Source organism: Euphorbia lathyris, chromosome 2 (assembly GCF_963576675.1).
Source record: "Euphorbia lathyris chromosome 2, ddEupLath1.1, whole genome shotgun sequence".
NCBI lineage: Eukaryota > Viridiplantae > Streptophyta > Magnoliopsida > Malpighiales > Euphorbiaceae > Euphorbia > Euphorbia lathyris.
In genome coordinates, this window is record NC_088911.1 from 108,652,819 (window position 1) to 108,724,907 (window position 72,089).

Genomic DNA, 72,089 nt, shown 5'->3' on the forward strand with positions numbered 1-72,089 from the left:
ACAAGAACGGAAATAAAGGACCCTTGCAAACATGTCAACATGGCCAATTGGTTATAACTTCAACAACTTCCAAAAACTATCATTAAGCAATTATAAACGGTTGTCAGTTAATTTATTTACAATTTTTAAATTTAAATTATTTTAAATCAAAATATTAATAGCACTATATATAAATGATATAAAATTTTAAAAATATTAAAATGTTAAATTTATGTACAAAGCATTTATCACCCGCGCAACGCGCGGGCACAATACTAGTTCAAGTAAAAACTCTACTTTAAAAGAATCTTTGGAGCTTATATCTTTAATTTGGAGCTTATATCTTTAAATTTCTTTGAAATAAAAATTCCATTTTATTTCGAAATATTTTAGGGATATCCCAAACATTTATAACAGTTTTGGAATATTTGGATTTTTTAAAGTTTTCTTGCTTTATTTAAATCTAATACAATAAAACTAGAAATTTATCGATATAAGTCCTAAATCCGCTCCCGAGGATTCTTAGAGTATCAAAATATGATATTATCTCCATGGAATGTATCCTAATGATCTTTATGTAATGTTCATAAATCTTTTAAGATTTTTCCAGTATAAGCAGTATTCTCGTAAGTAATTATTCTAATTGTTACGGGATTATCAAATAGAAGTAACAAACGTACAAGGTTTCAGTGTATTCTTCGAAATATGGGGGTAATTAATTGCAAATACTTTGCATAAACAATGGAATTTTTTATTGATTCAAGTCCTATTTCTATTGTTGGGAATTCCCATTCATGCAATAATCTCAAGGACCTTTAAGAATTGATCATAATTTTTCAAGTTTTCAACAAATTGAATGATATTAAAACAATATTTATCCCAGCTACTATAGGATTTTCGAAATGAAATAACAAACGTAAGGTTTCAGCTTATTCTTTGGAATATGAGATAATTATTGTAAATATCATATTTGATTAAGAATGTTTTTTTAAAACCCTTTCCTCAACATTTTCATGATTATGAATATCATTTTATCCTTTTATTAAAATAAAAGATTTTGTATAAATTCATCACTAATCAAACTTTGAACGCATTCTTGTCAAATTTTGGTTCTTAAATCAAAGCCAAAACTAATTAATCCACATGTTTGCAACTTGTTTGAACGAATCTAATAAGTAAAAAAGTCCCGACTTCTCAAAATAATAACCACTTGTTGATCTTTCACTTTGGCATAAATAGTATTTATTTAGGGTTGAATGTGAAGTGGAAGTCTGCATGAAATGAACTGATTAAGAAATATTTAAGGAGATTCTGATAAAGTAGATATAAGAGTCCACAAACTTTGTCTCTAAAGGGTGGGGTAATCTCATTGCGATGACTGATATGTCTATTATTTCTCGGCGAGTAGAAAACAATCTGGATGGCGACTCTCACTATCCTTCAGGGAAAGGTGTCCACACGTCTATAAACCAAAGAGCCCAACTAGAAAGAAAAGGAGATTGTGTGAAGGATATGTTCCCTTTAAAGCTATGTAAGTTCAAGTCATGAAATAATAAACACAATCATGACACAATCATCTATTATAAGGCCAACCTTCACCAATATCAGTCTTGCACCTAGAATGATAGATTCAATGATGACCAGCTCAGCCTTTCACCTTCACCATCTTATTCTGCACCACCCATAAACTGTCTTGAAAATGTCATGCTAGCTTCAAATGTCCTAAGCACTACCAGATCCATGCTTTTCCAAGTTGATTCTCGTCTTAGAAATGCTAGAGAAATTTCTCCCTCACTGTGGCCTCTCTAAATTGGACCTTCAAGCCATGCAACCACTAAGTCCCAACAGCTTATGTAACACCATGTTTCAATACCATGTAGATATTATCCGCTCTGGCCCAAATCCAACACCTTGGGTCTCACGAATTTAAAACGTGTTTGCATGTATTGGATTCTCATCTTACTAATAAGCCTCAATCATTCCCTCTCCATTTCCGATGAAGATTCAGTTCATTCCTGCCCCTCATCGCCATCCCTTAGGGTCGCTCCTTGCTCAGGCCTTCTATCCCGGCGCCACCCACTCCGGATCAGGTCGTTATAGGCCCACCAGCTTCCGCCTGGTTCGTCCCCGAACCACATATCGTACATGGAGAGTCGGCTCTGATACCTAACACCATGTTCCAATACCATGTAGATATTGTCCGTTCTGGCCCAAATCCAACATCTTGGGCCTCACGACTTTAAAACGTGTCTGCATGTATTGGATTCTCATCTTACTAATAAGCCCCAATCACTCCCTCTCCATTTCCGATGTGGGATTCAGTTCATTCCTGCCCTCATCGTCATCCCTTAGGGCCGCTCCTTGCTCGGGCCTTCTACCCCGATGCTACCCACTCCGGACCGGGTCGTTACAGCTTATGAGACAACTTATTGAGCTAACACATGTTGTGAAGCAAGGATTCGCTGCTCTCACCAATGCCATGACTGAGTAACATCTTAAACAAATTGAAGTTGTAAACACATTAATAATGCATGTTGAGCAACTTGGAATGCATCATGAGGTTATCTCCTTGGAGTTAAGGGACCTTCAGAGAATCTCTATGGATATAGGAACAAAAATTCAACAATTTGAAGCCACGGCCAATCCACACACTTCACAACATATAAATCTACATGTTTACAACTTCAAGTCCTCATCCAATGCACGTAGGACTCTTCAAGGATATCATTGGGAAGTTCAAGCCATAAAATATTTTGAACATTTTTTAAGTTTTAAAGTGTTAAATGTTTAAATAGTTTTTTTGTTGCTCGTTGGTTCAGCAAAGAGCATTGGAGTTTATCTTGGTTTGGTTAACTTTGAATAAAATGCCACTTAATCTCTATATGCTTTGATTTGTTATGGAATCTCTAATTTTTAGCAAAAGCAATAATAAATTGACTATCACTATTTATTAGTAAAGGAGTATGTGAGGTGTTACCACTAAAGGAGTATGTGAGGTGGTAACATTCAAGTCATTCATGAATCTATTCAACCACGATGCCTTTTGAACCACAAACGAGTATGGCACAAACTTCGCTTCTATGGTGGACAAGACAATGTTGTACACGTTTGTTTTTTGCTACTTCACTACAACATCATTCCCTAGCAAAAAATGTAGCATGACAGAGATTTCCTCTTATCCAAGTCTCCCACCCAATAACATATGTGTAACTAGGACCGGGCACAGTTCGGTCTAGTTCGGGGATCCAAGAATCTCCAGGATTGGATTGAACTTCGGGGATTCCTAAAAATGAATCTCCAGGATTGGACTGAAAATTCCGATCCGGTCCAATTCGAAGATTCGGGGATTCGGTTCCGGTCTAATCCAGTACAGTTATTTGACGAGTCAAATAATAAAATACATATACTTTTACCGAAAATAAATTAAAAATATAATTTACAAGATAATAAATATATAAAATTCTTAATCAAAATAAATAACATGTGTTTACAATACCAAATATTAATTTCAACCTCAATAAAGTAATTGGTGAACCGAATTGGTAAAGAACAAATGGGTAACTTAGTTTCAAGATTAACAATTTTAACATCTTAACACACACAAATCTTAAGAAATGCACAATTTAAGCTAAACAACAACAAATTAAAGTACAATAGGAGAAAAAACTTGACCAGATTCTAACACGCCGTTTGGTAAGATGTAATGACCTTCGTAATGGAATGACTATTACATTGAAGGCTAATTACCATGTTTGGTTGCATATTACAATTTCATTATAATGGAATGAGAAAACCTTGAGTTAAATTTTTTTTGAAGAAATCTTGTAATCCCCATTACATAGAAAAATGACTTGAATTCTCATTACATTGTCATCTAACCTCTCATTTCTCAAATCTCACCTCTCATTCTTGTCAAAAACGCAACAAGTAAAAAAACATTAAATTGAAAACGAGAAAAATGAAAAAAAAAATGAAAAACCGAAAAAATGCGAAAAATGAAAAAAAAAATGAAAAACCGGAAAAATGAGAAAATAGAAAAACGGTGAAAAATGTTGAAAATGGAAATTAAAAGAAACGAGAAAAATGTAAAAAAATATGAAAAAGCGAAAAACTATATACTAATTTATTGATTTCGGTTAATCTAATTTTGTATTTGATTTCGATTCGATTTTTCACATTTATCGTTGATTTTAATTATGTAAATAAAATTTTATGATTGCATTTAATTAGTAAAATATAAGTATTGTAATGGTTATTACATTACATCATAATTATCAACCAAACATGGTAATAGAATCACTATTCCATTCCATTACATTACAACTTTAATTACATTACGACCTTGATTACATTACATTGCATTTTGGCATACCAAACGGATCCTAAGAGTACGTCTGGTACGACGTAATGGACTTCGTAATGGAATGCCCATTACATCAAAAGCTCATTACTATGTTTGGATGCAATTTTTAATTTTATTGAAATGTAATGGGAAAACCATGGGTTACATTTTGTTCAATAAAGCTTGTAATCCTCATTACATAAAAAAATGAGTTGAATTCTCATTACATCCAAAGCATGTAATCCTAATTGTTACTCTCAAAGCTTCTCTAACCTCTCATTTATCAAATCTCACACCTCAATCTAACCTCTTATTATTCTCAAAAACGCAAAAAATAGAAAAACATGAAAATTAAAAAACGAGAAAAAAGTAATTTTTTTATATATATATACACTAATTAAATTGATTTCAGCTAATCTAATTTTGTATTTGTATTTGATTTTGATTTTTTTTTTTTTTTTGCATTTTTCACTTCATCTCATTTTTCACATTATCATGTTTTTCGTTAATTTTAATTGTGCAAATAAAATTTTATGATTATATTTATTTAGACAAACATAAATATAGTAATGGTAATTACATTTCTTCATTTTCTTTTTATTTAACAATCAAACATGGTAATGGAATCACCATTCCATTCCATTCCATTACATTACAAGTTTGATTACATTACATTGCATTACGGCATACCAAACGGACCCTAACGAGTTAAAATTCAATAACAGAAATCAAAATTTGAATAAAGTCATACACTACCAAATTAATTGATCTATTTTGATTGTCATAAAAAAAAGGCAGCCCGATCGCACTACGCGTCCCCGCTGAGCGAGGGTCCGGGGAGGAGTCCCACCACAAGGGTGTACTGGGGGCAAGCCTTCCCCTGCCAATTTATTTGGCAAGAAGCCGCTCCTAAGACTCGAACCCGTGACCTCTTGGTCACACGACAATAACGTTTTACCGTTGCGTCAAGGCTTGCCCTCTCTATTTTGATTGTCATATGTACACAAATTTTTGTACACAAATTTTAGGATTTAACCAACAACCAAAAGAAATAGTGGGAGAAACAATACCTGAAACTGAAATTGTAAACAATTAGATTTCACTTTAGAGAGGGAATTGAGAAGACGATGTCAGAACCAGGATTTTAATGAACTAGAATTCTCATGAACTAGAATCTTAGAATAGGAAAAAAGAATGAGAAACAGAGAGAATAGAGAGAAGAATATAAAAGAAAAAAAAAAGATTTCATTAACCAATTGTTTAATCAATTAGTACAATTAACCAAATTAATTGATCTATTTTGATTGTCATAAAAAAAAGGCAGCCCGATCGCACTACGCGTCCCCGCTGAGCGAGGGTCCGGGGAGGAGTCCCACCACAAGGGTGTACTGGGGGCAAGTCTTCCCCTGCCAATTTATTTGGCAAGAAGCCGCTCCTAAGACTCGAACCCGTGACCTCTTGGTCACACGACAACAACGTTTTACCGTTGCGTCAAGGCTTGCCCTCTCTATTTTGATTGTCATATGTACACAAATTTTTGTACACAAATTTTAGGATTTAACCAACAACCAAAAGAAATAGTAGGAGAAACAATACCTGAAACTGAAATTGTAAACAATTAGATTTCACTTTAGAGAGGGAATTGAGAAGACGATGTCAGAACCAGGATTTTAATGAACTAGAATTCTCATGAACTAGAATCTTAGAATAGGAAAAAAGAATGAGAAACAGAGAGAATAGAGAGAAGAATATAAAAGAAAAAAAAAGATTTCATTAACCAATTGTATAATCAATTAGTACAAGCTGATTCTCTTAAATAGGAAACGGGACAAGAAAAATACAGTTGGTCTAACAAATCATCTCTATAATAATTCCAACCTATCTTAAATAAAAATAGGAAATATAATCTACCTTAAATCACCCTAATAATTCTAACCTACCTTAAATAAGAATAGGAAATACAACCTACCTTAAATAAAAATAGGAAATACGACGCTTCACTAAATAGGAAAAAATAAAACTTCATATATAAAATAGGCCTAATACATAAATAACCTCCTGAACTTGTCCAAATGTTGCAACTGCCCTCTTTAACTTTCAATTGTAACAACTTACCCCTTAAATTTGTCCAATTGTAAAACATAACCCCAAATTGGGAATTTTTTTACCTCGTACTTGAAGCAACCGTAAAAACATTTCCTCGGATTCGTATCATGCCAAAGATCTGATTATCACACTCCACGAGCATTGCGGCTTTTGTATTTTATGTGTTTCTTCAATTGCAGTCCATGTCAGCAATTTGGGGTTATATTTTACAAGTGGACAAGTTTGAGGGGTTATGTTTTATAATTGGACAAGTTTAAGGGGTAAGTTGTTACAATTGAGAGTTCGGGGGGGGGGGGGGGGGAATTGCAACATTTGGACAAGTTCGGGGGGTTATTTATGTATTAGGCCTATAAAATATAGGCTTAGTACATTATTTGCCCCCTGAACTTGTCCAAAAAGCTTGATTGGCCCCTGAACTTTCAAAGTGTTCTGATAGCCCCCTGAGCTTGCATAAAATGTTTAGTTAGCCCCCTGAACTTGCGTAAAATATAATCAATTGGTCACTCGATCGTAAAAAAGTAAGTTAAATGCGGAAGATGTATTCCACGCATCTTAAAATGTTATTACATAATTAAAAAATAGATTAAAAATGAAGTTATTGTTTGCTCAACTATACAACTTGTCTTCTCTAATATTAGAATAGTATACTCCGATTTTGGTCGTTTTACTTTTTGTAAGACTCGTGAAATACATCTTCCGCATTTAACTTACTTTTTTACGGTTGAATGATCAATTGATTATACTTTACGCAAGTTTAGGGGCTAGCTGAACATTTTATGCAAGTTCAGGGGGCTATCGGAACACTTTGAAAGTTCAGGGGGGCAATCAACCTTTTTGGACAAGTTTAGGAGGCAAATGATGTATTAAGCCTAAAATATAAATTTAATATGATAAATCTTAAGTTCTTTCAATCCAGTTCGGTCCAATCCAATCCAATTTGGTTATCGGTCCAGTTCTAGATAATTTTGGTTCAGTTCTTTACAAAAAGTCAACAATCCAGTTCGGTCTAGTTCTTTGAAAAAAGTCAACAGTTCAGTCCAGTTATGAATCTTTTTACTCAGATATTCGGTCTAATCCAGTTTCTCCAAGATCTGTGCCCAGCCATATGTGTAACCTGTTAGTTGGAGATCTTTTCCTTGATAACTCATAACACATAAAAGAATCTGCAATTGGTTTAAGATATCATAATATCTTTTTCATAGTTGTCCAAGATTGTACTGATATCCACTCACCATTCTAACAACATAACATGTATCAAGTCTTGTACACAACTGTTGTCCTATAATGTGAACACTAGCAAGTGCACTAGGTATAAGTAATAAAGTGATAAGTAACATATCGTCTCCACGAGGATAGAACAAGCGAATATAAATACTTATAAGGATGAGCACAGTTAAGGTTAAAGAGTAACTGATCGCTTAAGTTGAGTTGGTATTTGATTTGATAAAATAAAACAATAAAGCAAGTTGAAAGGAAGTTTGATTTCAGATTTGGAAAGAATAGGCATACAACATGTATAGAAATGATAGTCAACAGGCACTTCGCTCCTTGTTCATTAAGTAGAATCATCTTTGGCTTAAGGTATCTTGCACGAAAATCGGTTGAGTCAAGTATCCCTTATTCCCAACGTTTTTTAAAAACAATTAAAATAAGTCTCCTTGAGATTAATATATCTCTTAGCATTAAGAACAGGAAAGCATTTAATTTGAACAATTAAAACCCTTAACATTTAATCAATTACGTCTCCGTTTCATAATTAAATGTGTTCAATGAAAGTTCAGTTTTGCAAAGAGAGTCTCCTCGTAATTGCTCCACTAAGAAATAGGTTAGCTAATCCTATTTAACGTTAATTACTCATTGAACAGCCAAGCTAAATGTACTTAACGAATTTAAAGGGAGTAAACCTGCCCTTTTACCTGTTCCTGCACAGTTGCATACATGTTAATTAATTTACTCACTAATGATTGAATGAGGTAAGATAAAATTATAATGAATAAAACAACAAACCATTCAAATAGCATAAAACAAAGTTACAAAACAAGGTTTAGATCTAAAAATCTGAATGCCTCAAAACACAAAATAGGGGCACTTTAAATAGCCCGAAATTGTCTGAAAAATGATTGTTCAAGGTAAAATAAAATAAAGAAGATATGGTCTAGCAGACTGTTCTGACAATCAGGAACAGTCTGCAGTATAGCAGGCAGCCCATGCCTTATCAGCGTTCTTGCTCTCGCTCTTGTTCTACTCTTAGGAAAGGTCTTCAATGATTTTTGGGCAGATGATTGATTTACAAAATTTCGGGTACTTGTTGCACCCAACAGAGTTTTTGCTCTCGCCCTTGTTCTACTCTTTCAGCGCTCATTTCCTGCTTGTTCACCGTGTGGATTCTGCTACCGAACAGGCAGCTGCTTTGTTACAAGCAATCTATACAAAAAGTGTATATTATTAGAACGATGTGTTGTATTATTGTTCTTTTTATGCCCAAAGTTGCCAAAAATAATATACACATTTTGTACTCATTAACAACATGACTGACGTACATCATACTACCAACGATACTAACATATGCAATATTTTTTAGGGTTAATTACAAAAAAACTACCATGTTGTTTGGACTTTTTGGGATGTGGTACCTGTGGTATTTTTTTTTACAAAAACAACCATGTGGTTGTCACCGTTACACAAATAAAGGAGACAGTCGAAATTCTGTTAAAAAGCTGACGTGGCACAGGGGCAATTTAGGAAATTCGATTTGTTAATTTTTTTTTTAATTTTTTCTTTCTCTCTCCTTCTTCATCGTTTGATTCAACTCCTCCTCCCCCATTTTCTTCTTCTTCTTCTTCTTCTTCTTCTTCTTCTTCTTCTTCTTCTTCTTCTTCTTCCTCCTCCTCTTTTCTCTTCTTCTTCCTATTTTTTCTTTTTTTCTTTTTTTCTTCTAATCTATCAAATTTCTTACTCACAGCCTTCATTCTCTTTATATTCCCCGGCAAATCCAAAAAACTAAGCCAAGGAATCGAATCTCCGATATCCAAAACTCCGTTAAGCAAAAAAAAGCTCATCCAACATCTCCTTAAACTCCTCCAGCGTCACAATCTCATCCTCCCCTTCACTTTTCACCGTGTATTTCTTCCCCAAAACCATCCGGCTAATCACGTTCAGACTAAGATCGGAGAGATGATCTTTCAGATTAGTCGGATTTCCTGCTGATAAAAACATGATTTTCATCACCGATTTTAGCTCTTTGATTCGTATGTATTCAAACGATTCGAGTCGTTTCACGCTGAAAAAAAAATTAGAAAAAAGAAAAAAATTCAGAATTAAAAAAAAATTAGAAGAAAAAAAGAAAAAGAAAAAATAGGAAGAAGAAGAGAATAGAGGAAGAAGAAAAAGAAGAAGAAAAGGGGGGAGGAGGAGGAGGAGGAGTTGAATCAAACGATGAAGAAGGAGAGAGAAAGAAAAAATTAAAAATAAAATTAAAAAATCGAATTTCCTAAATTGTCCCTGTGCCACGTCAGCTTTTTAACAGAATTTCGGTCGTCTCCTTTATTTGTCTAACGGTAACAACCACAGGGTTGTGTTTGTAAAAAAAAAAAACCACATGTACAACATCGCAAAAAGTCCAAACCATGGGGTAGTTTTTTGTAATTAACCCTATTTTTTTATGAAAAGCTATAAACAATTTTTATTTTCATAGGAGTTCCGAAAAGCTAAAACAAATACTCACTTAGGCCCCGTTTATTTGCCTGAAAACATTGTGCAGAATTTTTTTTCCTGATTTTTCTTAGGGAAATAAGCCAATTGAAAATTTTAGGTTAGGGAAATAAGTCAATTGAAAATTTTATGTTAGTCAACAAAAATATATCAAGAAAGAAGAAAAATATTTAATACTTTTGAAAAAGAAAAACATTTTTCTACGTCTTTTGGAACTCTATTTCATTTCTTCTTACCCTTTTGAAAACAGTAGTCACCTACTATTTTTTCTTGTTTTCTAGTCTTATAGCAAAAAATTGAAAAAAAATTATTTATTTTTCTAATAAATTTTGTCTTTTTCAATATTTTCTAGCAAATAAACGAGTTCTTAGTTTTTTTTTTAAAAAAAGGAGTGCTTACAACCATTTAAAAAATGCATAACTAAAAGAGTGTGAACCCTATGACGGCGGAGCAACTCCTCTCCGCTACCTCTCTGATTTCCTCGCCACCGCCGCCGACGGGCCGTCCACCAGACCAGCCAAACCAGAATTTTCCACGCACCCCTTCAAGCGAACATATCAAGACATACTCAGACATGGTTACAGGTAATCAAGAACAAGTGAAAAGAAAACCAGTAATTGACCTAGCAGCAGAAGGCTTGATTAACGTCGACTTTGTGAACAATAACAGATTGGAGCCCCGAATTAAACTAACGCAGAGACTTAAAGATCAACTAGCACAGCCCTAGAAGGATACTTTAATCGTTAAGATATTAGGCAGAAATATTGGGTACATAGCACTCAAGAACCGAGCCCTTGAACTATGGAAACCGGTAGCAGGGGTTGATATTACAGATTTGGGACATGGCTTCCACATGGTGAAATTCAAAAATACAATTGATAGAGAAAAGGTAATGAATGAGGGGCCATGGACTGTACAGGGTCACTACCTTACCATCAGAACGTAGACTCTCGAATTCAGACCCTCGAAAGCACAGGTCAATTCTACGATGGTCTGGATAAGAATCCCTGAACTTCCTATGCAATTTTTTAAAGAGAGCCTACTGATGGCAATTGGGAACATGTTTGGCAAAGCTGTGAAAGTTGACAGGAATACTGCAGAGGGTACCAGGGGAAGATACACACGTGTATGTGTTGAAGTCGACCTCTCCTCACCGCTTGTAGCACAGATTTGGCTGGATGATGAACTGTATAAGATAGAGTACGAGGGGTTACACATTGCATGTACCAACTATGCTTTGTATGGACACACTAGAGAAGCTTGCAACAGTCCTAGTATACTTACTGGAGAAAAAATACAAGATGTGGTTATGGAGAATGCAAACAAAAACCCACAGGAACCTACTAGCAGAGAAGTTGAGGAATCTAGAGAAAAAGGTGAAACGTCTCAAGAAAGGCCAGTATACGCCCCGTGGATGATGGTGCAGAGGAGGAAGTATGTGCCTCGAGGAATCCAAGCCCCAAAGTCGGGGAATGCATATGAATCCGGACTTTTCACGCCAACGGAACAAAGGACCTCTGGAACCAGAAAATGAAATGAACAGGTAGGCATTTTTTATCATGCAGAAGGAGAAACAAGGTTGATCAGAGGAGACAGCAGCAGAGGCGGCTTCAAGTTTGTTTCAAGACGAGGAAGAGGTGGCCGAGTTAATGGAGGGGACGTGGGACACACCCAACAAGTCCTCCATGACATCTCGAACAACAATCGCTTTACTAGCCTTGTGCAAGAGGAAAATAATGATAATATCAACCAGATGGGTGCAAATACTTTTGGGGACTTAGAGAATGTCCCTCCTGGATTTACAGCTAATAGAAGTAAAAGGATTCGAGCAAGGGAAGGCCCTCCCTCGAGTGGAATATAGAGCACGCCTCTCTCTATGAATAAGAATCTGCATATTCAGGAACCAAGCACCCCAGGAGCCAAGGGGGGGCTACTATCTGATCGTGCTTTGGTTATAAGTGCATTTCCTGTTACTCTCTTTATCATACTACTTATGAAGATTGTTTCATGGAACTGTTTCGGTGCCGGTGGCACTACCTTTCAACGTGCTTTACGTCATCTGGTTCGTTACTATAAACCTATGATTTTAGTTTTACTTGAGACTCGGATTCCATGATCCAGGGCTGGGGATATTGGGAGAATGCTGCATTATCCGAATGTGGAGCTAGTTGAAGCGGAGGGATTCAGTGGAGGCATATGGATGTTTTGGGATGCTGCAATGGTCACCATGGATGTGTTATTAAGAAACAAGCAATTCCTACACTGTTAAGTAACCATGAAAGGCGGCCCAGAGCATGGTTCGTCCTGGTTCTTCACCCCGGTGTATGTCCGGCCATAAATATAGAGCACGATTGGTGGCCCCTGGCTAATTGTTGGAGATTTTAACTGCATCAAAGCAGCAAATGAGAAGAAAGGTGGATTTGCTCAAATTTTGGATCGCTGCGCACCTTTTGCAAACTGGATCAATGCTCTCAACCTTATTGACCTTGGGTATATTGGTCCGGCATATACTTGGTACCGGGGTTCCTCCCCAAGAACAAGAGTGGCATGCCGTTTGGATCGGGGCCTTTGTGATACGAGTTGGAGGTACTGTTTCCCGAAGGCAGTCGTGCGACACTTACCTAGGAATCAATCTAACCACACGCCCCTGCTAATTGATCTAAAAGGTGAGCCAATTGAAAAAGCTCAAGTCCCGTTTCGCTTCCAAGCAGCCTGGATGCACTTTCTAGAGTTCAAAGAGTTAATTGCGCAATGGTGGAATGGCAACAGCCCAGTGATGGAGGATCTAGAGAGTCCAGTAGATGCTTTACGGGAGTGGAATGACAAGGTGTTTGGGAATATTTTCTTTCGAAAACAGCGTGTTTATGCCAGAATTGCAGGAGTCCAAAACCATATTGCGAGTAATTGCACTATGGGGCTGCTGAAATTGGAAAAGAAAATCTTACGGGAACTCAACCAAATACTGCTACAAGAAGAAATATTGTGGTATCAGAAGTCTCGGGTTCAATGGCTCATGTATGGGGACAAGAACACTTCTTTCTTCCATACCTCTACAATCATTCGGAGGCGAAGAAATAAAGTGGAGGGTCTACAAGATGCAAATGGTTGCTGGATTTGGGATGGCGTAATGTTGAAAGAAATGGCGGTGAACTTTTTCCAAGACCTCTTCCTGGAGGATTGCACAAGCCGTCCCGCTTTGGTAACAAGCCATTCGTTCCCACGCATATCGGAGGAAGGACTAGACGACCTAAATAGGCCGTTTACACAGGAGGATGTGAGAAAATCCATATTTGCAATGGCGCCCCTGAAAGCACCTGGACCTGATGGGTTTCATGCAGCTTTCTACCACCGACATTGGAATGTAGTGGGAGACTCTATTTCTGATTGCGCTATGCGGGCCCTAAATGATGAAATACTTGAACCACGAGTTAATGATACGTTGATCACATTTATCCCTAAAAATGAAAATCCAACATCTTTTGCTCACTTCCGCCCGATCAGTTTGTGCAACGTGGTTTATAAGACAGTTACCAAATGCATTGTGGATAGATTAAAACCGTTTTTGAGAAGCATGGTGGGTCCGATGCAAAGCAGCTTCATACCAGGCCGACAAATTACGGACAATATTATACTCCTCCAAGAAGTTGTATCCTTCCTGCAGAAGTGCAAAAGAAAGCACCGTGGTATGGTGATCAAACTGGACTTGGAAAAAGCTTACGACCGGATAAGTTGGGATTTCCTGCATAACACACTGCTCAGACTGGGACTGCCAACTTCTTTAATCAGCATAATTATGGTATGCGTCTCTACCCCTCGCATGAGTATCCTTTGGAATGGCGAAAAGAGTCAGGAATTCTCCCCATCCCGAGGCTTGAGACAGGGTGACCCCCTATCGCCTTATCTCTTTGTTCTCTGCTTAGAGAGACTCAGTCACTTAATTCTGGATGCGGTTGAGAACAAATCATAGAAACCCATCTGGATGTCTAGATCAGGCCCAGAATTGTCTCACATTTTCTTTGCAGATGACATAGTATTTTTGGCAGAAGCTTCCAAACGCCAAGCTGAAGTAATAAGAAACATTCTCACCAAGTTCTGCCAATGCTCGGGGCAAAAAGTCAGCTTATCAAAATCTCGTGTGTTCTTTTCGAGCAGTGTCAGCCTTAGGAAGGAAAGGGAAATATGCTCAGAGCTGGGGATTGAGGCAACTAAGGACCTGGGACGGTATCTAGGTGTGCCTATTGCACATGGGCGGATCAACAAGAACTCTTATCAATTTGTTGTAGACAGAGTTAAATCGCGCTTATCCGGGTGGAAAGCACGGTGCCTCTCCTTTGCAGGAAGTCTAGTTCAATCAGTACTGTCAGCTGTTCCTATGTATACCATGCAAACGGTTATGCTACCCATGAGTATCTGCAATACCTTAGACGTTGTGAATCGAAGATTCTTGTGGGGTGCAAAAGACGGAGAGCGACGGTTAAGCTTGGTTAATTGGGATAAGGTGTGTCAAGACCGCGCTAAGGGAGGACTAGGCATTAGGAAGACTCACGATTTCAACATAGCCTTAGCAGCTAAGCTTGGATGGCGGATGCTGACCGAACCAGACACGCTATGGGTGCAAACACTAAGACAGAAATACATCAGGGGAGAGCTCAGGGTGGATAATCTCCAAACCAAGCCAGGGCAAAGCCATATATGGAAATGTGTGGTACAAGGAGCTACAGTATTAAAGAAGGGAATAAATAGAACAGTACGGTCAGGGAGAAATACCCGCTTCTGGCTTGACAGATGGGTGGATGACTATCGCCTGATGGATATTGCTGTTGCGCCAATTCCAGAACAGGAGATCCACAAGACAGTTGCTAACTACTGGGGAGCTGCACCAGGATGGACTTGGCCACTGATTAATAACCTGTTACCTCACACAGCTCTGTTCAAAATTGCTTCACACGTCCTGTTAGTGGAACCGGAGGAGGAAGACGGCTGGACTTGGGATGCTAAGGCGTTAGGGAATTTCTCTGTCAAATCAGCGTATAGGTTGCGCATGGAAAGTACCAGACCGAGTGGCATGACGGAACAAATTATAGACTGGAAGTTGATATGGAATCTTAAAGTAACGGAGAGAATAAAGTTCTTCCTCTGGACGGCCAGACACGATGTGATTATGACAAACCATACCCGCAAGAGACGCCACTTGACCATAACAGATAGATGCCCCGCGTGTAGCTCTTTAGAAATCGTTATCCATGCACTTCGGGACTGTAAAGAGGCGAGGATGGTATGGGATACTTTCGTCCCTGCGGATAGACGACATGATTTTTATAATACCCAGCCACAGAACTGGTTTGACAAAAATCTGAGCGTGGATGTAAAATGGCGAAATCTGGACTGGCCTACAATGTTTGGTGTAGCCTGTTGGTGGATATGGCGGTGGCGAAATGCAATTGTCTTCGCAACGGATCACTACTGCAGGAATAAAGCGGAATTCATCATCACCCAAACCGAAGAAATAGTTGCTGCCTCGATAATATGCAGCGCGAAGTTGCCAAACATTTATCAAAATACCGTTATTGCTTGGAAGCCTCTAGAGTCTGAGTGGGTGAAAGTCAATACGGATGGCGCTTGCAAGGGCAACCCGGGACCTGCTTGCGTCGGGGACTGATTAGAGATAATGCAGGCACCTGGAAGGGGGGCTTCGCATGCAATTTGGGTATCTGCACTGCGGATTTGGCAGAGCTCTGGGGAATTTTCTACGGACTGACCTTGGCTTGGAAGTTGGGATTCCGAAGAATTGTACTAGAGGCTGATTCGCTTAATGTAGTATGGTTGGTCTCCGATATTAGTCGTTGCTTCCACAGATACTATTGGTTGATTGAGGGCTGTCGGTCTTTGCTGAGACAGCAATGGGATGTCAAAGTGGTACATACCTTCCGAGAAGGTAATAAAGCCGCGGATTGGTTGGCGAATTTCGCAGGATCTCTCTCTTTGGGTCATCACGAGTGTGTTGTGCCGCCTGCAGGCCTCCAGGATATCCTTGTCGCTGATACGAACGGTGTACCCACCGCTCGTCGGATACGAATCTAACTGTTTAGCTTTTTGTCTTTTCTTTCTGTTCGGGTTTTAAACCCTCCCTGTAACCAAAAAAAAAAAAACAAATGCATAACTAAAATTAAATTACAACCATTTTTTTATTGAATTATTGAGACTCATACAATATGATGCCTCGAGTTAAAAATAGATCCAAATTAGAAAAGCATATATTAAAGAACAGCTATTTTTAATTTGGTCAAAATGGGATCATAGTTACAAAATTTGAATCTTAATAATACCTTTACCTATAAAAATTAGACATGAATTGCCAGCTACAAAATTTCCATAATACTAATAAACATAATGTAGAAGGAGAGTAGAAGAAGGTGAGAAATAAATAAGGCTATATATAGATATGAATGATTGGTTAAAATTATAATGATAGTGAAAATAATTGAGTTAGCCATGGCAGGAAGAAGGTATTAAATTAGGTGACTTCTGTACGAAAGAAAGACATTAAAAATAGATGGATGGATGAGTGAGTGTGATTGAACAAGAGGGCTGAGTTGGGGCAATCATTGTCGTTTAGTTTTCACTATTACCAAATCGTATCTCATCACTTTTCTTTGTCAGATTCCTCGTCTTTCGGGTCTTAACTCTCTATTGAATAATGCCATTACCATCAAACCAAACTCACTCTAACTCTAATAACATACTCTTTGAGTTCTATCAGCTTAAGAGAGAGAACTCACAATAGTGAGAGAAAGTCTCGTGTATGAGAATCCTGACAACGACAACGAGAATCGAACTCAAACTTAATACATAATTGGTTTAATACGTCTAGTGCTATGTATTTATCTAGAAAAGTCAGTTGTTCTCCTATACTTTGAAAACGTTTTATTTCTTTCTTAATTTGTTTAAAGGAATTTATTAACTCGTTAAGAGCGATTTATTGGTATCTTAAACTTGATTACAGTGAATTACTGGTCTCCTGAATTTATGTAAGTGTATGCACATTAATAAAGGGCGGCCCGGTGCACTACGCGTCCCTGCTAAGCAAGGGTTCGGGGAAGGATGCCACCACAAGAGTGTACAACTGGGGACAAGTCTTCCCTTGTCAATTTTTTTTGGCAAGAGGCCCCTTCTAAGAACTTGAACCCGTAACCTTCAGTCACACAACAACAACGTCTTACCATATGCACATTAATATGTCCAAAATATTTTTTTGCTCTCTCAGAAGTTTTAATATGTCAATTTAAATGATTTCAAAAGTAAGTAGGACGTTTTTAAAGTATAGAGAAGCAATCAACTTTTACCGGTAAAGAGGCTAAAAATGTATTAGGCCTATATTATTACATAATAGGCTTAATATGTATATAATTATGCATTTAAATTTGTTTTTTTATATTGTTTTATTTAAACTTATCACAAATCTAAATTTGTCAATTTTATATATTCGACATCTTTATTTGTTGACATGATACGAAATTTATTTAGGTGATAGTTTCATTACGTGGTGTCATTCAATTTTGAAATATATCGAATCAGCAAATAAGGATATTAGAAATTTCAAAATTAACTAAAAAATAACTCATGTAATCTCTTGGTTTAAGAGTTGTAAACTTAAAATTTTAAGTTGATAAATAACACCAACCATGCATATAGGTACTATATGAAATGTAAAATTAATTCCGATCTACTTTTAACAAAGTTGGAAACATGTCATGTGATATAGCAAAGAAGAAAGACTGAATTCAAAATATGTAAATACAACACATTATTGCCTGCATTGCATATATATATACAATGTAATTATTGGTTCAAAAGTGTACCTTACACATCAATGGAAACAAGATATATATAGCAATGAATGAGAGCAACATCAGAAAATAACATACACAGCAAAAGAAAAAAAAAAGAAATGAGACTATTTTTGCTTGCTATTGACATGGATGATGATGATGGGTAAACATATACCATGATCAGTGACGGATATAAGGGGGAGACTAGGTGGTTTGAGCATCTACTCGTCGTATTGGAAAACACCCGAAAAATATCAATTGAGTATTCATAAATCACGAAGAACGCCCTCTGAATCTTGGATTCGTCACTGACCATGAATATGATGGCATGATGATAATCAAGAATAGTATCAATTACTCCTCTCTTTGCTTTACTTGTTGGATTCAGGATTTGGACCACTTGGTACTTCATGTGCAGCTGCTTTAAACTGTTTCCCAGATTCAAACCCAGCACCAGAAGAAGAAGATAAAGATGAAGAAGAAGAAGAAGAAGAAGAAGAAGAAGAAGGGGGTGTATGTTTTAGCTGACGTGGACTGAGTTCAGCCATGGATTTATTGGGGGAAGCAAGAAGAGGAAGAATCAAGAGAAGGCCAAGAAAAAGAAAGATAGCTAATTGTAATCTTGTTGAGGTTTTAGAAACTGGTGATGCCATGAAACCAAATCAGAGAAAGAACCCCCTCCTCCCCCACCACTAACCCTAACCTTAACCTATGGAGATCAACATCCATCAACAACTTAACTCCAAGATTTTGGATTTAATGATAATGGAAAATAATGGGAAATATAAATAAAGCTGTAACTTGATATATATGGTAATTTAGGTCAACCCCACTTTAATTTGTTTTATGCTTTTGGGACTTATATAATTAAATGACCAAACATTTATTTCAAATAAATTTTCTCTATGTAGGATGGCAACCTATAGTGTCCTATTCTAGCTTTATGTGTTTAAATTTTGAATTATCTGTCTCGATCTATTACCTAATTGATAACTCGTTACCAGCTGAATTTGATCACGTGTTTCGACTGTGATAGTGTTCCGACGTTGTATTTGAGCCTATAAAACAATAAGTAAGTCAGAAAGATCGGAGTCGGCAAACCTGCTATGATGCCTAATTAAATCAGTTTATGATCAATGATCAAATAGAGAGGAATGGACTAGTTAGAGATAATAGTTAAACGTTATCCGATCTTGTGTTTATACCAGTGTATTTATAGGGTATGGTTAGGTTTAAGGTTTGTCACCTCTTTAAGAGCCCTTACGAGCTTAGGATTTCGTATCCCTCGAGGATTCCGGATCCTGAGAGGAATCCTTTATCTTGTAGGATTCTAGAAGGTCTTTTGGTGTGTTTGAGGCTTCGAGCCTTTGGTGATTGGTGATGGGTTGTCACTTGTTTGGGCTTGGACCGCATCAATGGATTCTGCCCTGTCGGGGCTGTTTGGGCCTTGTTGGTCTGGACCGTAACAAGAATAGTAATGACGTCGCACATGTAATTTCGTTTAATCTGATATCAATATACATCGATATTAAATTATGTATATATATATAGCTATGTGTACATGTACCCCTCCAAATTACTAATTTGAATTATAAATTAAATAATAGGTAAGTAAATTATAAATTTAATAAAACATATATAAATTTAATATTCCATAAATTTGATAAATTAATTATCCACAAATCTAATAAATAAATTCAATATTTATTCAATTAGAGTTCGAATCATCGAGATGAGTATGAATTTGTGATTTAAATACTTGGTGGGGGGCTTTGTTTCTCTAGGAGAACTATCCGGCTCGAATCTAAATTAATCTGAATTGTCGATTTAGAATATAAAATCAGTTAAAAAAAAATCAAACTCCATGCATTTAACTTCTAAATAATATAATAATCAATATTAATTATCGAGGGTTAGGTTATGCTTACTTTGTTTTTGACAAAGTAGGCCTTACTTTGTTTTTTCCACCATTGGATGGTAGTGAACTTTAACAAAGTAATCCCATCCAATGGTGAAAAAAACAAAGTATAATATAATTAAAATAAATTGAACGACATAAAATGCACATCTAAACTTAAATCCATTAAGTAAACCAATATATTGTCAACAATTTTTCATTTTTCTTCTTCATTTTCACTTGCAAAAAGATTTTGAGAAGGATATTAAAATAAAAACAAAAACAATGGTTAACTTTTAAAATTAATTTGAAAATAATCTTATAATACATAACGGGTGGTGGATACTCAGGGATATACTCGTACCTGTCACAATTTTTAAACTGCATCTGTGTTCCAAATCCTTTTATATAAGTTTAAGATAATCCCATTAGGATTACTATCATAGCACGTATACACGCATATATATATATATATATATATATATATATATATATATATATATATATATATATATATATGATCCAATGTGATAAGGGGTGGGTTAGGATGTCACAAAAAAAACTACGTAGTTTTAATAATAATTGAAAAAAGTAAGATGACAAATTTGTAAATAAAATGAAAGACAGGATTGAGAAAATTATTTTATTTCTTTTCTTTAAAATACATTTTCCCGACATTTCTAACCTTGTTTTTTTAAAATTTTTATACTATTAGACTCGTCTAAATTAGACTGTCATTTTAAGATCCCTGAAGTTCAAGTAAAAAAAATTCCAGTGAACGGAATCCGGGTGGGCGTTTTCTAGCGAAAAATAAAGTGCCCAGAAAATTCTCAAAAAATTTCAGAAAATGTGAGAAACTTTAATTCTTGGGACGAAGCGAGATTTCTTACGGTTTAGTCCCAATAAAATTTGGTCCTTAATTTTATCCATTTTACATGCTTCAACAATTTGTTGGGTCAAAACCGTAAGGAATCTCATTTTGAGCCAAGAATTAAAGTTTCTTAAAATGATGTTTTACATATTTTGAAATTTTTTGATAATTTTCTGGGTACATTTTTTGTCCTACTTACATTGTTCCGACAGTGTACGAAATTGTTCCAAATCAGTGTACCATTTGTTCCAGCATAATACTTATATTGTTCCAACAGAATAAATCAGCGTACCAATTTTTCCAACAAAATAGTTCTATTATTCCATCATAATACTTATATTATTCCAACATAATAAATCAGTTTACCAATTGTTCCAACTCAATTTTATTATCTATGTCATTTTAGTTTCTTAGTATTTAATATAGTATCTTCAAATTTATATTAGTTATATTATTTAGAAAATAATTCTAATTCTTATATTCTTCCAACAGAATAATTATATTGTTCCAACAGAATACTCATATTGTTCCAACAGAATTGTTATATTGTTCCAACAAAATATTGCAACACATAGTGCTGAAAGGTAATACCAAAAAGTGTCCAGAAAATTATCAAAAAATTTTAAAATATGTAAAACATCATTTTAAGAAACTTTAATTCTTGGCTCAAAATGATATTTCTTACGGTTTTGATCCAATAAATTGTTGAAGCATGTAAAATTGATTGAATTAAGGAAATTATTTTATTGGGACTAAACCGTAAGAAATCCTGCTTCGATCGAAGAATTAAAGTTTCTCAAAACAATATTTTACATGTTTTGAAATTTTTTGAGAATTTTATGGATACTTTTTGTTTTCTCGCTGGAAAACGCCCACCTAATCACCGGATTCCGTTTATTTGGGACCAAACCGTAAGGAATCTCACTTTGAGTCAAAAATTAAAGTTACTCAGAATGATGTTTTACATTTTCTGGAATTTTTTAAAAATTTTCTAGATACTTTTTTTCTCACAGAAAAACAAATCGCCGGATTCTATTCACCGGAATTTTTTTTACCTGAGCTTCTGGGATCTTAAAATGACCGTCTAATTAATACGAGTCCAACGGTATAAAATTTTTTGAAAAACAAGGTTGGAAAAGTCGAGAAAATGCATTTTAAAGAAAAGAAATAAAACAATTTTCTCTTTCCTTTTATTTATAAATTTGTCACCTTCCTCTGGTTGATTACAAAATTGGTCCTTGTCACACAATAAGGCTTGTTACACCATAAGCAATGTGTCACACCTGATATCTCCTATATATATATATATATATATAAAGAGAGAGAGAGCAACATGCCATACATAATTATTTAGATCAATAATCTTTCAACTTATAAAAAGACGTTTTTTTAAAGAAGTAATATGTATCATCTTATTAGTCAATAAAAAGAGTAGTAAATAGCCCCTCCATAAGTGAAAAGAGAGAAAATCACCCTTTGATATGGTTTACATAAAGACTCCAAATCATACCTTTGATATCGTGATCATCCAAGGGGCGATAAGTTGAGCATACCCGCTCACAATATTATCTTTCTATTGAGTACCAACAAATGTATGAAGAGGTAAATGAGACGCTTGAAGAGCGAAACAAAAAGATAAAGTCCAAGATTGACTTGCAGGAAGAGATATTCAGTTCGAGGTGGGGGATGAAGGCATGGTATACTTGAGTAAAGAGCGTCTAACAAGCGCGCCGAGTAGCAAGCTCCAACCAAAGAAGTATGGTTTGTACAAGGTCACTAAGAGGATCAACACCAATACCTACCATATCGTGCGTCCGAATTGGTTAGGTAAGAAGTATGATTTAAGCCTATATAAGTCGGATGCACCTCTTGAGTATACTATGGGAGAATTGGGGTCCAACTCTTCTAGAGAATGAGAGAATGATGAGAGCATCAACATGAGTGATCGGGGGGAAGTCTGAAACAGGACTCACACAATGTGTGGAGACAGTAACATGTCGTTTGAGCAATTGATGAAGTCCGGAAGCTGAGGAGAAGAGGTCACACGACATGTGACCTTACCCACACGTCGTGTGGACATGCTGAAATGTTTATGTTTGTATTTTGCTAGTTCACATAGCGTGTCACTTAGACCATGTAGTTTGGGAAAACTCAATAGTGTATTATTGGAACAATAGGTATTTATATACAAAGTGGTAGAGATGCTAATAGGTCCCTGAACTAATATGCTAATAGGTCCCTAAACTAATATCTATATATAATTACATACATTACACTCCCCCTCAAGCTGGAGCATAGATATTTGACATGCCCAGCTTGTTACAGATGTAATTTACCCGAACCCCATTTAAGGCTTTGGTAAAAATGTCTCCAAGCTGTTCATTGGTGCCAATGTAGGCTGTAGCAATGATGTTTTCTTCTAGCTTTTCACGAACAAAGTGACAATCTATTTCAATGTGCTTAGTACGTTCATGAAACACAGGATTGGAAGCAATATGAAGAGCTGATTGATTATCACACCATAATTTTGCCGGAGTGGTGACGTTGAACCCAAGTTCGGAGAGGAGATGACGAATCCACATAATCTCACACACGGATTGAGACATCGCTCGATATTCAGATTCTTCACTGGAGCGAGAAACAACACGTTGCTTCTTGCTCTTCCAAGAAATTAAATTACCTCCAACAAAAACACAATAAACGGTAGTGGATCTCCTATCATCTTTGTCTCCTGCCCAATCTGCATCAGAGAAACACTCAATCTGGGTATGACCATAATTCTTGTAAAGTAAGCCTCGGCCAGGAGTTCCCTTTAAGTAGCATAAGATCTGTTCCAGTGCAGTCCAGTGATCAACAGTGGGAGATGACATAAACTGGCTAACAACACTGACAGAATAGGCAATATCCGATCTAGTCACTGTAAGATAGTTTAACTTTCCAACCAAACGCCTATATCTTCCAGGGTCTTCAAAGGGCTCTCCTTCTGATGTGAGATGCGCATTTGGTGTCATAGGTGCACTGCATGGCTTAGCTCCAGATTTTCCAGTTTCGAACAACAAATCAAGAACATATTTTCTTTAAGACAGGAAAATTCCTTTCTTACTCCTTGACACCTCAATTCCTAAGAAGTACTTCAAAGCTCCTAGATCCTTGGTATGAAATTGACCATGGAGAAATGATTTCAAAGACGAGATTCTTGACATGTCACTGCCTGTAATAACAATATCGTCTATATAGACGACCAAGAGAATGATACCTGAAGCAGAATGTTTATAAAAGACAGAGTGATCACACTTACACTTCTTCATCCCAAAAACCTCAATTGCTTGACTAAATTTTCCAAACCATGCTCGAGGACTTTGTTTCAACCCATATAGAGATTTGCGGAGGCGACAAACTTTGCCATACTCCCCCTGAGCAACAAACCCTGGTGGTTGCTCCATGTAAACTTCTTCTTGAAGGTCCCCATATAGGAAAGCATTTTTTATATCTAACTGATGCAAGGGCCAATTAGAGTGGGCAGCCAGGGAGATAAAAAGACGAATAGAGCCCATTTTACCCACTGGGGAGAAGGTGTCAGAATAATCAACCCCATAAGTCTGAGCAAAGCCTTTTGCAATAAGACGAGCCTTTAGTCGAGCAACAGAACCATCAGAGTTAACTTTCACAGCGAATACCCAACGACATCCAACAGGTTTCTTACCAACAGGTAAATTTATCAAGTCCTAAGTACCATTAGCATCCAAAGCATTCATTTCATCAATCATGGCGTGGCGCCAGCCCGGATGGGATAACGCCTCAGATACAGATTTAGGAGTAGTAGTAGAGTCAAGGGAAGCAACAAAAGACTGTGAAGGGGAAGATAAGCGCTCATAGGAAACAAAAGCAGAAATAGGATGGGAGCAAGATCTTTTACCTTTACGAAGGGAAATGGGAAGTTCATCAGTGGTTTGGCTTGACTCAGGAGCATGATCTGAAGGCAGAGCAGAAATTGGTACTGGATCAGAAGCAGGAGGTCTCTCACGTCGTGAATATACTTGAGTAATTGGTGGCTTAGAGGGACAACCATCCGAGACCTGGTGAACTTGATAGACCAGCTCATCATCAACATCAGTATCACTTGTGGAGATATCAGACGACATGGAAAAGAACGGAAGATGTTCCATAAACGTGACATCAGAAGACACAAGATATTTATCAAGAGAAGGAGAAAAACAACGATACCCTTTTTGAAGACGAGAGTATCCAAGGAAGACACATTTAAGGGCTTTGGGGTCAAGTTTAGTGACTTGTGGACGAACATCCCGAACAAAGCAAGTACACCCAAAAATACGAGGTGACACAGGAAACACAGGTTTATGAGGGAAGAGAGTACCATACGGAGTCTCACCTTGTAACACGGAAGAAGGCATACGATTGATCAGAAAACATGCTGTAGAGACAGCATCAGCCCAAAAATGTTTAGGAACACGTGTTTGAAACAGAAGAGCTCTAGTAGTTTCAAGAAGATGGCTTCTTGCGTTCAGCAACACCATTTTGGGATGGTGTATCAACACAGGAAGATTGATGAAGAATACCATTCTGGATCATGAAAGACTGAAATTGTCCAGAAAAGTATTCTTTAGCATTGTCACTTCGGAGTATACGAACAGAAACATTAAATTGTGTTTTAATCTCAGCACAAAAAGTAGTAAAATGAGTAAATAATTCAGAACGACTTTTCATTAAATATAACCAAGTAGTTCGAGAATAATCATCCACAAAAGTAACAAAATATCTGAAACCAGGTTTCAACACAACGGAACAAGGACCCCAAACATCAGAATGAACTAATTCAAATGGAAAACTTGACCTTTTATTGACTCGAGGAGGGGAAAACAAACAGTGATGTTTAGCAAACTGACACGACTCACAATCTAAACTAGACAAATCCTAAAACTGAGGACATAATTTCTTCAACACTGGTAGAGAAGGATGTCCCAACCGACAATGTTCATCAAAAGGTGTGGATACACTAGAGAGGGCAACCGGTCTTCTAACAGTTGTATCCAGGATGTAGAGACCGCCAGATTCCCGTCCACTACCAATAATATGCTTCGTCATGAGATCCTGAAATAAGCAATAATCAGGGAAAAATGAGATAGAACAATTAAGTGAACGAGTAAGCTGACTCACAGAAATTAGATTGAATGTAAATACAGGCACATTAAGAACAGAGGAGAGGGAAAGAGAAGAAGTTGGGTTAATAGTGCCAGAACCAATAACAGGGGAATGTGTACCATCAGCTATAACAACATGTGAAGGAAAAGTTTTATTATGAGAGGTGAACAATTCAGAATTACCTGTCATATGGTCTGTTGCACCAGAATCAATGACCCACTTTGAAGACGAAGAAATGAGGCACTTATTAGAATTGCCTGAATCAGCAATAGCAGTGATAGGTGAAGTAGAATGCTGAGGAGCTAATGATTCTTGATACTTAGCATATTCATCTGCAGTAAGGGTGTAGGTCGGACCAGAGGATGTAGCATCACTAGTGACAATGTGAGCAGACCGGTGCCTGTGTTGCCCCTTTGCCTTAAGTTTGGGACAAGTACGTGTGGTATGACCCGGCTCATGACAGTAATAGCACTCAAAGACTCTGTTCCCTTCAGTTGGATATCTGGTGTCCCGAAAGACTCTGTTCCCTTCAGTTGGATATCTGGTATCCCGAGTGCCACCCTTAATCGGACCCTTATAAGAGCGGTCAGATTAAGGCTTGTGGCTGACTAGTGCACTGGAAGCAGGAACAACAGGAGTGGGTGACAGAACCAGCCCACTTCGCAAAACACGGTTAAGAGCTTCCTCAGCATCAGGAATGGTGGCACTAGAGAGAATCTGGGAAGTAACACCCTCAAAATCAGAACCAAGTCCATACAGATAGCGAAGAACAAACATTTGTTCCCGTTGAGCTTGCAACACTCTTATATCAGTACTCAAAGGCAGCAATTCATTCAACTGCTGAAAAATTTCCCTCAACTGCATATAGTAATCCTGAGCAGATTGACCCTGACGATCAGTAGTATAGAAAGACTTATACGTATCGTATAAGCGAGACAAATTATCCTTCCCAGCATACATATTTTGCAGATAGTCCATAAGTTGTTTGACATACTCACAATGACGAACCAAACCAACAATAGACGCATCAATAGAGTTCTTGATACCCAAAAACAAACAGGCATCATCTGCCATCCAATCCTCATCATCTGTCTTAGGATCATCAGTTAAATGACGGGTCTTCCTGATGCTATGCAAATAAATCTTAATTGTTTTAGACCAGTCTAAATAATTGGAACCCGTCAATTTATGATCAGTAATGCTACTAACCACATTTTTACTCGGTTCAACTTTCTTATCCTTGTCCTGAGCCATTTTAGCAAAGAAGAAACAGAACCCAACAAGTTTCAGCAAAAAGGAACACAAACAGGGACCAACCTTCACAGGGTGCGAAAACAAAAGTCGCCGGAACACAAAATAAATTGGACAGGGAGGCCGATCGGAGGGAGACGAAGCCAACAGTGTTGGTCGGAGTCGAGTCGGCGGCCGGAGGTGGCCGGACGCGCCGTCACGCGCCGGCGCGTGGAGGAGGGTCGCCGGATTCAGGGTGGCGCGTGCGGTGCACTCGCCTGTCGGAATGTCGCCGGACCGCCGCGAACAGGCCGATCTGAGGATGGGTAGATGGCTGAGCCGGGAGGTGAGACTAGGTGATGACCGGAAAAATGGAAATCGGAAGAAGGTGGAACCCTAAATCAGTTTGCACACTAGGGCAAACACAAAAGAAAAACACTGCACATTAGGGCAGGCTCTGATACCATGTAGTTTGGGAAAACTCAATAGTGTATTATTGGAACAATAGGTATTTATATACAAAGTGGTAGAGATGCTAATAGGTCCCTGAACTAATATGCTAATAGGTCCCTAAACTAATATCTATATACAATTACATACATCACAGACCACAAGCGGTATGAGTTATAATAATGCCAACCCCAACTAAAGCCAAGCAAATAGCACATGACGAGGTGGATTCACCAAGTTCCAGCCACACATCGTGTTAGCCAGACTACACGTCGTGTGACTTGATTTAATGGCCAAGCTCTGCGATTTGCCACAGTTCTGCCAATGGAATATTTACCATTTTGTCATCTTGTGATTGTTATTTTGTTATTTGGCCCGTAAATGATTATATCAAATTTGTAATATATAGTGAAAGTTATTTGGTCTTTGATTACCTAGACTCGAGAGGCTTATAAGCTTAAGTTTTGTAACGATGATGAACTTTTATCAATCAAATACATATTTCTCTATTAGAACCAATGTTTATACTGGAATTATTTCCTATTAATTAAATTAGTGAAGATTATTTTTTTTATTTTTTTTTTAAGATCACGGATGTATAAAAAATATGGATGATATCAAATTATTTAATTTTGCCTCGTAATTAAGCTAAGTTCGCATATGCGGACCGAACTTGAATTTAAAAATTAGCCAATCTTCTCATCCCACGGACAAATCTACTGTTTGATAATCGGAAATAGGATCACTTACCACTCAACCCAGGTCCTTTGTACGTTGGCCCAAACGACGCCGTTTCGAAGGTTGTGGATTTGGCTTTGCTTTCATTAACGAAGGCAACTTCGACTTATTTCCATTATTTCAAGGTACAGATCTCTCTCTCTCTCTCTCTCTCTCTCTGCCCCTTTGTACCTGTGGAAGATGGAGTTCCATAAACATAGCGTCTTCCATCTGTTTGTTGTGTCCTCTCTTCTATGCTCATTATCCAGGGTATACTTCGGCTCTCTCTTCCTATATTATCACAAGTTCACACGTCTTATCTGTGTAATCTATTTATCTTTTTCCTGATCGGACGGTTTTCTTTGGCTCGATTTGATTGATTGTGGAATGCAGGCTGAAAGCATCGGTTCAGTTTTTTTCATTGATAACCAGAGTAATCAGTATCTTCGCTCTCCATCAGCAAACGATGGCGTTCAGGTTCATGTTTTATATATATAATTGTTATGTATTTGACGATGCAATTACCAATTCTAGTTGCTTAGCGAAGAATTCGACTTGATTTTGACCCCGTTTATGTGGAATTTTTTTGCTGGATGAATCACTATGCGTTTAACTGATTACTTGAACATTTTAGTTAAATTATTACTAATGGATAGAGGTGATTTTATTGATTGAAGCAATTGGAAAGAATAAGTTTTCAAATTAGCATTAGCATGTTGAGGAGGGCACGAGTGGGTTCACTTACACCACAAGATGCCATTTTGTCATGTGTACGAGGCGATAGATCCATTTTGGTTGATGAAACTATGTAGTTTGATGCAATTTCTGTGAGGCTCAGTGACGGAATCTTTGATTTCTTGATACCCAGTTTCTTCCTGGGCATATTTTGGGCTTCAGAGTCATGGATGATGGAGTAGTGGGAGTCTATCTAGTTTGGTTACCTTATTACATTAATTAAACTGGTTGCTAATTCTGTGTTTGCATATGTATATGCAGTTAGTTAGTTAGTCTGTCAGTATTAATGTGTTAGTCATAAGGATAATTGTTAGGCAATATTCTTATTTCTTTTTTCCACTAACAGTCCCACTCAATGTCACCTCTGGAAGTTGGTGCTGTTGTTTCCGTCTTGCTTGGTTTTGCACCACCTGCCACACTCTCTGATGCTGGTTCATCTAAGGTTTTGTGATAATAACTCTTGCAATGTAAACCTTTATTTTTGCTCCTTTGCATCTCTACTTCTGGAATATCGGGATTTGAGAATTTTATTTCTCTTGCAGCTGAATGAGATTCTTGTGCCAAATCCATTTCATAGGCCACGTGCTGTTTTTATGCTGGAGGTCACTGGACTCAGTGGTCTGTGCACTTAATTTAAAATGAACTATTATCTGAATCTTAAGTGTTTTATGCAATTAATTTTGATGGATCTTCTTATGGCATATGTAGCTGATGCAGCAAATAGCATTTTAACTAATGCCTTAAGAAGCAAGGTCAATGCTGGGTCAGATAAAGCTGAAATTGAATTGCCTGGTACTTGCCTTTGATAGACTTGAATTGGGATATTGGTTATTTGCTTAATATCTCATGGATGCTTGTTCATTTTATGGGATCTATTACAGCTGAAGGAGTCTCCATGGTTTCTTTGGATGAAAAATTAGCAGATTTAACTGAGAAGGAATTAAGTGGTTTGGTTAGTTTTGGCTCACAATACAATTTCCTACTTCATCTTAGTCTTATATCATCTCTTCAAATGAACTACGTCTGTCTTTGGTGTTATCTATTTAGGCATCTTGGTTGGGTGGATCATATATTCCCAGTTCCTTAGAATCACTGAATGGAGAGTTTATCATCCCGCTGGCTGATGATGCAAATGTAAATCTTCTTATGTCAAAGGTATTTGCTGTTACTTTTAGCTTCCTTATGCTTTAGATGGAACCTTTGTTGAAATTCGTCGAATTGTAGTTGAGACTTACATTTGTATTATTTGCAGAAAGCAGACAGGGACTTTGTTGAAAGTCTCCTGGCTTTGTTCCACAACAGTAGAAGGGCGATAGAAATGCATGAAGATCTTTCACATTCTACTGGAGGACCTGCAGAGTTAATAATGGGTCGTTTTGACAGCATTAAGGTGATCACAGTTTTCATTTTCTTTTTAATATTTTTTTTCTTACTGAACTAATTTGGCTGAATGTTTCAATCACTGTCCTTAGTGATAACATGAACTAGTCAAAATATAGATTTCCTTGCGTTCTTATACATGAAATTTGTGATTTTAGACCATTGCAATGATAGAGTGTTTCCACAGGATTTGGTTTCTTGTTCCCTGTTAGTTATTTTATCTGAATTTTGTTGTCATTTTAAATTGGCAAAACGTAAATTTACTTTCCCAGTTACCTTATATATGGACTCTTTGATTATAGACCATTTGCAATGATAGAGAGGTTCCACAGGATATAATTTCCTGTTCCCTGTTTTTATCTGAAATTTTGGTGAAATTGCTACAGGGAAGAACGGATTTCTTTTATTATTATTATCTAAATAGAGATTATCTTTCTATTTTCTGGAAACTGTCCTCTCTTGCAAAAGGATTGCTGGAAAGTGGAAGTTTAAGTGTTTCTTATTTGGTTTTGATAACAGTAGGAAATGTTACAATTAACTTTATATGCGCTCCCAAAAGTTTACTTTTCCATTAGAAGGATTTGATGGAAGGAAAGGAAGTATAGTCAATGTAATTACAACTATATCCTTATTAATGACAAAAAAATCAAGAAAACTATTTGGCTGTCTTTATCTGTAGGAAATATGGTTTCTTTCCTTTCCTTTCCTTCCTTTATTGCTAAGCAATACATAAGGATGCTCACAACCCCTTTCCGATTTGTGGCTGTCTCTATGCTGCTGTCTTTATCTGTAGGAAATATGGTTTCTTTCCTTTCCTTCCTTTATTGCTAAGCAATATATAAGGATGCTCACGACCCCTTTCCGATCTTCTCCTTTTCAACTTCGTATCTTTAATCAACTTGTTTCAGTACTTGAATAAGTTTCTGATCATCTCATTTGGCTTCCACTCTGATATGTCTGTCTCTGTTTTTGGTTCCTCTGTTTTCCTCTTGATTGAAATTCTTGTTTAGCTGGAAGTTTAATATTATACAATTGCAAATGAGGTGATGCCAGTATTCCCGGACGTTTAGAAAGTAAATGCATCAATTGATTGGGTTGTCCTTCCTTTTATGTGGTCCACATCATGTTTTATTGCAGTAGGACTATTTGTTCGAAATTGGCCTATTTGCTATTTCAAGTAGTTAGGACTTTTCGCTGATTCCCAAATGCATCAATTGTGTGGGTTCTCCTTCTTTTCTCTGGTCCACTTCATGTTTTACTGCAGTAGGATAATCAACTTGGATAATGGCATATTTGCTGATATGATTCCCAGACTGACATATGAAATCAAATTGCTTATCATGATTGAAAAATTGTGTACAACTAATAAGTTCTTACATTGCTTTTCTCATTGTTTATTTATGTTATTTTAAAACTAAGAGTTGTATTATTTGTGCTGCATAAAAATTTCAAGATATTCATCCATTTGCCTACCTGTCATCTTCATTATGTATTTATTTACTGTGAACCAGGCTTTGAAAGACCAACATAAACACGAGGATGTTCTGCAGCGAGTAGAGCTATTACTAGCTGCAATATCTAAAATGGTTGATTCATTCCAAGTAGCATACAAAGGTTGGTTGTCTTGCCTCCAAGAATTGATCATATGATACTGTTCTTCAGCTGGAATGTTGTAACTGTCACTGCCAATTTATGTGAAAAGAAGCTAGTGCTTGTGTTTATTGAAACTTGCCATAGATTCTTTATGTCATTATTTTTTTTACAACCATTATGAGGTGCTTTAAATATATAAATATGTGGAATTAAAAACTGGCGTTGCCGTTTGTGATACTTTGTAAGGGTTTTGAATTTCAAGTAAAAACTCTTCATTGTTAGAGTTGTTATTGGTGGTTGTAATGCATGACATATGTTAGTATTCTGTAATTATTTCTTAAATTTTAATGCCAATGCTGAAATTTTTTATGTTGTTTGCCAACTCTGGCAATAATGATATTTGGCAGGTCAAATTGTTGGAGTTATCTTCCACAATGACATATCTTCTCCAAAAGCAGAACCCATGTTGAATGTGATGTTGACTACTCAGCCATCTAGACGTTGGTTGGACGAAGCTACTGGATCAAAAGCGGCTGAGATAGCCCTTTTGAAAGTAGCCTTGGTCAGGAAGACGCTTGCTTGGCTGACAGGAATTATTCTTATCATTTCGACTCTAATGGGGGTAAGATTAGCTTATACCAAATATGTCCTTTTTGTTTTCTTTTCATTTTTAGTGCTTGTCCTTGAAAAAAATTCTGTGATTTAATCAAGTTACAAAGGCATAGAAGTTAAAAGGTGCTAATTCCCCACCTCTCTATTTCTTTTAGTGGCTCTTTTTAAAAAAATTCTGCATTTAGGACTCGGATAAGTTGGTTTTATTTTTTTGACAGTCATATGGCATCTAACTGATTTCATATGTATGTGGTGTCTGTCTTGTCCTCGTTTAAGATAGTAATTCATCTTGGTCTGCCAAAATGAGCATTTCTTATTTTCTCTTCTCTTTGTTTGCAGATATGCTTACTGTCCAATATGCCTGTGACAAGGGACACCCTTCTCTATTCTAATGTGAAACTGGATTAACCTGAAAGGCGGTTCATGTATTATTCTGCTGCCAAAAATGGTCGAGGATGGCGTTGAGCCATCTGTGAATGGGTTATTTGTAGATTTTGTGTTAGCAATTACGGTTCTTTTTATGAAACCCGTTCTAGAGTATTGTATGATATTTAGTAGGTTGTTCCGGCACTCTTTTTTTAAGCATTCATAGCAGCTGAACCAGTAGAAAATGGGAGAATTACTGGTTAATATTTTCTTACATAATGTAATTTGGGGCAAAGGGAAGTGAAGTGCGAAAGGAAGATGATAATGCAACAAGTTGCAAGGAGATTGTGATATTGTGCATTTGTTGAATAAGACGATACAATACTATTATGATTTGCATTTGTAATATTCATCTCAGTTGCAATTTTGTTGGTGATTTCAAATAAAGAAGAATTGCCAGATTTGCTTGTTTAATACTTATGCTATTGTTTAATCCTGCAAACTATTATTTGCATTTAACTTACAGTGTCGTCGGTAACATCAAATCTAAAGTGAGGACAAGTCCTCTTTTGATGAATTCTCAGGGTTGGGAGAAGATAAGGGAAACTATAGAAGGAAGCATTGGATGGATGGAATTATCATTTTCATATTAGGATCTCCTTTTTACTCTGCCCGACGAACGAAAGTATAAAGTGATTGACTTCCATTCTTGTAAAGTTTGTCGGGTAATATGCAAAGATGATAATCTAGCGCTATTGAATATGTTCCAAGAGTTGAATGGCGAAATTTTGAGATTATCCCTAAATATGGGATAGTAGTCAACTTTAATCCTGATGTTTTTTAAAAAGTGTAAGATTTGATCTAACATACGATATCTAACAAATTTAATTCTAGCGTTTTTAAGTAATATCTATTTTACTCTTATCTAATCGAAAATCTGAACGTATTGTGTTATTTAAATGTTATATCAAATTTTCAAGACAAATTTATCGACTGAAACAATTATATACTTTTTGGGTTAATCATTTATATTTATATTAGTAATTAGTAATATCTTACACATTTTAGACATTTTGATAGAGAAAAAATTATAAAATTTATATATGATATATTTAATTATTAGTATTTTAATATACCGTATATTTTAAACATAATTAATGTTTTAAAAAAATTGATAATGTATAGCTAAAAAAAATTGTTCATTATGGCAAAATTTACACTAAAAAAACGTTAGACCAATTATCGCCTAAAATATGTACCGTTAGTTATCGTTAACAGCTTGAAGTGGTGGTGAAGACCATAAATCGAAAATATCTTAATCCAAGACATTATCTTCCCGCGCCACTAGTTCGTTACTGAATAACAATCAATCTCCGGTTGAACTTCCAAGATATCATCCCACCTCCACCTTCCTCCGCCACCTCTCTCACGGACACATTCACATTCCCAATTTTAGTTAGCTCTTTCTCTCTACTTTCATTTGCCTCCTGAACCACTCTCTCATGTCTTCTTTCCCCCTCTTCCTTAATCCTCACATTTCCCTCCACAATCCCAAGTTGCGCGCTCTTTCTCCACTTCCCTTCTTCAAGCCTTCGATTTCACTCTCTTTTTCCAAGTCTCATATCTGCTTTTCTTCCTCTATTCCCGACTCTTCTTCTTCTGACCCTCAAGACTTCCTATGGCTCCGTGAGGAGCAGCGGTGGCTCCGAGAAGAGCAGCGATGGCTCCGGGAAGAACAGCGGTGGCTTCGCGAGCGGGAGTCATTACTCAGCGAGATCGAAACGTTAAAGCTCCAAATTCAATCCTTAGAGAAACGAATTTCGGTGCAGGATGTGGATTTGGTGCCTGACAGTATTGCGAACGTTAGTGATTTGTTGCAGGTTTTGACAGAGAAGAATCGTATTGCGGAGAGCGGTTCCAGTGCAAGCCCAATTGTGTTGGAGGAGAAGGTGGAAGAAGAGGTGAAACAAGTTATTAGTATTTCGGAGAGGGAAGAGAAGAAAACTTGGAGAACATTAAGGAAAGGAAGTGAAGGAGAAGAAGTTCGGAAAATGCAGGTGTGCTCTTGATCAACTCGTTTCTTCTGTATATTTATACATACTGTTTGATTTCTTCAATATGTGCTTATATTTCAAGAGCTTAAGCAGAACCTGCCACCAAGGTAGTTTTATTCTTGACAAAATTGAAGTCAGTCATATCAGAATTTATTTTTGTGATACTTATCTAGTTTTTTACTTTTATTTATAGAGCTAGTCATTTTCTGGCATGGTGAAATCTTTTGAACACAGAGGAATATGCATTTATATCAGTAATGGTTTTCTTTTCTTAGTAGGAATTTTATTGTTTCCTATAATGCTGTTTCTATAATAGTGTAATTCTATTCTTGAATGTATTGATATATGGTGAAGTCTTCAGATTTCAGCTGACAGTGACTGTTTTAAAAAAGCTTTTGTTTTCTTTCATGAATTTATCCCTCTGTTGGCAATATTTGTAATATCTAGATCATGATCGCTTCTCGTGTAAAACTCGTGTGGTCGTTCCAGGAAGCATTACAAGCGTTGGGTTTTTACTCTGGCGAGGAAGATATGGAGTTTTCCAGCTTCTCAAGTGGAACTGAGCGTGCAGTGAAGACTTGGCAAGTAAATGTTAAATTGTATTATGTTACTTCAGGTTGACAGAGAATTGACTAGAATTATGGGGGGATTTTTTCATGTCATGTGCACTGTCATACATATAAATGCTTTCCTCTTATTGTCTTGCACCTTATCTTCCTATGCCAACTTGAAGTCAAATTAATCTTATTACACGGGCTTGCCTAGCAGGCAACATTAGACGCCCCAAATGATGGGATAATGACCACAGAACTCCTTGAAAGATTATATATGGAACCTCAATTAAAGAGCAGTGGATCTAAAATTAGTATGGACCAGAAAGGAAGCAATTTAACTGTTTCACAAGAGGTAATACCTGTTTCTTTCTCTCCGTAATGTTGCTGTTTCCTTTACTGACTTTAATAGTTGTCAACTACCTTTACTAAGACTTAGTGATGCAAACATTAGATAGCAGTAGGAAACTAGAGTTCATGTGGACATTCAATAACAGTACGATACCTAGAGGCTAGAGTGAACTATCTAAAATTCCAAGGCAGCAGTATAAAAAAAGGCACCTAGGATCATTTGCTATATATAATGTCCTCTTCTCCTTTGTTTAGCTCTATGGATATCAATTGTACATGAACATGATCACCAATTTAATCCTTCTCCAATTCATAGTGGAGGACCTATGATTTTGGGTGTCCCTCAGTTAAGGCAGAGTGCTTTCATTTCAAAGAGTGGCATGTTAATCGTTTTTTGCTCCATTAAGTTCGTACCAATACTTTGTTTTTTCTGTTGAAATGGCACAGCATTATGGTTAATTGAATTTCTTAAGACTTTGGGATAAAGGTTGATAAACCGAAGCTTAGGAGACCTAACTTTTATATGATACAAGGTGCTGACTGTCAGGATCCACTCCTGTCTTGTTGGATCTTGTATATGATTAACGTTCGAGGAGACATGAAATAATGCATCCAGTTTCAGTTTCCAAAACAATATATAAAAATACAGACAGATCTCATTTTTGTGACATGCTAATCATGCAGTATAAAAAGAAAAGGAAAAGAAAAAGAAACAAATAAAGAAAGAAAACACTTGGAGCAGTTTTCTACTTATATTTTCTTTACCAGACAGCAGACATTATTTCAAAAGCAATTGCTTCTTTTTTGTGTGTATTTCATCGGTAGATTATATGATCTTGGGTATGAATCCATATCTGCTGCTACTTTGTTCTCGTAGCATCTGTTGTGGGGATTATCTTGTGTATGCATTGACATGCTTATAATTTGGTAAATTGTCTAACTATCTTTCATTTTAAACATTAGTCTTGTTATCCTTAGTGATCAAACTTGATTTTGTAGTTTCTCTTTTCCTACAGCTTACTAAACCAAAGGGACCATCAAGAAAAAATAGAATATAATAATGTGTCAATGTTCTTTCAGCATTTTGCTTAGTTCCTGAAATCTGTTGTTTTTTAGAAAGGTTCCAATGGAGCTGCAGTTGCGTCTATGGCTGAAATATCAGAAGTACAGCAGAAAGTAGTGAAAGAAGAAGGCACAACAGAGGTCCAGCTATCCCAACACCGGGTATTTCTTTTAGGGGAGAATAGATGGGAAGAACCCTCTAGGCTTATTAACAAGGATAAACAAGTTTCTGCAAGCAAAACCGGGAATACCATGAGAACCTGCATGACATGTCGTGGGGAGGGCCGTTTACTGTGTACAGGTATTTGGTGCTGCATGCTTTGGTAGTTCAGAAGTATAATAAGAATCTCCTGCTCTGAAATTCAGTATATAAAATTGTCAAGTTCCTATATATAACCATGCATGACAAATTAAGATATTACTTTTATTGTTAGGATTTTATTCTAAATGTATTATCTTCCATGTGATCTAACCGGTATTCCTTTTACCTTTCCTGTTTTGTATTCCTGGTGTCATCTGCTTGTTCATGCACATGTTTATGCGTTGTTAAAGCTAACCAATATTGTTAGAACTTTCAAATGTTTATGACTGTCCAGAAGTAAATGGACTCAAGAGTTACCTTGATAGTTGATAATGCTGTTTTATTTCGAGATTGAGTGCCTTCAATAATGCAAATTACCAGAACATATTTCTCTTCATGTTATAGTTGTAACTAAAGATGAACAGAGTTGTTGTCATGATGAACTTCTATGTTTCTCTGAGAAAATGCAAAGTCTTACGATTTCGGTAGGTTTCAGGTTGAAAATATCTAGAATTGAAATTAAGGAGCAGCCTTGACATATGCAAAATATTTGTAGCTAGGTTTTAGATTCTACATATTAAGAATCCTTTGGATTGTTTCTGGTACACCATTTTAAGCTCTCCTGCTCCATCCAAAGCAATTTGGAAGTAGTTGGAGTATATTCCACTACAATATAAATAAATTGGTTTAAGTAGCAGAGTGTAGGAAAGCTTACAGTTGTCTGAATGTCCTTATACTGACACGTTGCATGGCATGTTGCCATTGATGGAATAATCAATATCGTAGTTCTAAAAGTTTGCATATGGTTTTATCAAAAAAAAAAAAAGTTTGCATATGGTTTATTCATGAACCTGAAAGGATAATGTTCCACTGCTGCACAATATATTGTCATTACGAACCTATTGTGGTTGGATAATTGGCTCAAATTTTCTGCACTGCTGATTACTGCATGTGTCTCTGTTGCAGAATGTGATGGGACAGGTGAGCCAAACATTGAACCCCAGGTATGAGGATAACATATCCTTCAATGTGTTTCACTCTCTCTCTTTTCCTCTTCCAATTGCAAATGATTCTTCTCAAAATATGTCTGACATGAGGTTGGTGATGCAGTTTATGGAATGGATAGAGGAGGGAACAAAATGTCCATATTGTGAAGGCAATGGATTTGCAATTTGTGATGTCTGTGAAGGGAAGACCATGGTATAGGTATTGATTTTTAACTGAGAATGTTTATGCGGATGATCTATAAATGTAGATTTATATATCAAATTGCCTTCCGTATATAAAGGACCTAGGTTACTGATCAAGTCGAAAAGAAATTTATACCAATTCTTACAGCATGGCTGATTTTTTAAGCTGTTATGTTATAACAGTGCATGTCTAAGACAGGATTCTTAAATGGTCTCTGTATATAAGGCATCGAGAAAATTTGTAAAACTGGTCATGTAAATAGATTGATGCCTGAACTTTTCCTTGAGACTCTAAATCTTTCAGAAAACAGCATTGTTTTCTGGAAAAGTTTCACATGAAAATAGGAAAATCGGACTTGTTTAGTTAAACGCATTTTCCAAAAATTAGAAAACTATTTCCTTATTCTCCCATTAATAATAGGACTCTAAAGGAAGATAATTCAAGTACAACTTTGTCTTCTATTTTGAGTCCTCTAAAATACAATCTAAAGTCTACTTTTGTTACTTCAATAATTACTCTGTCGTTCAATTTCAGCAAGTGTCAATGAAGGTTAGCAACAATATTTTGTTTAAAGTTGACCCTTTTTTTGTTGTTGATATCATGATCAATGAATGTAGACAATGAAATGTTTGGTTTAATTGAGTGGACTGCTGCGTTGTTGCTTGTCTTATTATGCTTCCATACCTTTAATTTGCGTTCGACAGGGGCATAATTCTATGAAAATAGTGGTTTATCTTTCGTTATCTGCTTCCATATTATGGTTGTATTAGATGCTTAGATTCTATAAAGATGCCCATCTCAGTGTGCTTGGTTCAGCTCCTCCAATTTGCATCCAGTCGCTTACTGACCCCTTCAAAACGACCTTTCCGTCAAGTCAACTTGCTTAAACGACATTCCTGTCACCTCATCTTCCTTAAACTGTCATAGCTAGCCTTTATTTCTGATGTGGCGGTACCGTGTGATAGTGAGAATGTAAACAATTTCTGATGGCGAAAAAGTCGTTTTAGAAGTTCAGGGGGCATTAGGTATTTGGGTCAAGTTAGAGGGGTTGAATATGTATTAAGTTATGAAATAATCAATTTTTTTTACTACTGCCCTTTCACAATTTAATTTGGCAACTCTTTTTTTACAATTCATGAATGCCATGTTCTTTTCTCTTTGGCCTTCCTAATGTCTTGAAATATAGTAGAGGGGAATGAATAATTTCAATAGGAAGTAAATGAATTCACATAATTATATAGATTAAGTGAATTACATATTTTGCATTGGTTTACTTTAAATTATAGTGTGACTAATATTTTATTGGGTTTAGATGATATGTATACTGGTTTGGCTATATTCCTAACAATTCTATACAACGCAGTCGAAAGAAAGATGAAACTAATAGATATCCCGTCATTGCTTTCATTTTCATCTTTTGATAAATAACATTGCTCACACACATTATTATTATTACTACTAGTGTTAGTAAATCAGCCTAGCCGTTCATACTTATACCCCGGTTCGGCATTCAGTTCAATAAAAACTCGATTGTGTTAGGTTCAATTTATAAATGAGCCGAACTTGATCATGATTTTGAAGTTTGATTCGTAAGTGACCTGAGCTTGAGCACTACGAAATTCGAGTTAAAAGTTCGCGAACAGGTTCGGTTATCTCATAAACAAGCTCAATGAGCAAGTTCAGTTTCATTATTTTTTTAATAATAATATTTTTATTAAAGGTGGTAATGGAGTGGGGAATTTCTGAAAATCGTAGAGATTCGAAGTGACAGGAACAGAAACTCTCCAAATAGTTGTTGGCAGGGATAAGGACATAAGTCATTTTATCCTTGAAGTCAAAATATGGGTGGGGTTGGGGATGGGGAATATTATCCCGGCTCCGTCCCCGAATAAATTTCCATTGGAATTCCCGAAAATCTCATACCCAATATATTATTATTTTTTATTATTATTTTTTTTTTAATATATTATTATTTATAATATGATGTATCTATATATGTTACAAATTAAAGTAGTGGTTTGAAGAATTTAATTAAGGCTATTTCTTTTTTTTTCTCAATTTTAATTTTCTCATGGAGCATTTTTAGTCCGTAGTGTTTATTTCTTTTCCATAAACAAATTTTTCTTCGAAAATTAAGTTGACTTGGGACAATGTTGATTTCCAATTAAAATAAGTGTTATTAATGAGTTTCATCTTAATTTTAGTTACAAAGTTATTCAGATTTAATTTCTTTTGCAACTAGTACTATTCAAAGGTTAGCATTCTAATTCTTGTGTTAGTTCCACTTCTTGTTCCAAATCAATACATAAAAACTTGATTGGGTTTCACTTCATGTTTTAAATTACAACATTGTATTTGAGATATGATAGTATTTAATTAAATAATGTTAGTTCTTTTTAGAATAAATAATGGTAGTTCTTGAAGAGGTGCAATGAAGCATTTTGTTTGTGACAACTCTTCCATTGCTTTGAATAGCTTATCATCCTTAAAAAAAAAAAAAAAAAATTAGGGTGTGGGATTCATTGTGGGGGCAACGATGGGAACGAAAAACTCACAGAAATATTTAATAGAAATTTTACGAATCTGTCCTGTAAGTATTGGGAGCGGAGTGAGGAATGTATCCCAGCGCTGCCCTCCCTTATTGTCACCCCTAATTTCTATAGGGGAAAATTTAATTTTGTAGATAGAATTGCGTAGCTTATAAATATAACTAATGAGTTGTTCACGAGCAAAGTTCATGAACGAAATTAACAAGTTGCTCGTGAACAAATAAATGAGTTGCTCGAGAGCAGCTAACAATCATATAGTTTTCTTAATTTCTATAGGGGAAAATTTAATTTTGTAGATAGAATTGCATAGCTTATAAATATAACTAATGAGTTGTTCACGAGTAAAGTTCATGAACGAAATTAACAAGTTGCTCGTGAACAAATAAATGAGTTGCTCGAGAGCAGCTAACAATCATATAGTTTCCTTAATAAACCGAACTCAAACAGGATGTTGAGTTCAAGCTCGAGCTCATCCATTTTCTGTAGAGCTGAACATGAACAGGCCAAAGCTTTTTGGCTCGATTATAACTCTATTATTACGTTAGCTTTCTTTGGCTCTTGATATTCTTGAGTTAATTTTGATGTTTAATTGTGTAATTATTAGTTTTAATTGTCTGATATAATTTTACTTTCCATTGTTTGCTATGGCATTTCCAAGATATTCTTAAGTTAAAATTCGAACAGTTTGAGTTAAAAATCAACTTCAAGATACTTTTAGGATCAATTTGACATTGGTGTGGCCAACAGAACCTTATGTGGGGAAAAGTATAGTTGAAAAAAGCTGACAAGCATTTGGTAGAAAAACACAATAAAAGTTCTAAAAGTCAAATAATAATAAAAAATATTAGGTTATATTAAAAGTTATGACGATTTTTATCCGAAATATTTTAATATCAATTTTCTTGATAAGTTGTGACAACTATTTTCTCAAACATTGTTTTAATTTAGAAAACTATGAGATTTACTTTTAGAGTCTGAGAAAGCAATGTGAAACGTGCCCTTAGTCTCTCTTTCCTTTTTATCAATAAGGAGCTTCTTTTCACTTTGAGTAAATTACATTAATAGTACCTGAACTTTATCCTAATTCACACTTTGGTACCTAGATTAAATTTTATCCCTAAAATATACCTGAACTAACGACGACCGGACAATTTAGTACATTTTACCGGTCAATGCGGGTTTGATGAGTAAATTACACTAATAGTACCTAAACTTTACCCTAATTCACACTTTGGTACCTAAATTTCATTTTGTCCAAAAAATACACTTCAAGTAAAGATGAATCGATAATTTAGTGTATTTGACCAGTCAACGTGAATTTAACCATTTTAAATTAGAAATTTAGACCCATTATACACTCAATTAACATATACAATACTACTCTTTAGCTCTACATATATATTAAAGGGTAGTATTATAATTTTATGTTAACTGAGTGTATTGTAGGTCCTAATTTTTAATTCAAAATGGTCAAACTCTCGTTGATTGGTCACTAACCGATCAGATGTACTAAATTATCCGGTCACCTTCACTTGAGTTATATTTTTAGGACAAAAAAAATCTAGGTACCAAAGTGTGAATTAGGAAAAGTTCAGGTACCATTGATGTAATTTACTCAGACAAACTTGCATTGACCGGTCATTTACCGATAAAATTTACTAAATTGTCCGGTCATCGTTACTTCGGGTATATTTTTGAGACAAAATGTAATCTAGGTACCAAAGTGTAAAATAGGTGAAGTTCAGGTACTATTGATGTAATTTACCCTTTCACTTTTAGTTTTCTTATTTCATTTTTTATTAATAATTTATTATCAATAAGTCTCTCTTTTCACTATTGGTAAATATAACATTTGTAATAAAATAAAAATAAAGAGTGAATATAAAAAATTATATTGGAGTTTCTATATATTTTAATGTTTTTAAATGACTAAAAGGCAATTGTTTGTTTTTAGAAAGTGAACTAAAACATATATGCTCTAAGCTTGCCTACATTGTAAGATGATTTAATTTGTGAATTACTATACCCAGCCATGAATTCCTACCCCTAGCTCCGTGAAAAGATCGAAATGCTCTTTAGACAATTTTTAAAATTTTCAAATCCTCTCAAACAACCTAAACTTTCTTTAATCTAATCCGGACTAATTTATCAACGAAAACATGGATCCGGACTAATTTATCAACGAACGGGACCTATGATACGTATTTCCGTTTGATTTTGATGTTTTTTAGACGTTTTTTGCATCGGATTTTTCTGTTATTCGAAATCAGAATCGAGACATGGGGGCGTGTGGGCATCACGCCGTCACCATGGTGGGGGCGTATGAACATCATGCCGCACCACAGGTGACGGCGTGATAGCGTCACGCCTCACCATAGGCGACGGCGTGATGTTCATACGCCCCCACCATGGTGACGGCGTGATGCCCATACGCCCGTGTGGCGTATGGGCAATTATTTATTTACTTTTTTAATTTAGTTAAATTTAATTAAATTTTTGTAATTTTTAGTTTGTTTAATTTAGTTTAACTAAATTTTTATGTTATAAATTTTAGTTAAGTTTAGTTGTTGTAAATTTTATTTTGTTTAATTTAGTTTAACTAAATCTTTATTTTGTTAATTTTAGTTAAATTTTTATTTTGTTAATTCAGGTATTTACGGGTTTAATTCAATAGCGGACTAATTTTTTTACAGGTTTAATTCAACAGCGGACTAATTTTTTTTTTGCCCTCCCAACACGCGGGCGTGTGGTTATCACGCCCCACCGTGAGGTCGGACGTGTGGCTATCACGCCTCACCGTGTGGTCGGACGTGTGGCTATCACGCCTCACCGTGTGGTCGGACGTGTAGCTATCACGCCCGACCACACGGTGAGGCGTGGGGCTATCACGCCCGACCACACGGTGAGGCGTGATAACCATACGCCCGCATGTCAGGAGAGCAAAAAAATAGCATTTTCCCACCCTTAACTCATAAAAGGGCATTTTCGTCCTTTCACGGGGCTAGAGGTGGAAATTTGAGGCTAGGTATAACAACACCCTTTTGATTGCGCCTCCTCGTGTTTCTAACATTGGTAATTAGAGATTCCTCCATTTCTTGAGTTTAATGTGCTCTTTCTATCAAAAATAATATTAATAATAAAAAAATCATTTGATTGAGAGAATTTTGAGTCCCCTCTTTAAAATACTTTCAACCTAAAATTCGAAATTAGTTTTAACATATTGACTTCAAAAATATTGATTGGCTATAACTTACGCATTTTCACTTAAACTGCTTTTAATTATTACAATTGTTATATACTGATGTTTTGCAATAAAATAAGCTTAGGAGCGTATTATTAAAATCTAAAAAAGGAAAAATAGGAAATGAAAATCAATTGATAGTATTCTATATGGTTATTTTATACTCTTTGTTTGGAGCCTAAAGGAAAATTTAGATTAAAAAAATCTTTTGATTGACATGTAAAATAACCATGCTAACATATACAAATAAATTTTTCCACGGAAAATAAAAATTAGGGACAACCATCAATTGAGTTTTTTTTTTTCAAACATTTAGGGTAACATTGGTTTTTTTTTTTTTTTTAACAAGAGTGGAAGGCACAATTAGAGTTACAAATAGACTAGGGATTATCCATTCCTACAGAGAATTTATCTCAACGGAGATTAATATAAAAATGATAATCATGTCAAATGATTAATATAAAAATGATAATCATGTCAAATGAACAATGGAGTATGAGTAAATTGTCGTTGTATCTTAAGTCTACTCGTAGCTATCTTAAATTTCAAAGAACGCCTAGTCAGCTGTTATTTGAGCAACCTGTATAAACGCATCAAAGAGACTAACATCAACACAGAAAGATGGCAGTCACGACTCACAACACAATTCCAGACCTACATCAGCAGAACAAGCTGGAAATATTAAATGCAGCCATTAAGCCAAACTAATCTTCCATTTAAAAATGTGTTTTTTAGAAAGGCAATATTAATGATGTAACACTATTCAAAGAAACAAATACAATATATCCAAAGCATCCAAACTATCTTCCATGTATAGAGCCGTAAAACGCTTTATTTGGGAAAGTGAACTGATGACAGCAGCTCTTGAATTGAATGATTTTTTTTTCTTTTTCATAAAAAGCAAGATAGTTACGTTACCTTTGAGAAAAGAAAATGCTTGCTTTCAACAATACAATTTTAATCATCACATGGAATTTTATCTTATTTTTCTCATATGCTTCATAGGTTTGTCTTCGGTTTGTTGCTAGCAGAAACGGTCCTCGTCGCCGTGCGCATGGTCACAAATTCCTCTGCGGCAGAAGGGTGTATTCCCACCTGCAGGTATTTTACCAGCACTGCCTTAGTAACCCACTAGCGGTTATGAAGAATTTTCTATTTTAACAAAAAGCTTGCAGATATATGTGAAATAGTTGTAGGGGTTTGGGTACAAGGACTTTTTTTAACAGAACAGATTGCAAAAATATGTTCAATAGTGGAAGAAATTTTTGCATTACTCGTCCACAACAGTCAGGAATGTTATACAAAAAGAAATGCTTACTGTGCTGTCAAATTGGGCCTTTGTTGCTCCACATTTCAATGCAACAGCAATTCCCTAAACCGAATACAAAACGATTATCAGAAAGAGAAAGCATAATTAACAAAATATGGGCAGTATGTTTGAAGACTTAGGTGTTCTCCATCACGATATTGAGTATGAGATTTGAGCATCATAAGTTGGAATTCTGGATGCTCACATGTTAATTACCAAATGAATACTGTTTTCAGTTATCGTGCCCGATCCACATCATTTATATATGAAAACTCAAACTTGTAAACATTTCAAATTTAAAGGAGAGCCACTGAAAAATTTCAAATTTATAAACATCTAAAGAGTACCGCTCGTAAAGGAGTAGCGGACATTGAAATAAGAGATTTGTGGCACCTTAGTTACAAATATCCGTGATAGCTAAAATAAGCTTCAATCATTCCAAAAACACGACAAATATTTGAAAACAATAATGAGAAGGCGACATAATCTTCATATTAATTCAACAAATTATTTCCATTAATTTGCCATAAAACACATAAAAAGGGATGGAAATTGTTTCAGTTTCTTCACGTTACACTACTACTACTAGTAAAGTTTATTCTAAAAATTATATTTGAAGAAAAAAAGATAATTCCAAAAAAGAATATCAAAAGAGAAGGAATCGCATGCTTGATTTTATTTTATCAAAACCAACCACAAAACTGAATTGCGAAGGAATAAAAATACCTGTATAACTTCAGGAGCATCTGGCCCACACATGGAAGCTCCAAGAACTTTATCCGTCTCAGAATCAACAAGAAGTTTCATCACCGTCTTTTCTTGCCGTCTAAAAGCAAAAACAGCGCTTAAGAGCTCTTATACATATCAGATGTGACATGATCCATACGAAACATACATAGATGCAGTACATAATTATAGTTAGGAGTTCAAAATTAACTGAGGAATGCTCTTCTAAATCATACAAACATCTTAGGTACCAAATTGTGATCTGTCGATGACATTGGCTAGGATAATCTTAAATTGGTATAACAATACTGATCTGGTCTGAGATCTCCTAACCAAATCTCTGCATGTCTTCACAGTGAAAGCTAGCAAATTATCTTTACAAATGAAGAGTTTTCAGTTTAGATCTTTGTTTCTTTATACTTGTCATCTATGCAATATTCAGAGAGTTGCACACCAACCCTATGCTATTCTTTCAGATTATTATAACATATTTATTGACAAAAATTTACTATAGCAAATACATACCCAGAGATAGTATTCTTCATAGGGTTGAAGGATGAAGTGAAAACCAATACATCACTTTTTCCTTGCTCTATTGCCTGCTCTTCACTAAGGCCTACCACGGACAATGGCGGAATGCTGTAAGCAGTAAATGGAATGTTAACTAGTTGCGAACAAGCTAAAAATTGAAAGAAATAGCCAAAAAAGCAAAACTTTTGCATGCTCTCCAAATTTAAACATACAAGAGATAGTTTCAATAAAACGATCAGCTTAGTTGTGATTAAGCACCAATGGTATGAATCGATTTGAGCCCACAAATGCAAACACAGCACATGCATTAACAAGCTACAGGGGCAAAGGCACAATAGGATGGAACAAGTACATGAAATTATGAAAATGGGACAAAATAGATCTCCCATAGTCTGAAATTCATCTATGGAAAACAAGGCAAAAACATGTCATCCAAATGATAGTAACTTCATACTTCTTCATCAGAAAAGACAGCCTTACTAACTGATCGTATTAATAAAGCCTTAAAATATATATCAAGGAATGATATCAATCATACAAGTCTAAATCATAGAACTCTTCCTCTATTACTACAAAGACATCAACATCTTTATTACAAATACTCAAACATCTCAATTTCAGCCGTCTCATCTTAGTCACGGTATAAGTTTTGTTGTTAAGAAATTCCAACTTGTTGCATGTAGCAGCCCTTATAACACCAAGTACCCATTAGAGTGCCTAGGCACTTCAAGATTCCTAAAGAGTTATATAGATTCAACTCTCAGATGCTTTCTCATAACAACGACGACCATAGAAATAAATAGAAGCAAAATGCAAGTCGAAGATAAAAAGATGTTCCAAAACACGTTCGATGTGATTGCAGCAAAGAATAAGAACACAAAAAGAAAGTTGTAAAAGTTTTCAAAACAGTGCAACTTTTTACCTAAATACAGCATATGGGACATCTTTGTAGTCAGGTTTAGTAGGTTGCCCACCAAAAACAGTTTTCTGCACACAGGAAATCGAATATCATAAGAAATTTATGTTATTGGCATGAATCACATAAATTGATAGGTAACTTGATAAAGAAAGAAGACATCTATCGAAACACATACTGCAAAGCATGTTCCTTCCATTAAGGCAATAGGGGTAAGATTCATTCGATTTGTAACATCACCGATTGCCCATATGCTAGGCACATTGGTGCGGGAGAACTCATCAACCTGAAAAAGGAAGTGAATAAGATAATATATAACCAGCAGATAAAAAGAGTACTCCACAAGGAATGGCACACGTGCAAGTTTGCAATGCCACTACAGGTGGGGCAGAATAGCTTGCATGTATACTAAAAAGATGTTAAAAACAAAAACACTAAAACCAAGTATACATTGGATTCCCATACAGTTTTGTTGCTTCCACTAGGACTGGCAGACATACATAACAACTGATATGAATTTCAACATATTAGCAAAGGACTGTGTTGCCTTGGGTTTTTTTAATTATGGTGGTGACTGGTGAAGATGAAATATCCCTCTAAAAACTGGTTTGAGATCTCACCACTTCCTTGTAGACTTGCAAATCATGATATCATAAACACATGCCCAGCTTACCACTACCACAAAGGGACGTTTCTAAAATAAAGAAGATACATGACGTTTATAGATGAAAGGCTTTTTATACAGAATTACAGTGCCTCATTTCAGGTCCTCGAGCAATGGGTCCAGATAAAGCAGAGTGAACAGTCCTTATTATCAATGGCTTAAAAAAGACACCCTAAAATTACCAGCCAAGTGTGGACTAGGTGACAATAAAGAACATGACTACAAGACAAAAACAAAAGCTCGAATTCACAACTTCTCTTTGTGCACAACACTATAAATTTATAAGATAGAAAGTAAAAGATGTTGGAAGAAAATGCAAATGATCTGTTCGAAATCTTAAACCTGATTTGTTCCCTAAAGGATAAAAGATAACAGGAAAAAGCTAACCTTAATAGCTCCTGTCCTATCAACCTCCACGCCTGCTGAGTCCAAATTTAACAGCTTTGTATAGGGTGCCCGACCTGCAACACATTGAAACCACTACAGTAAGAAATGATCGAAAAATGAAAATAATATCAAACCCAAACTTAAGCATCACAGAGATTAAAACCAGTGAAAAATCTAAACTTGGTAGAATGCGGATTAGCAGTGCTTAAAATAGTATACTTCAGTCACTCCCTTCCAATTTCCGATATGGGATTCAATTCATTCTTGTCCCATCGCCATTCCCTAGGGCCACTCCTCCTCAGGCCCTCCATCCCAACGCCACCCACTCTGGACCATGTGGTTACAAGCTCACCAGCTTACACTTGGTTCGTCCCAGGACCAACATATCATACGTGGAGGGTCGCTCCCATACCAATTGTAACAACTTGGTCCAATACCATGTGTATATTGTTTGCTTTGGCCCAACACAAAACTCTTTCAGTCTTAGCCTTAGGGCTTTAAAATGCATGTACATGGTATTGAACCAGAATATTACACCATACGCATCCATTCCAGTGCTTCCAATAGAGTGTCTTAATATGAAAATGGGAGGAGGTCATGCATTCGACAATGGAGAGGAAACTATTTTCCTTTTTGACCAATAGCAAAAGAGCTTAACAAGAAGTAGGGTTAATTACACACAGTCATCCAACTATCAGAAAGGAACAAAATTTCGATATCATTTTAAATTTTTACAAGAAATCTCTAGCTGTTTGACTTTTCTTGTACTTGGAGTGAAAATCAGGACACCCTTTTCCGGAGATGCCACGTGGGTCTCAAGTCACTACTCTTCTGACACAAGGATTACCGGCGCAAGAAGAAAAAAAAATTGTCATTTTTTATGAGAGAAGTTCAAAAAAAAAAAACTAAAATTTTGCGCTTTTACACTTTAAGAAGTGAAATTTTTTTAGAGGAAATGGTGTGTGTGTGTTTCCAGAGTTAGCAAAAAACAATTAGGAACACTGTTAAAGTCAGAGGACATTTTTGTCTAATCACTTTTCTTTGCCTAGATATTCCATTTCACTAAAAAAAAAAAAAAAAGGGCGGCCCGGTCGCATTACGCGTCCCCGCTGAGCGAGGGTCCGGGGAGGGGTCCCACCACAAGGGTGTATTGGGGGCAAGCCTTCCCTTGCCAATTTAATTGGCAAGAGGCCGCTCCTAAGACTGGAAAATTCCATTTCACTATTTCAGTAAAAATCCCAAACCACTTCAAGTTGCCATCTTTACTGGAAAATTCCTTCAACTGAGAGCATAAAATGAATTTCATCTTGGCTATTACATAAGAAAATATTGATTTGACAAATATGTCCTCCGCACCATCATCAACTTTAGCAATATTACCAAAAATTCCTCATTTTGCTAACATTGAAAACACAACTCCCATTTTATCACCAAAAAAAAAAAAGAAAAATTACGGTCCTTGAAGTGTCAAAGTATGAAACCACAAGGCTCTTTCTCTTTTTTTACTTTTCCCTTCTTTTATTTCCCATGTGGTTAAAAAGCGTGTTGACATGGAATCCAAGTGGCATACCTGGAAAATGGATTTGTTGATTTCCGATCAAAATAACAACAGAAAAAACAAAAGTCAAACAGCAAGAGGTTTCTTGTTACCAAATAAATAGTTATAGCAATTTCATTCAATTTCCAATAGTTGGAGGACTATGGGTGTAATTAACCCAAAAATAACTAAAGAAGTGTGCAAATACATGTTAAGGAAGAAAGGATCGATAAATTAACAAATAGCGGAAAAATAAACAGAGGCACAACACTAGAGACTAAATAAGGTGTGGAGGGCACACATAAGAAAACCAAAAACAGAAGATGATTTCTTTGAACATCAATGCGGTTTACTTACTTTTTTCTAATAATTTTTAATTTTTCTATTATCCATTGCTTTCTTCACATATTATTTTTTTGCCTTTTATATTTTTTTAATATTATTCCTTTTCAATATCATCTGCTAGAGAACCAAACCAATTAAGACACATTCAGGCTAATGGCCCTTTTTTTATCAATCTGTCCCTGTTTGATACACCTCCAAGCTTGTGTTTTACAACCTGATTTTACAATACGAATTTATTTTAGCCTGCACAGGTAGAAATGCAGTTTTGAAAATGTTGCCTAAATGGGAGCTACTTTAAATGACCTCGCTTGAATGTAAATGCACATTAACATGTACTGAAATTACCAGTTGCAAAGAGTACAACATCTGCCAAGATATCTACTCCATGATCTGTAGTTACTTTTATGCCATCCTCTGTTTTAACCAACTGTATTTACAGGCACATGATTAGCAAAGGGTCAATTGCAAATCAATCTCATGACTCTCAAATGGAAATTGAAAATACAACACATTGCTAAAGATGGAACATGCAAAATGAAATCAGAAGTTAGCATAGATGGGAAACTCCAAGATATTCCCAGTACCTGAGTCAAACTTGTCCTAGGATGCAAATTTATTCCCCTTCCTTCTAGATTCCTTGCAACTACTGCCCTCATTTCATCATCAAAACCTCTGCATTGATCAAGGCATTAAAAAGCCATTGAAGTTGAACAATAATAAAACCCAAAGAATAAAAAAAAAACAGAGGAAACTCCTTATTTCACGAAAGAGCAAAATGGATAAGCCGTTACTGAACACAAATCTCTACACATAATAAGGAAAATAAAATTTGTCTAGTTAACAACTAGCATTAAAAAGGAAAGGAAGTGGCAGATTTGCAAGTTAAACAGCACTTTGGGAGGACATAATTGACATAAAAAGATCAAACACCTCAATGGAAGCTCCTTTCTGAAAACTAGGTCCACAGTAGCACCCATGCCGCGCCATATTGAAGCAAACTCAACAGCAATATACCTAATTAATGGGATCAACGTCATTGGCAAGATGTGCAAACAAAAGTTAATGGATATCACATTTAAGAGGTAAAGCTTTACCCTCCACCAAGTATCACAACACGCTTAGGCAGATCTTCCAGACTCAATGCTTCATCAGAGGTTATTGCAAGCTCCTTAATAATCAATGAAATAAGATAAATACAATGAATAATGAATCGAAGAAAAGATGAATGTTGAATACAGCTTAAGCATTACAAACTGATAAAAAAAAAAAATAGGTAAGGCTGCATATGATTTATCCTTGTAATAAAACAAGATACATAAAATATAGATTTCAACTCAACATCTACACAAATACATGCACATGTGCCCACGTAATCAATTTAGGAATATGCATTAGAAACTCAGTATGTGTTGAATTTGCATCTAATAATAACAAGCTGATCAAAGAACATGTAATTGCAAATTTGTAATTCTTTTGGCATGAAAAGTAATGGAACGACTGTGACTGTATGTAAGTCCAGAACTCCGCTGACAATTCACCCCGACTATCTTTAATAATTCGAAAAAAGTTCCCTCTAGACTGCCAAAAGAACGCACCTTTAAAAGATGCCTAAAATCAACAATATATTATAATCAGAAGTATAAACTACTTGAATTTGATTTGGCCATGAATTCACCATCCACCAACTCCCAATCATGCATGAAGAGAACCAACAAATCACCTGTCCAGGAATAGGAGGGCGTTGAGCTCTACTTCCAGTGGAAATAAGTATGTGCTTTGCTGTGTAGCTTAATTTAGTGCCATCTAGCTGTGTCACCTCAACTTCATTAGGACCAACAATCTTTCCTGCTCCTTCAAATAGTTTAACCCCAGCATTAGACAATAACCGCTTGTAAATGCCATTTAACCTGGTTATTTCATCAGTCTGCAAATTTGACAAATGGATAGAGAATATAAATATACCGAAGCAGTCACCAAATGGGGCTGCCAGGAATCGAAACCTAGACCACTTGGTCAACCTGGCTCTGATACCATGTCATGGAACCATTTGAACTAAAAGCTTAAGCTTGTAGTTAAAGGTCCACTTCATATTAATATCTGACAGCCCACAAAAATAAAATTATGCTTTCTTGCCCAAAATTTAAAAAATATATATAAAAAAATGAAAGTTCACAAGGTCACTATTGCCATCAATCATAAAGTAATCAATCCACCTACCTTCCTTTGCAACAGCTTTTTCCAGTTGAATTCCACATGTTCATTTATTTCCCACCCATAATTCCTAGCATCCTGCAAAATCATCATACAAAAGATCATTTAACATTAGCAGTCATACCAACAACATTCATCATAAAAACTAAAGAAAGACTAGAACATACAATAACCCAAGAAAAAACACCATGAATGATCTAACATATAAGCAAAACTGTAATCCATCCATGCAGAAGCATTTATCTCTAAGTTAAAAGGATCCTATTCAAAAAATGTATGCGAAATTTTCTAAATTGCTCAAATTGTGAACATCAATCTTACCTTTCAAGAATTGTCAACAAATTTCAAGACCAAAATTCAGAATAATCAATTTAAAATATGGATAGGTACTTCCAATGAAATAAGCCATGTCATGGAACCAATTTTGAACTAAAAGCTCAAGCTAATAGTTAAGGCTCAATCATAGATCTTATATTAATCTCTGACATACATCCCACCATGTGTTTTTAATTCCACAAATTAATGAGGTTGCCAGGACTCTAACCCTCGACCGTTTGGTCCAAGAGGACCTGATACCATGTCATAGAACCAATTGAACTAAAAGCTCAAGCTGATAGTTAAGGCCCAATCATAGATCTTATATTAATCTCTAACAAGCCAGACTTAAACCGCAAGGTTACGTTGCTAAATGAAAAGAGGTAGTAAATTCAGAATTGTTTCAGGTTCAGAACATATAAAAGTACTATCCAATGCAACACAGGTTGGTGGAGAGATAACCAACCATTTACTGAAACACTCAACTAAACGTTCATCTGCTTATGCAACTGAATTTAAGACTCAGCATTCTCACCTCAAGTTCACCTCCATAACAAGCTCCATACACTAAAATCTTCTTGGGAACACAACCGCGAAGAACACAACTACAGAAGCAACAACAGAAGTTAAGGCTTGCAGGCATATATGATTCAGAGAATATAGCTATAAGAAAATCCATGATTAATTAAGTATCAAGCAAAACCATGACAGTCATAATTAAGAACAGTATCTGAAGTTAAGGCTTGAGTATGCTTCATATGGCACTCAGACAAATTATCATCAAGATATCATTACTAGAAGTTCACCAACTTCAAATTTTCCCAACAACTATCTCGCTGTATTACTCATGAGTAACTATATTTAACTCATTACAAATATTATTTTTAAGGCCTGCATGAACTTACGTCCCACCAACTCCTCCAAGTGTATCTGAGCTGACTGGATGAAAGGGTAGTTCACAAATCCCAACCTGTAAACATGCCGGAAAGCAGTTAGAGATAAACTAACTTCAATCGTTTGCTGAGCAGAGGAATTGATTAATACATTGAGCTTAAAAAAAAATAGAAGCACAATTAATTACAGGAAGGTCACAATGGATAAACGCAAACATTTCAGCATCACTGTCAGGGCATTCACTTTTTCGTCAACAGAATTTCAATTTTATTTGGGCAACGATTCAAATGATGTAGTTTGCAAAAAGCAACACTAGTCGATCTATACATTTATAAAGAATGCATAACAAAATAAAAATTTACATTTGCAACCTTCTAATGAATACTTATAGCTAACTGGAAAAAGTTCACTAGGCAGTTTTAATTATTGTCATGCAATTGGCGAGTGCAAGCTGCACAATTAAGCATTATATTCAAATTGTTCATATATAAGTATCTCAAGGAATCTATTTTGCATTTTTTTTAAAAAGAAAAAGTAACATATTTAAAATATCTTATCATAACGAATTACTTCTTAAACCTTAATGATAGCATATCAGCAAGGATTTCCGTCAGCCACCTGAATATTTCATTTTAACTTTTTTCCTTTTCTACACTGCAAATGCTAAGAAAGCGATATACCTTAGCTCCGTAGTTAGCTGAAAACCTAGAAGCGCGAACACCGCCACTTCCAGCTCCTATAACAAACAAATCGAAATCATATTGCGTCTCTTGTTCATTAGATTGATTAAGGTCTCCATCAATAAGCATCTTCCTTGCCATGATTGTATAACGTAGTCAATTAATCTGCACAAAGTCCACGAAGTTATTCAGTAACCTTTTTTTTTCCGAAATACAAAGTACAAAGAACAAGCATATATAATTTGGCATCACTGATATAAAAACAAAATAAAATACAATTCAATAGTTAAATAAAAATAATACGATTACAAGTAACCATAACAAAAAAACCTCGCTGATTTAAGATAATATAGTAAATAAAAATATCCTATAAACAAAGGACACATTCAAACTCCAGCAACAAGCAATTATGATCATAACAATCGCCTCTTCGATAGAAAAAAAAAACAAAAAGATAGACGAATATAGAAGGAAATAAATATTAAAAATAGTAAAACAGTATCTAACAGATGATGGATATAGGATTCACGATTGACAGTCCAAAAATGCTACAGGGCATGAAATTCCGATACATTTCCAGCATTTTATCAAGCAGCAAACGAAAAACAAGATGAATGTTACTTTAGCAAATTGAGATGGCGATTCACCTGAAGAGATCGGAAAGCTGAACAGAAGAGAGGATCCTAGGGTTCAGTCAAAGTAGAGGGAAGTGTAAAAATGAAATATATTAAAGAAATGGAAAGCTGTGGAGGTAAATATAATAGTTTATTAAAGGAAGTAAGCAAATAATGAGAAAGTTGTTTTGATTTTGGCTTTCTATGGTATGGATTGAGGATTATGGAGTGTAGAAGATCATAGCCACGGCTGCTTTAGTGATTGTTTTCACGTTTTCACACTGACCAGTCAGTCTACAGTATGATATTTTTCTTTTTTTCCGAAAAGTACAGTATGATATTTTTCCTGAATGATAAAAGAAGACAAATGTGAGGACAACACACAATTTTTACATTAATTTCCACTTTTCATAAAAAAAAAATAAGATAATCATTTGCAATTACATTTGCATAAAGAAATTTTTCTTTTTACATTTTAACTGCTAAACGGATCCCTTCAGGAAAAAAAAAAATGCTACACGGATAGAAAAATTATACAATACTTCGAAAATAATACATTTATTTCTTTCTTTTATTAAAATGTTTATAACTTCATTAGATTAAAACACAACAAGTACAACAAGAAAACAACAGTAAGAAATCAATTCTTACAGGATCTATAAAGAGACTAAAACGATTACAGAGAGCAAAAAATGTCATAAAGGCATAAAAAAACACAAAACAACAACAAAACATATATTTATCGTAAATCGAAATCTGCAGAAAAGTAGATGCAATCCAGTCTTCAGCATTTAGGTCATTCCGAACATTCGGATCTGAGTCCTTTCTTTTGATGCAACCACGTAGATATATTGATCCACGTATAAGATAAACCGTTTCCGCACTTGCTAAATTCGAAAATGATATAAATGAAAGAATAACAGAGAGCAAATACAATTCAAATGGATGAAGAGATCCGATAAAAATACATGGAAATGACTAAAAAGAAAAAAACAATAAAGTAAAACATATATAAATTGATATGCATTTTTCTTTTTTTTTTTGGAATAAAGTTCATCTTTCTTTTGATGTATTATCATTCAAGAATTGTCTCATCTTATTATTAACATCTTACTTTTACAACAAAATATATATTTGGTAACTATTCTCTATTTAGTTAATTTTCTTTTTTTTTTATTATATGGAATACTATATATGAGAATGATGATCACATTTGTCCACGTTGACCAATCAAGAATGATCCCGCCGATTACCCCTAACTTGCCCACAAGAAACATCGAGCACACAACGCTCACGCGCCAGAAGTTGACAGGTTAACTACCAATCTCGCAAACCAAACAAAGCTAGTTAAAACAAGAGACTCACTTTCTCGTAATGACCCCAATGTTAGTTAAAAGGTACTTACTCTTTCCTATAACACTTCTTTGTTGATTTCCTTGACTTTATCTTCTTTAGAATATTTATTGACTTTGGCATCAGAGTGCAAGAGCCGATCACCAGCTCTCCTTGATGAATGTTTGTGTTCTTTGGATCCAAAATGGTGAAGTTCCTCGGTGGAATCACTAGGAAACTCATTTACAATATGAAAAATGTCCAAGAAACAAAAAAAAATGAGATAAGGTGCGAACATGTGGCCAAAATGGAGTGTGTTTAAGCTCAACTTCAGGCCACTAATGCAGCATTCTAACAATCATCCCACCAAGAATTTGTGCGATGCTCTACCAGACATCACAACACCCACAAATACCCTAGATATAAAGACATTTCTCGCTCAACATGGCCCTCAGAACATAACAAACAATCTAGAGAGCAAAACACCTAAAAAAAATAGAAGTCACTGTTTCAGATCCCCACCAGTCCTTTCCAGCAATAGTAACTAGGAAGAATCATTAGATGAGGGACATTCCTCCCAAGATAAGTATACCTAACATTAAGAAACCTTCTAAAGATGTTAGACTAGTTCCCAAAACTCTCTAGAGAAAGAGGATACGATTAAACTCATTAAGAAGGAGGTCAAGATATGACTAAAAAATGATAATCATGAATGCATAAATTGATGCATGCATCCATTGGAATGACACATACAATCTCTCCTCTTTGCGCACGGATCTTGGGTGAAGCTATGCCTCGGTTTTAAGTACCTGTAGACACCGAGTCGGAGGACCTGTGACGAAAACCCATAGCAGACGGTTAAAGCGGTTGATTCCGATAATAAAAAATAAAAAAAAATAAAAAACCACGAAAGGATCCCGAAGAATTGCGTACCGGCAAATAGGCGACTCGCGAGAGCCCGATGGCGTGGGGAGAGCGTCCAGCGGCGTTGGGCGAGCGCCCAGCCGCGTCAGGCACACGCCCAACTTGCGCTGGGCGCACGTCCAACTTTGGGATCCGTGCCTATAAAAAAGGCACGGATCCCCATGCATTTTAGGGAGGAGGGATTTTCTAGAGCTTCTCACTCTAAAACATTTTTTAGAGAGAGAAAGTGAATTTTTTTGGGAAAAAACATTTTTTTCCTGAAAAAAATTAAAAATTCCTAAAATTTGAATATTTTACCAAACACGAAAAAACACCGAAAAATCATAACTCGTGGAATCAACCGCATCAAGCCGTCAATACCGATCTTGAGGTATCATCCGAGGACTAGACTCGTTTTATTTATTTATTTATTTCCTTTATTTATTTAGTTTATAGTTTTTATTGCTTTAAGTTATTTATTTATCACATTTATTTATTCCGTATTTATTTAATTCCCGTCTCGTATTAGATAAATGTTTTGTTTTGAAATAAAAATCTCGTTTTAAAGTCCCAACACGAACCGTGACCCGATTTAAGGGTAGTTCGGGATTAAAACGTTATAAATATAGATTTTAAAAATATTTCCAAATAACGTTTTGAAATAAAACATCGTTTTAGGAGTCTCCGTTATAAACTATGATCCGATTTGGGTAGTTCGGAGACTCAAAATGATAGAATAGATTAGATTTAAAGTATTTTAATAAATCTGGAAACTATTGGACTGATTCTGTAATTTACCGTTTTCTGTCACTAAAGGTGCTTTACCGACGGATTTTCCGTCGGTAAAGCTGCTGGAATCTTAAAAATCCCGCTTTTGAGCCTTTTTCCTAACTTTTTGACATTTGGACTTGTATATACATGTATATAACTATGTAGTATATTTATTAAAATTATTTTTGGGTATCTAACTAATAATTATTTATGTATTTACTTATTTTGTACATTTGGGTATAATTTACATTAATTTGGTTTTGGTAAAGCTATTTGTATATATATATGTTTCCTTTAAAAACCATTTAAACTAGATTAATTATTGTTTAGGGGAGGGTTATTTTCTAAATATTTATTATGTATAAAAACTATTTTGGGGTTAAATATAGTTTTCTAATTATGGCTTTATCCATTATCTTTACATGTTTTTAAATTAGAATACAAGTATATTATATCTAGTAGTATATTTATTACCTTTTTTTACTTATTAATAACTCTTGTATATATATTATTATTATTCTTTCTTATCTTAATCTTTAATCTATAAGTATTATTATTTTTACCACAATGTATATTTATATAAATATGTATATTTATTCTCCTTTGGAATTTCCTGTATATATATGTTTTAAAAGTATTTTGGTCGGGTGAATTTGAGTCTAATTTGTTAGTTGTTGTAATTATGATCAAATGGAAGTTAATTGAGTGAAAAAGGGAAAATAAACCACAAAAAGAGATTTCAATTTGTTTATTTAAACTAAAGGTTTCTATATGTTCTTAATGTAAATAAAAGGTTTTTAGTTCTTTGCCATTTCAAACGACTTTCTAAAATCCCACGTTTTAAAACCTTGATCCGCTCCAACGACAGATTAAGCGAACCTTGTAATTAAAATCATTTTCCTTGTAAATAATGGAGTTTTGAATCGTTTTCCTAACTAAACGGTTTTGTACAAAAATAAATGGACTTGTATGCTTAATCACGTTTTTTGTTAAAACTCCTTATTTCACGTTTTCAAATGCTCGAATCGTTCCAACGGCGATTCGAGTGAACATCATGTAAATCCACGGGGTTTTGAAACGTGCCTAAATCGTTCCAACGGCGATTAAGGCACGAACCATGTAAATAAACTTTCTTTTCGGGGAATGAGATTAGTTTAGATTGAATGTACGGTTTAAGACACAATTCACGTTGTAAATAAATCAATTCGTTCTATCTCCCTCTTTCTTCCATATACTCTAAATTCATATAAATGGGTGATTCTTTACTAATATGGCTTTCAATAATATATGCTCAAAACGGTTTTCAAAACGAGAAAGAAAAGGTTTCAAACGAATTTTAAACTTAAAGAAATATGCGATTAGTCCGTTAGCGCCTAACATGCTAAGTAGGAGGCCGGTGGTTCATAACCGGACGATGTCGGGGTGGCTAGTAGCCTTTCTCTGGAAAGGAGCTAGCCTTCTCGGCTCATACCTAAGTTTCCCGAACCCTCACCGGTCTCCCGCAAGGGATCGGTGTTCATTTCCTATTCGTGGGTGGCAACTCTTCCATACTCCGAGCTTCGGCCCTGCCGAGCAGCTTGATTTCGCGATTGGTTGCTTTCGGCGCCAATCACAGCATCTGTCGTCAACGATGTCCACCCCCCGGTCCGCCCGGGCGAGGCCGCGTCACCTCCAAGTGGCGACTCTACTGGAGAAGCGAGAAATTTGATTCCGGAAGGCGTGTATTAAGCCCATAACGGGGATGAATCGTATTATTTCTTTTCGTATGCATTCATAAGCATTATTGCAAACCTTTTGGGTAATTTCCGCGAAACCTCTATTGAGAGTCCATTCGTCGCTCGAAAGAGGCTAGTGTAAGTTCCCCCTTGCAGTAAGGCACCAAAGGGTCCCCATCCATTCGTTAGGGGCGAATTTGTGCGGTCTTGTGAGGTCCCGCGATCAGTCGTGTCAGCATATAGTAGCCTTAGAAGTTGCCATAGGATTACCCGTTACTATTTTTGGTGTGATGAATGAATCAATTCGTGTTTTCAAATTGCCATGATACGTGTCCAATCCTAAAATATGTAAAGAAAATGAAACGATACGTTAATATATACTCTTAAACCGATATATAAACTACCCCAAAACACTGGACCGATTCGAACTAAAGACGACTTAGTCATCTCGTATGAATGAACTTATGCGACCCGCCTGGTCCCTTCCATGTCCCGAAGAAGGCACATGTTCAGGAAATACGCGGTGACGTAAGCACGTATTAGTACAAGTCGGTTCGGTATTAAGGATAGTTATATCTCGATTCAAAAGACTATATTAACGATAGTCGTTATTCACATTCTTTAAATACGTTGGGATAAAGCGAGATTATGACAAAACGAAAACAAAGAACATTTCTGTTTGGAACGACCCTATTGTAACGAAAAGAGTTTCGTGAACGCGGCCCGTCCCTTCCGAATAAAAAATGAGCTCTTACGTTACACCTTGCGTGGTTCTAAGGAGAAATGGACGTATCCGCAAAAGTGGCTAAGAAAATAAAAGAAAATAAAAATGACCAAAATCATTATGTATCTACGATATATGTCAATCCCGATAGTAGTTAAAGAAAATGAACCAATGTCGTTAAATACGTGCCTCGAACTGGTATATACGCCGCTCAAAATCACGAAGCCGAATTAAGCTAAACCGCATAATGGCACCATATGGACGAGACTGTGAGTTTGACTAATAGCTCGATCAGTTCGACCGTTACCAAAACTACAAGAAATATGGCCCGATCTACGTGTTCGCTTAGTTCATACCTAAGTGAAAAGAATGGTAATATCTATGCTTCGAATAAGCATGCGATTAAACGAAACATTGATTTTCTATAACCACGCTAGGATGATATATCCCGTAAATTGGAAGAAATAAAGAGTTGTTACTAGCCGAAAGATTATCGTGCGCTCGAATAAGACTCGCCGTCTTTTCACGTAGCTAAAATGAGCAAGCGGATTTTGACGCTAGAAACAAACACGTTACGCGATGAGTCCGTTCCCTAAAATAAAATCCAAAAGTGATATCATCACTAAACAAACACGTGGTCACGTCTCTCGATAGATCCAAAAGATCCCGTCGTAATCCAAAAATCGAGATACGAACCCACGCGAATAAAAGGGGAACAAATCATTGCCCATAACGAACGATTGAACCAAAAGAATAACTCGTACCATGTCTAAATCCGAGGTGCGCTCAAAGGGTATCGAAACCCGAGCTAATGCGTCTCGCGAAATAACAAAAGACGAGTTATTCAATAGGACAATCCAATTTGGTCGATATCTTAGTCACTGAACGCTGATACGTTAAAACGAATTATATTATTTGATGAATGATTTATTCTTTCCGTAATAATCGACGGCGTCACGCGTCCCCTGGACCGCAATGTGAGCCCCAAACCAAAATCCTAGGAAAGAGGCTTGGACCATCGAGTGTGTGGAGGAATAAGGGTGGAAGAGAGATGTTGTGATACGTGTAATTAGACTAACGTTTGTTCTTCTTATCTTATATATCCGTAAATAAATAAACGCACACACCACGAATCATGCATATAAAATCATGCATACATACTAATGGGTATCGCTTGCGCAGACGTCATCATTAAGCGGTTGTGGTTCCGTAAGAGTAGTCGGCTAGTCAGACAATTCGACCAGTTACAGATTGTCAGTTCCGAACCATCACAGTCAGCAGTTGTGACTTCTAAATCAGCTTTATTCAAGTCAGCACGGTATTCAGTCAGTATGCCTATGCCAGATGAAAGAATCGCAGGGTTAGAAAGAGTCGTAAATGACATTAGCGATCAGTTGATATCAATTTTAGTCCAGCTAACTGGGCTGGCGCTGAAGGATAACAAGAGTGGTAGTAAGCGCGCTGAGAATGATGTGAACACTGGTCCCCCGCTTCGGGAATGAAGATGACTATCAGGATTACATCCAGAAACAGTTTGAGAAGGAGAAAGCTAAGGGAGAGGAATGGAAGCAACACATCACTCAGGAGGTGCAGGATATGCGTGGGGGAAGTTTTGGGAGTCAGGACTTTTATAATTCGAAAAGCTGTTTATCGGCAACTGCTTGGCCATTGAAATTCTGGCTCCCTGACATGAAGAAGTTTGATGGAACTGGGGATCCTACTGCTCACATGAATCAATATGTTGCCGTGATGGAACACACGATCTTGACCGAGGAACAAGTTCTTGGACTATTCAATACTTACCTGGAGGGAGCTGCCCTCGTATGGTTTCAGGCATTGCCGCTGGGAACAAAGAGAGATTGGAAAGAACTGACGAAGGCGTTCATCATCCAATATAGCTTCAACGCTATGTTTGAGGTTACTTTGAGGGAGTTGGAGAGCACTAAGCAGCAGGCTGGGGAGTCCTTGGTCGACTTTGTAAGTAGGTGGAGAGCTAAGGTGGCAGTTATGAAAGAAAAGCCGTTGGAGCAGGATCAGATCCGCATGGTAATCGGCAATACTTTGCCGTACATTAAGAAAGAGCTGCGGTATACACCTTTCATCAATTTTAATCAAATGTATAGCTACGCCTTGACAGTTGATGGAAAGCCGAAAATAGCTCATACTAAGCGGAGGAAGTTGGGGAACGATGCCGGAGGGCCAAATGATAATGTAGAACCCGTCATAGTAGGAGTGCTTGAACTCAATGCCATCGAGAAAATTAGCCATAAGGTGAGCGCAATCAGATCTGGGTTGGAGGAGAGCTTTGTAGTGGAATCATTCTGCGAATTTAAGGAAGAGCTCTTGAGTTCCGAAGATAAGTTAAATGTGAGAAATGGATTGCATGTATCCGTCTTAGGAAAAGGACTAACAGAGGAAGTGATAAATGACGAAGGAAAATCCGAAGAGGTGTCATCTCAGAGGATCAGGCCCGCGTTGAGTTTGTTCAGTGGGGTAGAAGATCCCAAAGCCCATTTGTTCGGGTATGTGTGTGCTATGTTTAGAGAGCCATACAAGGTGGAAGATGTCGCTCCATGGTTCTATCTATCGCTAGTGGGCGAACCGTCGAGGTGGTTTCAGTCGCTACCTGAATCAACTAAGCATGATTGGTCACTGATGTCAAGCTTGTTTTTGATGAAGTATAGAAAAGCCAAAGCACAGGTGATGAAACATAGCGCGATGCAAATTGGGCCTATCAGACGCCCGTTGCCAACTGTCAGCAAGTATAATAAAGGCAAGGACCCTGACGGTTATCGAATCCACCAAAAATAAAATATAACTTCACAGCACTTAGGCCTGCACAAGGGTAAGCAAAGGTCGTACCCAAAGGACTAATACTGATCTAATTATAAATATATCCAAGCAAATAAATAAAAAGTAAAAAAGGGGGATTGGAATAGTTGATTGCTAAATTAACAAAAGTAATAGAGTTGAGTTGAAATTGAATAAAATGATTAATTAGAATTTCAGCTAAGGGATTCTCAGGCAAGGAATTCAGTTAGTCTTGATCATTGACAGAAATGATGTTTCTTCTAAATTGCATATCAGACTAGTTTGGTATATTCTTCCTAAATAATGAATTAACCAAGTAAGACTGTAGTTAACTCCTAATTAACGAATAACCTTACCTCAGCGGCTAAGATTCAATCCATTAACAGCGTTAGGAATTAGAAGAACCTAATCTAAGCCAATCGATTCTCAGCGATATCGATTCAGAAACTTAATTACTCATTCACTTGATGTGATAAAGTCGAAAATAGATGTATTAATGTCACATGGAGAGTTCTCAGTTGTCAATCTGATTATCCCCAAATACAATCTAGATTTCAACTTTATAGCATCAATTGCTACTTATTCAGATTCAACTAAATAATGACTCGTTGATTATCTAGTTTAATCAGATAGCTGTATGCCAGTTTAATCAAATGAACAATCGACCGTATCATTCAAAAGCAAACTAACAATTGAGATAAAATCCCTAAACGCAGTGAATAAACAAATGATATGAATAAAGAGAAAATACTAGAAGAAAAACGATCTCACAATACTTGAAGATTTCTGCCTTTGAATTATCCCTTAACCAAAATAAAGGGTTTAGTTATGAATAGCCATAAAGAACAAAATAAGTGTTTGTAGTTTTTTTCCAGGCTCCAGCATGATAGAAAATGTACGTGAAGTCTAATCAAAGAGAGAGAAAGAGAGATAATCCAATCTAAAAACTCATGTTTTTGTAAAATAAGATATATCCCTCTAAATTAGCTAACAAAAGAATCTCTTTTCCCATCACAAATCTTTACTAATCTTCTCATATCCCTTATTTTCTGCCTTCTTCTTTGAGTAGGAAAGAGTCCTGATCAATCTAAACATCATCAGTTTGGAGGTCTTAGTCTTGGGCAAGACTAACTCCAGTTCGTTTCAGCTCCTTTGATTCAGCTCATCTTGGGCAAGACTAACTCCAATTTCGTTTCAAGTCCAAAGTTTCTTCAAATTAAGTCCAATTCTGCTCCTTTTAACCATTTGAGTCCTGTGGAGACAAATCATACCAAAACAAGCAATAATATCCGAAATAACACTAAATTAATTAAATAACCTAGCACTAAAGTGGACATTTGAACGTTGAATTGGACACTTATCAGACCCCATGGAGCACCTACATTTTTATCTGTCCACTATGGGTCCCCTGGGCTTCGAAGAGGAGGAAATTACGAGTTTGTTTTGCAACTCGTTGGCAGGAGAATCACTGGTGTGGTATATGTCTCTTCTGATGAATGTTAAGGTGAATTGGGCTGAAATGACTAAGAGATTCATCAAGAAATACACCGCATGGGAACATCCGGAGGAAATGTCTGAGTCACACTACGAGGAGACACCTGAGGCGGTATTAACTATGGCTAAGTACAAGGGAGATGAGAACCCCATCGATCACATAAATCGTTTTCGTGCTTACATGTATGACGCAGGACTCTATCGAAGTGAGTTGGTTCAGCATTTTCCAAAGACACTTATAGGAGAAGCTTTGATATGGCACCGAATTCTCTCGGGAAAGCCAAAAGGGGATGGGGGATCCCTCATGGAGGCCTTTGTACGGAGATATGAAACATACATTCCGTGGACAGGGTCGTTGGAGGATTTAGAAAGGATCAAGCAGTTTCCCGAAGAAGCATTCGTGGATTACGCAAGAAGATGGAGGTTTAAGTATGCCTTATGTCAGGTCGCTTTGAGCGATCAAGAGCAACTTATGTGCATTCGAAAGGGGGCTATTCCATTTATGGCAAAGAGGTTGAGCAGGGTGTTCTTGAAGGATTATAACGAACTGATAGGCTGGGCTCGGTATGGATCGTCAGATCCTTCTTATGTAAATCCGAACGTCCCTCACGTGATGGATCTGATGGTCGTAGATATTTGGGGAAGTTCCTCGGATGAGGAAGGTATCAATCAGAGAGCTCCCTTCAATATCTGGGATGAGTCTGATGAAGAGCCGGAAATTGTTGTTATGACGAGGTCGGACCGAGTGGCCGAAGGAAAGATCCTGCCAGGATTTGAGATCTTCAATGATGTTACCGACTGGGGCAAAGGAAAGATAGGTTGCTTTATAGAGGAGATCATGATGCTAGACCTGAATGTTGAGGAGCAAGTTATCACCACATAGGCAACCGTGGGAGCGGTGGATGAACCAAGCACCTCCAAGGCCTATGAGGAGCCCGAAAACCCCGATGATGACAATTGTATTACTGCTTTGTTTGAATCTGACGATGTACTCACCAAAACTATCAATGAAATGAATTCTGATTTTGCTTACTTGCTTGATGTTGATTCTGATCATTCCATGCATTCTCATTCATATAACATGCCTACATTTGAAATCAATACAATAGAAATGTCAACTTTTAATCTTGGCACGGATGAAAATCCTAAACTTATACAAATTGCTTAAGAATTAACTACTGAAGAGAGGAAAGAATTTGAGAGAATAATTAAAAAAAATACGAAATAGTGTTTTCTTGGACGTACGAAGACATGCCAAGAATTGATAAATCCATCGTAGCTCACCGCATTCCAACATACCCCGATGCTAAACCCGTAAAGCAAAAGCTCCGACGCATGAGGCCAGAATGGGCAGATAAGATCAGAGAAGAGGTGAAGAAACAGTTAGAGGCAGGTTTTATCGAAGTAATCGACTATCCTCCTTGGGTCGCAAACGTAGTGCCAATCGCAAAGAAGGACGGTAAAGTGAGAATGTGTGTCGATTATAGAGATCTCAACAAAGCTTGCCCCAAAGATGAGTTTGCACTGCCTCACATCGACGTATTGATCGACAGTGCAACATCGAGTGTCTTACACATAAACGTGGATGGTTTCATGGGCTACATGCAGGTTCAGATGGCTGAGAAGCACAAAGCAAAGACCTCGTTCACTACTGAGTGGGGGACGTACTGCTATAGAGTAATGCCATTTGGTTTGAAAAACGCTGGGGCAACTTATCAACGAATGGCTACGGCACTGTTCCACGATATAATACACAAGGAAGTGGAGGTTTATGTGGATGACATGATGGTCAAGTCAGATACAAGGGAAGGGCATTTCGTGGCGCTTGAGAAGTTTCTGGCCCGAATCGCAGAGTTCAAGCTAAGGTTGAACCCGAAGAAATGCTTCTTTGGTGTTTCATCGGGGAAGATCCTAGCCTATATAATCAGTAACAAGGGGATTGAGGTGGATCCCGACAAAGTGAAGGCCATACAGGATATGCCAGCACCAAGATGAGAAAGAAGTGAGAGGGTTCCTGGGGCAAGTTCAGTATATCAGTCGATTTATAGCACGACTCACCACGATCTGCAAACCAATCTTTAAACTATTACGGAAAGACCAACCCACGGTTTGGAACGATAAGTGCCAACAAGCATTGGAAATTGTCCGGACCTATTTGACTAATCCACCGGTTTTGAGACCGCCTAAACTCGAAAAACCACTTCTCCTCTATGTAGCGATCGATGAGCGATCAATTGGAGCAATGCTGGCCCAGGAAGGGTGTTGAAACACCTTTCCACATAATTTTGATTTGACAAAATTGTTTAAGTATAATTGAAATACATATTCTAAAACACACTAAGTTTAAGTGCTTTGATTTATTCTACTAATGTGTTTGTTCAATGTTGATTTAAATTGTTTATAAGACACAAGAATTAAAAGGCCCAAGCCCAATACAAGTGTCAAAGCCCAAGTCAAACAACTCAGTACTACTCGGCCCGCGTTTGTCAAAACAATGTCGCTGTGTACAAAACGCAACTCAGCAATCGAAGGATCTGGAAGACCTTCGGGAACAACTTCAAGATGAAGCTGCTGAGTAGATTCGACAAACGTACAAGACAGCAGCTGGCTAAAGAAAACTTCCAGACAAAGTATTTCTACTTTGGGTAAAGTTCAGATGACATAGTATGCTGTCCAGTTGACTTTACCATAAAAGGAGAGACATTCTGTTGAGCTGACCGAGGACAGAAGATACACAAATCTGATTGGCCGAGAGCTCTGAGCAAGTCAGGATGACAACGACAGGAAGCCGTTTCCCTCCAACGGTTATTTCGAAATTCGAAATGACCGATGCCCAGACGTCTCTATAAATAGAGTGCCATCAGAAGCTTCAATACTCACAGAACTTGATCAAGCCATTACGCTGACCAAATCTCTACGCAAAGTTCTGCAAGCAAAAAGCAAAGCAACCTTACACTACATTCAATATATTTTGTGTAAAAGTCTAGAGTGATTATTCAATCATCTAAGGTGTCTTAGCAAATCATTGTTTAGGACAAACACTTATCATTTCTAGAAAGTAGAAAGGAGAGGCTGAGTACTCGGTTATAGTACTCAGCGAGAGATTAGGATTGAGTAGAGGTATAGAGGAAGGTACTCTTGTTATACTCAGTTTCTAAGATTGTAAAAGGTTTGAGGCTCTACCTTTAAAGAGCTCAGTAGAGGATTCGAAATCTCGGAACGTGTTCCAGGGATAGGACGTAGGCTTAGAAGAAGCCGAACCTGGATAAATCTGCTGAGTAACGTATTTCTTACCTTAAACTCCTTATATATATTGCTTGCTTAAATAACCAAAAACTGACCAAGTAAAGAGGTCAAGCTGAGTTGTGCGCATTGAACATCTGAGCTCAGGAATAGACTTTAAGTGCTATCTCCTGACTCAAGTCAAGAAACTGACCTAGTCACCAGTTGACTAAGCCAGTATCTTACTGATTACTCAGCGCCGCTGTTAAAACCTTTTCTCCTAAGAAAAGAAGTCTGCCCTAAATCTTTAAAAAGTTTAAATAGTTCCTAACCCCCCCTTGGAACTATACTCATAACATTATAAGGGACCAACAAGTGGTATCAGAGCCTAAAAGCTCACTGTAAAAGGTCTAACAACCTTAAGCTGATCCCTACTATGGGCGAAAACAGTACTCGGTTTCTCCCAGGAAACCAAACAACTCAGATACTGCCTGAGGGGCTGTCCATCACTCGGCCTCCCCTATTCTTCGGGTCTAACTATACCTTCTGGAAGAATAGGATGAAAAATTTCATTCAGGCTACAAATATGAGTGCCTGGCTATCTATAGTGCAAGGCCCATTTGTACCTGTCGAAGTTGTGGCTGGCCAAACAGTTGTAAAAGCTGAGGCCAAATGGACAGAGGATGATCTTAAGAAGCTTCAAAATCACGCTTCGGCTATCAATATGCTTCATTGTGCGCTTGATGCTGCAGAATATAATAAAATCTTAGGTTGTGAGTCGGCGCAAGAGATCTGGAAAAAGCTGGAAGTCACCTACGAGGGAACCAATAAAGTAAAGGAGTCCAAGGTGAATCAGCAGATGAGACTGTACGAGCTGTTCGAGATGAACAATGATAAGGGCATTTCAGACATGAATGCAAGGTTTACCAACATCATTAATGAGCTCAAGAGACTTGGGAAAATCTTCACTGAGGAAGAACAAGTCAAAAAAATACTCAGGAGTCTTCCTAAAGACTGGCAAGCAAAGAAGACCGCTGTTGAGGAAGCTCAGGATTTAACCACCTACAAATATGACGAACTCATCGGCTCGTTGCTGACCCATGAGATATCTATGAAAAACTTCGAGGTGAAGGAAAAATCTGAAGACAAGAAGCAGAAGTCTCTTGTCATGAAAGCTGACTCCACTGACGGGAGCTCAACTGATGAGGAGGAGATGGCTATGTTCACAAGGATGATGAAAAGGCTATTCAGGAAGAATGACAAATATTCTAAAAAGCCTTACAGAAAGTTTGATAAGTATAAAGCTGACTCAAGCGACAACAAACACAAAAAGGACAGCTCAAAGCCCATTACATGCTTTGAGTGCCATCAAACTGGCCATATTAAGTCAAGCTGCCCCACACTGAGGAAAGACAAGAAGAGCGGCAAGAAGGCAATGGTGGCTACATGGAGCGACATTGATGAGTCTTCATCAACAGAAGCTGAGGCCACCGAGTCAGCGAAGATATGCTTCATGGCTGATGAACTTGCTGAGCCATGCGTCTCTGAGCATGTTGACCCCTCCATTGAATCTGACGATGAGGAGCAATCAAATGAGGTAATACCACTTTCCCAGCTCAGAAACGAAATGGGTAATGCCCTGAGTGATCTCTATACACTTATCAAAAAGTGTAATAAGAAAATTAGAGCACTCAGCAGGCGCTGTGACGAGGTTGAAGAGGTCAAGCTGAGTGACCTCAGATACCTTCTTCAGGACAACTCAATGTTGCATGATAACATGAAGATCATACATGAGTCTGTCTCTGAAGTCCAATCAGTTTTAAAGAAACTGAGAAAGGACGTCACAACTATCCAGAACCAATTAAAGGTTCCAAATAAAAGAAACATTCCTCTGAGGACTCAGTACCAAGATACTCAGCAGAGATGGAATCCCCAACGAAAAGTCCAGTGTGACTTTTATGGGAAGAAAGGACACACCACTAAGGTGTGCTGGCACGCTCAGCACTGGGGTGCTGACAAGTCAGTGAAACATCCTAAACAGAAGGTCAACTGTGACTTCTGTGGAAAGAATGGCCATACTGTCCAAGTATGTCGCCATAAAATAAAATATGATGCTTTACCTGTTGCACCTAACAAGCAAGGACCCAAAAAGAATTGGGTACCTAAAAGTAACTAGTTACAATGTAGGTAAGCCTGAGATGTGCTGAGAAGTCAAAGATGTGGTATATTGACAGCGCATGCTCGAGGCATATGACTGGTGATGAAACTTAGTTCATCACGTTTGAGCGTAAACGAGGATGAAGTGTAAGTTTTGGAGATAACAAGAAGGGTAAGATAGTAGGGCCAGGAACCATTGGAGGTAATCCTACTATTGAATCTGTCTCCCTAGTCAGCGGACTCAAATATAACTTACTCAGCGTAGCTCAGCTATGTGACAATGGGAGAAAAGTTATATTTGATGCTACTGGATGTAAAATATACGAGGGTGAATCAAATGAGTTAATTTTAACTGCCCCTCGCATAGATAATGTCTTTATGCTAGACTTAGAGAAAAAGTTTTCAAAAACTGTATGCTTAGTATCAAAGGAAGAAAATTCCTGGCTATAGCACAGGAGATTTGGTCATGTAAGCATGGACCTCCTGGCCAAATTAGCAAGAAAGCAATTGGTTGAGGGACTGCCTGAACTTAAATTTGAAAAAGATCAATTATGCCACGCTTGCCAAGCTGGAAAACAAACCAAACAATCTTTTCACAGCAAAAATATTGTCTCAACTAAGCGTCCGTTAGAGTTACTACACTTGGATCTCTTCGGTCCAGTCCAGCCGCTGAGTCTGGGTGGAAGAAGATTTTCCTTGGTCATTGTAGATGACTTCTCTCGGTACACGTGGGTCATCTTGCTGAGTAGCAAGGATGAAACCTTTGAGACATTTTCAAATTTGGTTAGAAAAATTGAAAATGATAAAGACCTAAAATTAGCTCACATCCGTAGCGATAATGGTGGAGAATTCAAAAACCAAAAGTTTGTTGAATTCTGTGAAGGCAGCGGCATTGACCACAATTTTTCTGCTCCTAGAACACCTCAACAAAATGGGGTTGTTGAAAGGAAGAACAGAACTCTGGTTGAAATAGCCAGGACAATGCTGGATGAGCATAGGCTTCCAAAGTATTTTTGGGGAGAGGCTGTTAACACAGCGTGCTATATTCTTAATAGGGCTCTAGTTAGACCTATACTCAAGAAAACCCCCTATGAACTTTGGAAAGGATGAAAGCCCAACATTGGATACTTTCGTGCCTTTGGCTGTAAATGTTTTATTTTAAATACCAAAGAGAGCTTAGCAAAGTTTGATTCAAAAGCTGATGAGGCTATATTTTTGGGCTACTCAACAAACAGCAAAGCATACAAAGTTTTTAATAAGCGAACTCAAGTTCTAGAAGAGTCAGTACATGTGGAGTTCGACGAAACTAACCCTACAGGTAAATACCAGCCGCTGACCGAAGATGATCCACACTCAGTAACCGCTGACCAAGAACCAGCTACTGAGTCATTCACTAAAAGGCTGACCAAGAGTAAGAGTGAACCTAAGATTACTTTTGCTGACCTATCTACTTATGCAGAGATTGTTGAAACACATACAGCACAAGACATAAATCTACCTAAAGAGATAAGGATTCCAAGAGGGCACTCAGAAAGTGCAATCCTTGATTCTAC

General features: G+C 36.7%; 3 protein-coding genes across 7 annotated transcripts; 2 read left to right on the top strand and 1 right to left on the bottom strand.

The window, feature by feature from the left end:
* Nucleotides 1–28,407: 28,407 nt before the first annotated feature.
* LOC136219382 (uncharacterized) lies at nt 28,408–33,452 on the top strand. The gene is made up of 11 exons (XM_066006776.1): nt 28,408–28,562; nt 28,686–28,769; nt 29,374–29,469; nt 29,570–29,645; nt 29,736–29,819; nt 29,909–29,979; nt 30,075–30,182; nt 30,280–30,417; nt 31,919–32,021; nt 32,408–32,622; nt 32,952–33,452. The coding sequence occupies exons 1-11, from the start codon at nt 28,494–28,496 to the stop codon at nt 33,018–33,020; spliced, it is 1,113 nt and encodes a 370-aa protein (XP_065862848.1). The 5' UTR covers nt 28,408–28,493; the 3' UTR covers nt 33,021–33,452.
* Nucleotides 33,453–34,301: 849 nt separating this feature from the next.
* On the top strand, nt 34,302–39,156 carry LOC136219383 (protein disulfide isomerase pTAC5, chloroplastic). 3 transcript variants are annotated; one of them, XM_066006778.1, is made up of 6 exons: nt 34,303–35,035; nt 35,522–35,617; nt 35,798–35,938; nt 37,051–37,297; nt 38,264–38,301; nt 38,408–39,156. In XM_066006778.1, the coding sequence occupies exons 1-6, from the start codon at nt 34,481–34,483 to the stop codon at nt 38,501–38,503; spliced, it is 1,173 nt and encodes a 390-aa protein (XP_065862850.1). In that variant the 5' UTR covers nt 34,303–34,480; the 3' UTR covers nt 38,504–39,156. The 3 variants fall into 3 exon arrangements, with proteins under 3 accessions (XP_065862852.1, XP_065862850.1, XP_065862851.1); XM_066006779.1 differs by having other exon boundaries at nt 34,305–35,035; nt 35,801–35,938; XM_066006780.1 differs by lacking the exon at nt 35,798–35,938 and having other exon boundaries at nt 34,302–35,035.
* A 5,545-nt stretch (nt 39,157–44,701) lies between these two features.
* LOC136219384 (glutathione reductase, cytosolic) lies at nt 44,702–55,704 on the bottom strand. 3 transcript variants are annotated; one of them, XR_010684137.1, is made up of 18 exons: nt 55,441–55,704; nt 54,794–54,958; nt 54,125–54,189; nt 53,755–53,824; nt 52,911–52,982; nt 52,414–52,617; nt 51,788–51,861; nt 51,624–51,707; nt 51,278–51,365; nt 51,039–51,120; nt 48,812–48,885; nt 47,939–48,046; nt 47,767–47,831; nt 46,839–46,952; nt 46,314–46,413; nt 45,597–45,650; nt 45,197–45,373; nt 44,702–44,858 (listed from the first exon to the last, which is right to left on the bottom strand). XR_010684137.1 is itself a non-coding variant. In XM_066006781.1 (17 exons), the coding sequence occupies exons 2-17, from the start codon at nt 54,932–54,934 to the stop codon at nt 45,278–45,280; spliced, it is 1,491 nt and encodes a 496-aa protein (XP_065862853.1). In that variant the 5' UTR covers nt 54,935–54,958; nt 55,441–55,704; the 3' UTR covers nt 44,965–45,277. The 3 variants fall into 3 exon arrangements, 1 of the variants encoding a protein (XP_065862853.1); XR_010684138.1 differs by having other exon boundaries at nt 44,702–44,932; XM_066006781.1 differs by lacking the exon at nt 44,702–44,858 and having other exon boundaries at nt 44,965–45,373.
* Between the last annotated feature and the right edge of the window lie 16,385 nt (nt 55,705–72,089).

Coding starts and splice junctions, on each gene's coding strand:
- LOC136219384 (XM_066006781.1), bottom strand. CDS start 54,934: ATGGCAAGGAAGATGCTTATTGATGGAGACCTTAATCAATCTAATGAA. Junction 53,825..54,124: donor CTTGGAGGAGTTGGTGGGAC/GTAAGTTCATGC, acceptor TTGCTTCTGTAG/TTGTGTTCTTCGCGGTTGTG. Junction 51,862..52,413: donor GCCCTCCTATTCCTGGACAG/GTGATTTGTTGG, acceptor TTGATTATTAAG/GAGCTTGCAATAACCTCTGA.
- LOC136219382 (XM_066006776.1), top strand. CDS start 28,494: ATGGAGTTCCATAAACATAGCGTCTTCCATCTGTTTGTTGTGTCCTCT. Junction 29,470..29,569: donor CTGATGCTGGTTCATCTAAG/GTTTTGTGATAA, acceptor TTTCTCTTGCAG/CTGAATGAGATTCTTGTGCC. Junction 30,418..31,918: donor GTCGTTTTGACAGCATTAAG/GTGATCACAGTT, acceptor ACTGTGAACCAG/GCTTTGAAAGACCAACATAA.
- LOC136219383 (XM_066006778.1), top strand. CDS start 34,481: ATGTCTTCTTTCCCCCTCTTCCTTAATCCTCACATTTCCCTCCACAAT. Junction 35,036..35,521: donor AAGAAGTTCGGAAAATGCAG/GTGTGCTCTTGA, acceptor TGGTCGTTCCAG/GAAGCATTACAAGCGTTGGG. Junction 38,302..38,407: donor AGCCAAACATTGAACCCCAG/GTATGAGGATAA, acceptor TTGGTGATGCAG/TTTATGGAATGGATAGAGGA.